Source organism: Solea senegalensis, unplaced genomic scaffold (assembly GCF_019176455.1).
Source record: "Solea senegalensis isolate Sse05_10M unplaced genomic scaffold, IFAPA_SoseM_1 scf7180000013730, whole genome shotgun sequence".
Classification (NCBI taxonomy): Eukaryota; Metazoa; Chordata; class Actinopteri; order Pleuronectiformes; family Soleidae; genus Solea; species Solea senegalensis.
Genome location: NW_025320879.1, coordinates 19,286 through 87,446, shown reverse-complemented (window position 1 = coordinate 87,446; position 68,161 = coordinate 19,286). Strand labels below are relative to the sequence as shown.

Genomic DNA, 68,161 nt, shown 5'->3' with positions numbered 1-68,161 from the left:
ACACACAACTGATTTTATTGCACCCACCCACGCACGTTTCCACCACACAGTCCCAGGCACTGTCAGACTGCCATCCACTGATCAGTCAGAGTATTGTCACCGGAAGAGCCATAAGCGGGGCGTCCGACACAAGAATTAAACTGAACAACGCCAAACTGTAGATCAGTTAAAAGAAGACTTAAAAATCCTGAAAACATGCGTTAATCTCCAACATTTAACAGAGGAGAGGTGTATTTAGCCACCGGCGATCAAGAGCAGCATCGCAACCCAATGCTGCTGTATTTCAATTTAGTGACTGCGTTAGACGGAGTCTGTGCTCCAGTCATGCAGGAAGTACTGAACGATTTTGTAAACAAATCTATTTAATTAACTGATTCTAATGATTCAGTACACCTAAAAAAAACACTGCTTTGGCCATCACCAGTTTGTGTCTTTGTGTCGCATATAAAACCACGTCATGGCAGTTTCATGCAGCCGTGCTGTGAGGACTCCGCCCATGTTGGGGAGGTACTATAGTAATGGAAAACCATGCCAAACTGCGTAGAGCTGAGCCACACCATGCTGATTTGCAGCAAAAAGAGCCACAATGTAGGCAGATTTCTGATGACTTCAAAGTGTTTTTAACTGAAATCCGTTCTGCTTTACCACTGAGATTTTCACACACAACCATGTCCAGGGTTTACTGCAGAGAATGGTCTGATACAACATTAAAGGTATGCAGAAGACAACCGGTATGTGCCTGCGTGACTGCTAAAACACACAGATAAGCACTTTTTAAATGTCATTCTCTGAAGATCTGAAATGTAACAACATGCTTATTTTGCTGTCACAAATGTTTTCTGTGCTCTGTAACCAGTGACTATTTATAGGTTGGGCCAGGTGTACAGTTCAGATCAGTCACAGTTGGGATCTTTAGCACTGATTTCATGCAGAAGAAGAGAGCAGGGCGGTAGAAAAGATGCTGTGCAGATTGTTGAAAAAGCGGTTTGGACAGATTTGCTAATTTCATGTCATTCTGCTGTGATTTTTGGAACAGACTTAAGTTTCTATTTAAAAGTTGCACACTACAGCTTTTAACAAGCAATGAAAAGAGCGCGGCTGTCATGTCCAGTGTGATAAAGAGCTTTACTCACCATAAGGGAACCCTTCAGGACTGCATCTGCACGGGAGGTGTGTCTGTGATGCCGGTCACATGATGGACATCATTGCTGTGTGGGCCACAAAGTCAGATGACAGTTGTGAGAGTAGAAAGACTTTTACACTGTCAAAAATGGATGCTTTTTTATTTATTTATTTATTTTTTTTATTTAACCAACCTGTTACACTGTTACTGTTGATGGCACCTCAGCCGGTTGTGAGCTGTCATAGTACAAGGACGACGACGTTTGACTCACACTGTGAATAAAAAAACTCAAATACATTAATAAACATAAACAGATGCATGAATGAATCAAATATATTTATTGTGAGAGTGATTGGGGAGTCATGACAAGATAAAAGCTTGCATAAGATAAGAGATAAGATAGACATGATGGACATGATGCTGAAGACATGTGTGTGTGCCTGAGCTTGTAGGGGGAACGTGACATCAGATAGGTGTACCTGGCAATCCTTATGTTGTGGGGACCTAAAGTCTCATTGTGGGGAGTTGTCTTCCTTATGGGGACAAAAATCAAGTGTCCAAAATGTAAATTACTACAGTTTCAGGTGAAGACATGTTTTAAAGTCAGGCTGAGATCACGGGAGCACTGGTGACAATCCCATCTGACATAGGGTGATATGTCAAATCTGCATGTTTTTGGACTGTGGTAGGAAACTGGAGAACCCGGAGAAAACCAACAATCAGGAAAAATAACCAACAATAATAATCACCCACTTTCTCAAACATGCTCTACACTCAGGGAGGTAAATGAATGCACTGTTGGAGAATTCAGCAGAACTCCAAATGTCTTCATGTGTATTTCTCTGCCATTTGTTCTGGTTATTAAATTATTGGTTCAATAACGACCCTTTGCTTGCTTTACGATTTTACTGAATCCCCATTCACCTCATTTTCTGCCGCAGCATCACATTCTCTTGGTGGATCAAGTGGATCTGCCTCAGTTATAAGTTAAAGCAGTTTTTTAATACAGGATTGAAAGCAAAGTCTGTGACACGTCGCTTTTTTTTATAGAATCTATTTTTCTTTGCTTTAAACTGCTGTTCAGCAGCCCGTGAGGACCTCTGTTCATTCTGCACAGCACTTTTCTGATTACTGTAAGTTTACTTTGCAAATCTGATTGGTTCCTATCTGCCCCAGCTTGACTATCAGCTGTAAATAAAACATGTTCTAGTGTTCTAACAACCTTGTTTCAAGTCTCATATCAATTTCATTTTCACAATTGTTGCTTCGCCCATCCATTGTTGACTGCTTTATTCTTCACATAAGGTTCAAAACCAATCATTCACACTGATGGTCAATTTAGAGCAGGGGTGTCAAAGTCATTTTAGTTCAGCTTAATTTGATCTCAAGTGGTCCGCACCACTAAAATAATAGCATAATAACCTGTAAATAACAGGAAGTATGAATGTTTCCCTTTCTTTTACATTTAATGAAATCTTTTTACAAAACATTATGAACAACCTGAAATTTCTTAATAGAAATAAATGCAATTTCAACAATATATGCCTACTAGTTATCCACTAGATCACAGTGGATCGACAGAGGCACAAAACATTTATAATAAGGAGATGAAATGCTTATGTGGACACAGACTGAAAATGCAGTAGGGATGTAGCCGATATTGATTTAAACACTGAGAAGACATGAACTTGCATCACTTTCTGTCAGTCGCCCACCATCTGAGCTGAAGAGACAGATTTAACTCTATTCTGCATCTCTCTTCTTCTTAAAGGAGCAAAGATTTCAGTTTGCAGGTGTTACATTTTTGAGATATTCATACGAAACCTCCAGTATGCGCTTGAACTCTGCCATCACTGTTCAAAATGTGTTTTATTCCCCCAAGGTTCAAATTGACTGAAACATAGCCTCACTTAAATCAGTCTCTGTGGACCAGAGGCGATTGCTCGATGACAGCAGGGGAAGCTCATGAAATAAATGGTCAAATATGTTCTGCCATTGACTATTCAAAGATTAACTTGTTCAGAAACAGCTGTTTATTTTCTTCCCATACATTCCAGTCGCAGGCAGACACATTAAAACCAGTAATGGCCCAGTTTCAATTGATCTCTCTTGGGTGTGCATAGTTATTTGTGTATAAATAGTTACATAAACATACTTCATTTAGTTATTTAGCCCGAAATGAACTTCCCCACTGGTGTGGACACAACTTCAAGCATGTTTGATGTGAGAGATGGATGAACGAACATGTGTCTCTGCATTTTCAGAATAATACAATGATAAACTGTCCTCATGTTGGAAACAGACAAAAAATAAAAATAAAAATCCACTTGGCCGAACATCAGCACAACAGCTACCATGTGTATTTCAGTGTGAGAGCTGCAGGCATGATTTGCTTAGTGTTATAAAAGGATGTACCCGCAGAAAATAAACTTTCAACACAAGATACACAGACAATCAGACGAGGGATAATCTCATCTTTCAATAATATTTCAATAAAAGTTAGACTATGCCAATTTTGTCATCAGGGAGACATTTACATTTTGTTTCCCCTGTTCCAAGTGGAGCAGGATTTTGCTTCTCTGTCACCTGATCTCATTCCAGTTCACACCCATTTTATAGCCTGGAGTGTCAGACACTTACAGAGATTTGTCTAATTATTCCCAGGTGCACTGAACCTTTTCTGATGGTTTTCTGGTGGCTTAACATCTGACAGCCTCCTTTCACATGTTCAGGGTCAGATTTAGAGAGTGTTGATACACAGGCACCTAGATAGAAATGCAGTGATGTGGCATACCTGCTATATTTTCTATTATATGAGAGGAAACTAGTACTTGACATAACCATAAACAGCTCATAGTGACATACTGTATTGTATTCACAAGAGCTAGAGGTTCCATAGGTGACAGTTGAAATGACGCTGGAAGTGCTGTATAAAGCTTGTGCATGTTTTAAATTTGCTCCTCATGCTGTGCAGACTGTTTGTCCACAAACCTGTCTGTTCCTCATCAGTGAGGCTGAATGGATTGATTCTCTACACCAGCAATACTATTCAGAATAAAAATCAGTAATGAATAAGAGAGGTATTTACAGTACATATATATGATTTTCTTATGCTGAAAAAAAGAAACACACAAAGTGGTAACTCCTGTTACTTGTGATTGTAATAGCAATATAAGGCCTCTTTCATACTATAATATTTGTTTTTAATTTTTCACCCCTTTTGGGATCGTTTTCATTAGGATTAAACTGTGTGTTGTTCAATATTTATGTAGGTATTTAATATGTATGTGTTTTATTATTAGTAGTATTATTAGTATTATTATTATTCTGAGGTGCTTTTCCCTTACAGAGATACACGTAACAGAGATACACTGCACTGTGAATTTTTACATTGTGTGTTCAATAAAAACATGAACACATATAATTGTTTGTGAGGTATAAGTTAGAGAGTTTGTTGTTGTGACTTAGATGAAGATCAGATCACATTTTATGACCAATTTGTACAGAAATCCAGATCATTCCAAAGGGTTCACATACTTTGTCTTGCAACTGAAGCTATTGGAGATGATCTATGTTTTGGACTGTGCCAATAATGCATTCTATTGCCTTCATATTTCACATTTCGCATATTTAGGAGCCTAAGATTTAAGCCTCATTGTGACTGTACTCTTTTGCACCTGTGTTATTTGTTGCAGTGTTGTGAAAACTTTCTCAGAAAGTTGATAAACACACTTTTTGAAAGTGGGCCACACGGTTGGTGTAGTGGTTAGCACTCTTGCCTTTGCAGCAAGAGGACCCGCGTTTGAGACCCGGTTAGAACAAGGGCTTTTCTGCATGGAGTTTGCATGTTCTCCCCAAGTGTGCATGAGTTTTCTCCAGGTTCTCCGGCTTCCTCCCACAGTCCAAAAACATGCAATATGGGGATTAGGTAAACTGGACATTCTGAATTGACCATAGGTGTGAGAGTGGATGGTTGTTCGTCTCTATGTGGTCCTGTAATGGACTGGTGATCTGTCCAGTGTGTACCCCACCGATCGCCCTATGTCAGCTGAGATAAGCACAGCACCCCCCGCGACCCTCCTGGATGGACTTGTTGAAAATCTGTGTGTGTTGTGAGCTCTACAGAGGCCAAGGGTCTATGGGTGAAGATATTCCTGGAATCAGCATCATAGCAGTGGAAGCAACAGCTCTATTTGAGGACAGAGAATGTGTGAAGCACTTTGCAGAACCAGGTGCAGAGTTTCACCACCTGCACACAGAGTGTTCACATACTCACCATCTGCTCAGGTGCAGTGCAAATGAAAAAGTGACTCGTCTTCAAGGGCTCTCTCTCCACCTGAAAACAAATGACACATAATTATAGACCTGTATTAGACACTGCATGTGTGTGTTGTTACCTTTGTGACCTTTTACACTTTTATGACATAGATAGGGACCATAAATACTGCTGGTGACCAAAACCTGGTCCTAACAAAGGCAGAACACCTGAGGAACTGGTTAAGTTTAGGGCTAAGATTTGAATTGAAGTTAGGTTAGGGTTAAGTTAGGTTAGGCATTACCTGGTTAAGATGAAGGACAATGCTTACAAGTGTCTCACTGTCAATGGCAAACAAATAAAAAAAAACCATGTAACTTGTTTCTCCAGTGATAAAAATACTACACCATTGTGTTTGATTAGCATTATTTTACTAGTTTAATACTGTCTCGCTGACACATAACTTGTATAACTTGTTTAGTGTGAGTTCCCTGATGAAAGGCCCCTTTCCAAACCCATGTATTAAGGCATGACCCTTATTATTTACTGAGGGTCAGCTGGAGTGCAGTCCTGTGTGGGAGGGTGTCCTCCTCTCTTGTGGAGGTAATATCTCTCCCTGTCAACAGCAGCAAGGTCAAAGCTCTGCATTATACTTTTGCCCTGAAAAAACAAACAGAAACTCACACTGGATGACCACTGAGAGCTAAAACTATCATAAACACTGACCACTATGCACCTGAGTAAATACATTCATTTAATTGAAACATAATCGCAATCAATGTCACATCTGCTCTTGTATTTATATTGTAAATCCCTTAAAAGGGACAGTTCAGGGTTTTGTGAAGTGAGGTTGTATGAGGTATCGTCACAGTTCTCAGTAAAGGTCATTTAACCAAAGGTACATCAAATAAAATGTATGCATGCTCAATAATCTTAAGAATACAGTATGTTCCCTGCTTTTCATGGCATTAGACAAGTCTTTTCCTGAAGTCATGTCCCTTTGTTTGCTCACTCCCTCACACCTAGTGAAGTCCTACGAGATGTAACATCACAGCACACAAGAGTTGATTCACTGCTGTCTCCACCTTTCAGATCATAATGTTTGATTTTATGTCTTGAAATGCTTTGGATTCAGCTTTTATCAAAGTGACAAAAAAACTCAAATTGATGTTCTCTGGTGAAGTGAGTGGTCTACAAATCTCAGGCTGTGTGACTGATACGAAGCAGTAGGCAGCTATCGTAGATTTAATGACGTGCAGTGACCTCGATGGTGCAGTCAGAATGTATCACTGCCTCATCTCATACAAGTTGCATGTTTTGTTTCCCTGACATTGTTGTTGATGCACTGTTGTTTGTATGATGTCTAACTTTAGAATAGATTGATTTTTATTGACAACTTCTAAAGTTTGAGTCTCGTTTTTTTAACATTGCACAGGGTTGTTTTAAATCCTCAAAGCTGATCCGAAGTAGCTGGGTCTCATCAGCGACTGCATGGAACTCCCTGTCTGAGAATCTTAAGTGCTTAAGGCAGCGTAATCTTTGACTAATTTCACAAAGCATGTTTTAATTGTAACTATTTGTACAGTAATCTATGTATCATCTATTTTGGATCAGGATGTTATTTCATTCAAACCTCAAGGGCTCACCTTTGAAGCTATAACATTACTAATGCTGTGTGAAGGTTATATTTAATCAATGTTCACCCCTTTCATTGTAAAAGAACTTTTGTTACCTGCATTCTATTGCACTTGTTCTTGGACTATGATACAACAGATGTGGTGAGTTTTTTGTGGGAAAGGATTATCACTGTCGGGGGGGGGGCGCATAAATACTTTATATTATGTATTATGACCTTGTTTTATGTTTCTTGCCTCGATCCAAGCATTGAATTATCCAGATGAAGTATATCTCTGAGGAATTGCAGAATCTTTCCTTTGAACTGAATTCTTCAAAAGCTGCCATCGTCAGGTCTTGAATATCTGGCTTGAAATTAGACTGTGATATATTTCAAGTAAGCCCACAGTGCTTAAGATTCTGTGCAGCTTTAAAGCACACATTTTAATGTGCTTTAATTTAACTATTGATAAAGGGCACCTTTGTTCTGTGGTCATTTGGACTGGAATGATGTGACTGAAAGGTGACCTTATATATTAGCAAGCTGTCGGTGAATTTAACTAACACAACATGTCTATGTAATGCTCAATCATGTCTTGAATACCAGGTGTAATAGACCTTTTGTCAGTCTGGATGGAGGGTGGAACCCTGATTAATGTCATTAGTAAACATTAATCAGGGTTCCACCCCACATTTATTAGAGCCAGGATCATGTCATTGTTCCAGGGTAAAGGTATAGATCACTCTAAATACTTGACAATTTAATTGTCAAGTAGATTTTAAAACAGACAGTGTAATGTGTAAACACCATTCTCATTCAGTTTGGGGCTGCAACCATGGCCCCGTTTTCTTATCTGGCATTAGAATGCATTTTTTGTGATCAGTTAGCGCTTAATCACATGCATTTATACCCTGTATTAACACGCGTTTCCAGTGTCCACATCAAAATCTGATTGCTACCCAATAACGGTCACCCCTTCTTCTGCAAAAATTTCCAGCAGCAGACTACTGCATCACATCCTGTGTGCCGCCATATCAGTATATGGACTCCTCTTTGCTTTTCGACACAGGGGAAGTCGTCTTGGACAACCGGAAAGCCGATGAATGCAGAGGAGACTGCACAGTTTTGTCACCACTTTCATTGCATTTACACTTCTGTTCCATTTGTTCACACTGCGTCTCTGACCACATCTTCATCCGATCACAGAAAACCCACTTTAATGCCAGGGGTAAAGGGACCTATCAAGCCTGATCCTCTCTGAGCTTCCTCATTGTTTTCTTAGGGCTGCAGCAAGTCAGAGAGTTGGGGTAGAGCAAGACCATTAAGACGTTTACGTACAAACAAAGCTGGATCACGCACTTGACAACATGCCATGTTGTGCAGCACAGTGCAGCTTCTGCAGCTGCACTGTGGGCCGTGTAGCACAGGTTCATGGTCAGACATCTCAAACATGCAAACTGGAGACACTCACATCTGTACAGCATCTGTGTGAGTTACGATGAGCCAGAGCCACATTTCATTCATTGCTTTTCTCACAGACAACTGCAACTTATGTTAGCCAGACTTTATCTACATGCTGCGTGACGGAAGCAAGACACTGTATATGCAGGTGGTATATGGAAAAATGCTATTTTATTATCAAATGAAGCATACATTATTTAAAGCTATTTAGGGCATGCAAATTACCACAGTAAAATAAACGTAGCTGCATTCTACATCATCCATGTAAAGCAGGGTATGTATGTTGGCGTAGTGATGCATCAATTATCTCTAATAATGTTGATATATCAGGCACAAAACAACAGGAATGACCTACTTGTACATAACCCTCAGACTGTTTGTCTGTCAGGTGTTGAAGTAAGTGGAATGTGGCACTTTCCCAATGAAAAGCCTCACATTCAGCTGCCTGTCCACCACACTCATACAGCTCACATTTGCATTTCAAACAGCTGAACTCATCTCTCTAATAGTGCTTTCAGACAGACATGGTTCTGGTTATGGCTCTGGTGACTTTCTGGATTCTCAGAACCTTGGTGCTTTCTGGCAAACCAGCCCACATTCACACTGACATAGTTAAGTCCTAAACCTCAAACATGTTTGAAAAGTTTTGGGTTAGTTTGGCAGGTTTAACATGATCTCAGTGCACCATTTCACTACCAGATAATATTGGTTGCTACCAAGGTTCCAGATCACATCTCTGCTGTGATTCTCATGGACTGGAGTTAAAATTGCCCACAATCCTTGTCGTCTGAGGCCATTAGCTGATAACATCAGAATGAGAACATGAACATTGTTGCCACTGAAAAGAACATCACAAGTTTTCCCAACCAGCTGACTTTATGTCATAATGTAATTGATATAAAGATGGAATTGCCAGCTGTGAGAATCATCACGATCATCATCATAACCACCTGACATCAGACACCACAGCAAAGAAACATACTTCCATCCATCACATTACTGGGGTTTGTATGATAAATGCGTTCAAAAACACTAAGTATGGCATTTTAGTGTTTAACTGGCCCTAAAGGAGAAACTTTCCCCACCAGTGTAACGTTTAGCAATTATACTGTAACAGTATACAGTGCCTGCCTGCCAGGCCGGAGCTTCATGTACTATTTATAAATACTGAAAGTTTCCTGTTGATGAGGTCACACATAAATTACAGTTAATAGTACCAACTTTTAAAACTTTGTTGCCCCCCTGAGGGATTCAGAGTGAAAACCATATGCCTCGGTGATGTTGCACCACCCCCATCTCTCTGCTACCACTTACAATTATCATTTATCCCATTAGACTGTTCAAATTTGACCACTTGCAGCTGCCAATGCAAAATGCTAATTGTGCTTCCTCCATCCTCCATCAGTGGTTATGTAAAATAAATGACTGCCTGTGTGTAGCACAGGAATGTTCCAGGGCAACTCGCAAAGCAAAACAGTCACGTGCAGGTGATGGCACTGTGCGATTTCATTTGGTAAAGGTTTGAATGAAACGGACATTAAAAGGGCTTGTTCTGGTCAAGGATACGTCATCCAAATGAAGTCTCTGTGTGCCATATACATAAGCACATGCAGAGTGCCCGTAGAATGTCCTGACGATTATAGACACTTTCACCACTGTAACAATAGCACAAGCTCAGCTCTAACTGGAGTTGAACCCCATTCAATGTTATTGATAAACCTGAGTTTGTCCAACTGTTTCATGTCAAAAAATATCTGTTGTGTCTATTATGACAGGTTTTACAAGACATGCTGAGCATTACATACAAATTGGTTATATATAAGACCAACTTTCAGTCACATCATTCATAGGCGTCGACATAAAAACAACAAAGCTGGTGGTGCCCTAAAGCCTTTGCACAGTACTGTATATTTTCTGTTCTACAAAATTGGCACTTAACATAACGCACTGTGTTTTGTGTTCCTGTCTGCCCTCCTTTGTTTCCTCACTTGTTAAAAGTCATCATCATCATCATCATACCCATAAATCTTTTCAAGCAGTGAACCTTTCTTTGATTGTTTTGTACTTACAACAGTATGTTTATTTTCCAAACAGTGGTATCTGGCTGATCTTCATCCCCCGATAGTCACCATCCCTGAGTTCAGCAATCAATCTGTCAAGACAGCCATATTACAGTCCTGTAATACTTTAATTATTATCAATCATAGAAAAAGACTGAAAACATGTGTAACATCCTCCCACCACACCCATGTGCACACACACACACAGGCACCTATAGGTGGCACTCTCTGTGGCTACCATCAAACCAACAGTGTAAGCAGAGTCACACTGGACTGGAGTTTAAGGTTTCATCCATTCTTTCAAACTTTTCTAAAGCGGATGCTGCTACAGCAACGACATGTTCAGCAAAACAACATAAAGCATCAAGCAAATCAAAAGAGAGAACACAGGAAGGCTGAGCACATCATGGAATGCTCTGTCTGCCAACGTTGACAGATAAACACATCCTCCAGCAGGTACCTCAATTTAACTGTGTAACGAGGTTATTTCTTTGTTCAGTCAGAAACTTACAAACAAGTATGAACTTCACCCATAAAATATTTTCTCTTTGTCTGAATTTGTCTGCCACTGACATCCTGGTTCTTTAAGAAATAAAAGTTCATACATACATACAGTATTTACAACCTGAGCTCACATCTTTACAGTATAAGGGCCCGCTTCCTTCTCTGTTGGCCAGTTACAGCTGTCTGACACAGCTGTATGTTTTTTAATGTGACCATTCAAAAAGGACTTGACACCATCATCTATCTTGCTCATCCTGTGGGGATTGAAGCGGGAGCAGGGGCCAGTCGGACCCAGTGTGTGGGATCATGTTTCTTATTCAAATGTCTTCACATGTGCATGTCAGTAGGGTAAGTGTTTCAACCACTCTCCTGATAATGAATGTGGATCTGTTTAGGCACCTGGTTAAGGTTACGAAAGTTTTTCTTTTTCCTCAAAGTGTCACCCTCAACATCCTCTCAATTATTAACGAGCAGGGACTGAGGAGAGAAAGTCACGGACTTCTGCTTCCTGGGAGTCCACATCATGACCTGGGGTGAAGAAGCTTAATTCCTGATAATTCTGGGGAAGAACAACATCCCTCAATAACTGCTGGTGTCCTTCTATCGCTGCTCAGTAGAGAGCATCCTGACCTGCTGTCTGTCTCTGTGTGTGTCTCCAGCTGCACAGTGGTACAGAGGAAAGGGTTCCAGGGGGTCGTCTCCGGGGCTGCACTCTCTCTCCACACAGCAATACATAGGAGGTGTTCATTTGGCCTTCAAGATCTCAATCTGAGTGAGCATCACATCAGGGATCAGGATCAGGGATGCGCTGGAAAAACAGGTCTGATCCATGTAAATAGCAGGACTTACAGGATCTGCTACTGACAGCTGGTTGCCAGATAGCACGATATAACAATATTGATTTTATCACGGGTTGTTTTAGTGGCTTAAAATGGTCGGAATGTATGTTTCCACAATGAAAAGCAATGTCGACCCAAATGTAAAACAAGGAACATAACTATATCTTAGGGAGGGGTTGAATCAACACAGTGTAAACTTTGCATGTTCACAAAGTGATTACAGATGTCACACCTTGTTTGCGACGTCTATTAATGAAGGCCAGGAGTGAGCAGCTGAGTCTGGCTTCTCGTTTAATCTGACTGGAAGCTGACGGAGCAGTGAAAAGCACACAGGAAACAGTCACAGCATCGGCGGAATGCATATTCTGGAGGAGCTCTGGAACTATTTGTTTACAGGAAACTCCGATTGGACTTTGCTGCCATTTAACCTTGGCCTCATATATTAGGTGGTCCATTCAATCACAGTGTCCCTCGTTAGATTGCTGAATTAAAAACAGGCCTGACAGTGCAGATGAATGTCAACTTTGATGTGAGCACAAACTAAACCAGTGCAGCTGGAAATGGGTTCGACAGCTGCACAGAGATTTTCCACATATTTGGTCATGACAGGTTGCATTTTTTTGTAATGTGCTTAACCAGTTAGTTTCATAACGTACCACACAGGACGTAATATCTGCGCCTTATTATGGGATTAGGAGGCAGACAAATCTGGATGAGTTGTGGTGAAATCTGGTGTGACTACTGTAGGTTGATAACTCATATTTGTTTGCTATTCTGTTCTTGATTTTTAACATTTTTGATGACTCTGTAAATTGTGTCTGTCTGTCTGCAACCTTATTAATGTGTTGAATGTCATTGAGACTTTCCTGGTTAAATGAGGATTATAAATAAATAAAATATGATTTTCTTTTGAAGAATTGAGGAATAAATGAAGTCAAAGAAAACATGAGCATATTTTAAAAGTGCAGCTCAGGTCAAACCTGGAGAAAATTATGGTACTTAAACAGTCCTGATGCTTAAGAATATCAGTTTGAAGGGTTTCAAGTAAAATATTAACAATAATAATAACCTGTCAGAACCAGAATTGTTATTATCATTATTTGTGTTCCATTCATTATGTTTCCTTGTCGAAACCTGACGCTCCGTACATCTAATCTGAAGAGAGGCAGAGACAAAGGAAAAAATTCCAAAAAATACTTTTTTTCTTTATTAGTCCCAATCCACAGGTGAGGTTGACAGGAGCTAATTTATCATCAACATTTTCTTTAGACCTGGAAGGAGACTGTGACGCACAAAATCAGTTAATTATCCCTTCAATTAATGTTTTATAACCCTTTTCTAAAGGTCAATCACAATTACTTCCTTTGCACTCCCTAAATCAAACTGATGTTCTTTATATAATCATTATCAGAAATCTCAGTTTGCCTCAAAGGATGCAACGATTCCCAACAAGAGCGAGGAATAACTACATATAAAACCATTTTAGAAAGAAACATGATTCTATTATCACCTCATTTGACACAATCACCATCATAACAGACCAAAACATTTCGCAACTATTGATTATTTTCTCAAGTCCATAAAATATCCAATAATGTTAGAAAATGTCGATTGGTGTTTTCCAAATCTGGAAATGATGACGTTCTCAAATGTCTTGTTTTGTCCACAAACCAAAATGAGTCCGTTTTCAAGGATTTCTTTGTTATATGGAGCAAAAGGAACCAGAAAAAAATCACATTTAAGAAGCTGATAAATGTGAGAAGTTGTTTTAATTATTAATAAAAGCAGTCCAATTCATTTAGTAAACCGACAGTACAAGTGCTCTACCTTATATTCACAGTACTACATTTTGCCATTTACAGTACAAGGACACATACAAATGCACCCCGACTTGAGGAGGCAGGGACTGAAGCCCCAAATCTCCGGTTAAAATACGATATTATATTAACAGTCTTCCCACAGAAAGACATTTTTATCACATAAAATTTTATTAACTTTCTCTTCCAAACAGTTTTTTTTGTCCATAAATCTTGATCTTGATCAAATGAGTGCAAAGTAAGTTTCTTTATTAACTTGACTTAGATTCATTTGATTATTTCTAATATAAATACATGCATGCATGAAGCCTGGGGTCACACAGTGTCTACTTTAGAAAGGTTAATGCAACAGCATTTGCAGGCTGCAGCATCAGCATATTCAAACACTCAAATGAGCAGTTCCCATTCAATAATGATATAGTATGCTCCTTCTAAGGACCGTCCACAGCTGACTTCGTGCAGTATGATATAATCCGATCCAACTGACCAAACAGAACGGAGATGACAGGAACTACGATTGTGCAGAAAAAACTAAAACAATCTTGACAGTGGCAGCAGCTAAATGTCTCTTCAGATATTGTTCTTCTAAAACATGTTCTGCCTCTCAGGACCCTCTTATATGATTTAATTTCATGGGACATTTCATGCCCCATTCCAGGAGAGAGGAAATTAAAAATAAGGAAAAGCAAGAGTGCCTTTCAGCGAATGAGACCTGAATTACTGGGCCCTACGTGGAATAATATACTTTCTCCGCACGGACTTTAAATATTAACAGCAAACCCTAACGTCAAACATTCCATCAGTGCCGAGAAGCTGAGGCTCCATAACAAACTCAAACTGTGGGAGAGAGAATAACAGCATACCATCAACGTTGATGTCACCTTGACAGATACAGTATGTTCTCATATGCTAGACACGTCTATAGAGAACACTGGGACGTTCAGTGGGAGTACATTTTAATAAAAGTACTCACAACCAAGATTATCTATTATTGATAGATTAGATGAATATATATAGATATAGATATAAAGATGATGACAGACAGAGAGATAGGAGGAATCCAAGTGTTCACAAGTGTCCACTTGTAAGTTGTATGTTTGTGTTGCACTGGCTTTCCTCTGCCACAGTTGAGAGGAGTTGAAATGTGTTACTGACAGGAGAAAAGGGAGCTTTTGAGTGTGTAGCGCAGGGTTGGTAGAGAAGTCTGGCACTGAACACACTCCTCTGCCGGGTGAATGAGTTGTGCAGCGGGTGGTGGACATTGTCCAGAGAGAGATGATGAAGACTATGTCTCTGCAGGTCTGAGCCAGCCCTTCTCACCAATCTGTTGAGTCACGTTGTGTCAACTTAGTTATCTATTCAGCTTCAACTGTAACGTTTCTCAGTACCTGACGTTTTCTTGATACAAATCTGAAACGCTAGATGAGGTGGTGTGTTCTAATTGTGCACAAAAACAAAAGTATGTTGATCTTCGTGCTTATTCTGAAATAGCTATGAGAATATAAAGCTATCCATCCACCCCTCCTTCATCTTCTACCGCTTTATCCTCCACATGAGGGTCACGGGGGGTTCTGTGCCAGGATACACCCAGGACAGTTCAATAAATTGTGATATTTAAAATAAATTCTAACACTGATAGCCGCTTTAAATACACCTCACAAGAAGCAACAGTAAGGGAAAGCAGTAAATAAGGTGGTCTTTGTGAACAGAAACCACGTAACATTACTTGTTTGCCGCGTCCCTCATCTGAATCTGTGTGCAGCTGACAGACATATTCAGCATTGTGTGAACTCATTTGACATCGGTGTGAATGTAACAAACATTTGTTAGTGTTTAAAAAATGATGCACTACAGTTTTAACACCAGCAATGTGCTTCATCAGGGCTGTCAAAAGCCTGATGGGAACATAAGAGAGACACAAGAAACATTGTAGCACGCAGCAAGGACATGGTGCTCAATACTGAATGTGAACAGGCAGGAATCTGATTACAGTACGTGTTTTTGGTCACTTGTGTGTCGTTAAATTAATGCACTGGACTGAAAAGTGTAAGTCAGCAGTATAAAATCTGAAGCTAACGAGGACCGAGTAACCTGACACAACTCTCAGCCAACTCTGTCAGAATCAGACTCTCTGCTGATTTCCTCATGATTTGGCTTCACCCTCCCTGTGGTTTCTACCCTCACAAACAACCTGCGACAGTAAATCAGCGTTGGAGCTCTGCAGACGTGGGAATGACAGCTCACCGGGATCGTCTCCCTCTATTTCAGTCCCGCAGCCAGAAGGAACTGTAGCACCGTGCACACATGCACACAAACACGCACCTGTCTATGTTTTCATTGTGAGATCACGCGACCCCTAAACCTTACTTGGGGGAATTATAGCTGCATATTTTGTTTGGCTATGACAATGTTCTCATTTTTGTCACTTTGTAACAGTGTTTTGCAAATGAAAGATGTGTTATTACAATCATTATTAATAATAAACTAAATACCTAACCAGGATGTAAAGGATTCTAAACCTAAGACCAAATCTTCCCCGTCATGAAAGCCTTAGAAGTTGTGAGGATTTATGACGTTCTCAAGATGGTTTTGCATTTTTATAAAGACACACTAACTCGCTGAGGTTTGCACAGCTATTATTCTGACGACATTGCATTGGACATCCTGAACAAAACATTGTTCCTAACCATAACCAACTAATACCTTAAGCCGCAAACCAGTACATCAATCTAATCCAACTTGCGCTGCACACAGACACAAGGACAAAAGCAATAGTTGAAATGATAAGACAATACATAAAAAGTCAACATCTCAAACTGAGTTAAAAGCCAAAGAGGAAAATGTCTTAAATGACTTAAAAACAGGGGGCCTTCCTGCCTCATTCCACAGTTTGAGGGCAGCAGGTTAGGGCTAAACTTCCTCTGTCTTATGGATGACTAACAATGACTGACCTGCCGACCTGAGAGAGTGTGAGGGAGTGGAGGTCTGAAGCAGGTCAGAGAGCTACTGTGGGGCAAGACCATGAAGACATTTAAAACCAAACTTGATTAGTTTTCAGATTGATTTTAAAATCCAAACCGGGAGCCAGTGAAGTAATGCTAAAAATCAGAGTAACGTGATCTTGTTTTCTCGTACCAGTTAAAAGCGCTGTGAACCAATTGTAGTCGCACAAGGCATGTACACTCTGCAAGAAATGTGTACTTCTTCACGAGGTGGCAAGATCAAGAACAAAGTTAGTTCTGGCCAGGACATCTCATACTTCACAAGAAACTCAAGTGCATAACTCATGGGAAGTCATCATAGGGAATGACAACATGTCCACATTAACCACGCCCACTTCAAATTTTCTGACCATCCACACAATAGTTGCCGTACACCACACAAGACAGAAGTTCTGGCCAGATGATGTGTCAAGACCAAGCTGCAAGAACTCTGAATTCTCACTCTTTTCTTGCAGCTCTGGGAGACAGAAGTCATTTATCTCTTCTTGTTGAGTATGTACAGACCAAAAGGTCGTAAAGAGGTAACAGATTCAAGCACACATGCATGCACATGCACACAAGGTAAACAGAGTGTCTTCCCATGTATAGCTTACAATTTTAAATTAAATACCAAGTTCTCCTCCAGATGAGTGCCGTTTGAGGTGTTGATTGCACATCTTGTTCCATCAAACTGCTGCACACATCTCTGCAAAACCTATTATAATTACACAGTTTATGGATTTATTCTCACTCTTATTTGAATGTGATACACGTTGCCTTTGTAGTCAAGTGGAGGCAAACAAAAACACTGTATAATCAATCGTCATTTCATAATGTCTTGATTTATAGCTTTCCAGGTGGAAGTCAAACTGCTTAGTGCAACTTCAGAGCAGCGTAGCACGTCTCAGTGTATGATATAATTATCTAACATTCAAGGTGAGCAGCAGGTTCCCATCCCTTGACTCATAAATTCATCACTCCGTGCTGGTTCCAGGTTTGAGAGCGATGGCACGCAACCACACGACGAGTGAACCTGAACTGCTACTGGATCATCATCGCCTCTGCACACATACCTCCCATGTGACCGCCCCTCCCTTTGTCTCTTGGCCTCAGGCTAGTCATGTCTTCTCATGCACACTGGCATGTCAGACTGACAAATTATGCAGCAATAACAACTATTTCCAGTGAGCACTCTATCACTCAGCCTCTGACTAAGGATGTATGGTATGTCTCATTTTTTTAAATTAAAATAAATTAGGAAATACACAGCACAGTGGCTCTAACAAAACAGGCAGGTTTTTTTTATTGCCAATTTTCAGTTACAATAAAATACAGATTTTGCTACAATAAAGCACACCTTCAGTGTGTTTGTTGCTTGAATATTGGCTGAATTCCAAGCCACAGCTGTGGTGTGCATTACATAACTTATGAGACAGAGCAGAACTACTCCCTGAGAAGCTTGAGAAGCAGTGGAGGCAGCGGGTGAAGCCAAGTATCTGCCTCTGATGTTCACCTTCACCGCACTGCCATCTTGTGACTATGACCCAACTCTATTTCTTCACTGGAGCCTTAACTACACTGTTAGTCAACTCGTGCCATTCAGTCGTGAAATGTGCAAACAGTGTATCCGCGGTGTGCGCACAGGTGAGTTCAGTGCTGGAGAATATGGCCAAAAACCTATGATGAAGAAACATTTCAAAACAGTGGATTATGATAAATATGACGATGCATTTCTGTTAAAATGTTCCTATGGGAAAGTTGAGGAAACCAGGTAATTGTGGTTTTAGAGTTCTTAACTGGCAGAAAACTCAAAAACTGAAGAGAAACATTTCACACAAGGTGAAACATTATCCAGTTATATCGTTAAGTGTTTGCACAATGCATAAACACAATAGATATAACAAACTTTTGTTATTTACAATTACATTTTTTTTTATTTATTGCCGTTTTGTGGAGTTGAGCTCACTTTAATTTATTGTGTGAACGTTTTCATGTTTTCAGATCTCACCATTTACTCTAACGCGGCAAAAATATTATGAAACTTGATTTTATAACTGTTGAACCAACAGCTTCCAAAAAAAATTTGCTTGACACATCTTTAGGAATGTTTGAAATAAAAGACATCTGCACACAAGCTGAGGCTATCAAACATTTTAATTACCCACACCAGGTGTGCGGACACTCGTTTCCTGGCTCTCGTCTCCTCTGTCCAGCACCTGGTGCTTAATAAAGCTGGATGTGTGGGCCGTCACTGGACTGAGTAAGACAGTCGTGATGCTCACAATCGAGGGGAGGACACAGAGTCTGCAGTGAAACAGCTGCAGCACCAGCTACTGTACTACAGCAGGAGTAAAGTAGCATCACTACTGTATTGTGATTACAAACAGGTGTGTTCACACTCCACCACTGCCTCTCATTAGATATGGTTATACAGCAGGCAGTTGGACAACCATGCTGTAACCACTCATTTATTATATACGGGAGTGTTGCAGTTCATTGATCAGGATTGTTTTCTTTCTGGTTATTTCATCCATTTACAACTTCGTCATGGGAAATGACACATGATGACAGAGAAATGTCACAGAAATGCAGCTCAAGCCTTAAACTTTCTTCTTTTGTGGCTTCTTCACTTGAGAATATAATGGATTTCCTGTGACATTCTTAGGCAACGTGTCATCATGTTCCCTGGCCTTATGTCCTCAGCACGATGAAATGGTTCGCAGCTCCAATGTCATATCTTTAAAATGCTGTTCAAAGCTTTGAGTTCATCAGTGGACAGAGGACAAAGGTTGTAGCCTCTCAGCTCGGGGTTCCCTGAAAACAAACACAGACACGTCAGGGTTTCCTCACAGAGCAGTCCTGGGACTATAAATGTCCTGAATGGTAGCAATTCATGTGTTTCCACTTACACTGGATGTGATTGGGACTGAGGCCTTCTTTCGGAAATAACAATATTACCAGAGGAATAATTACTGAATTGAAAACTCTCCCTGATCTGACTGAACACAGACTGGACGCAGTTCCCACTCCTTCCAACAACTGTACCACTGAGAGATTTTTAGACTTTAACGTCACATTACTTCGCAGATTGCTTTTCTTTACAAACATAAATTCTTGAGGAGCAGGCATTTCTTCGAGGGACACTGCATTTCACAAGGGTAGTCTGTGTTTACATGTATTTTGTTTGTCTAAACGTTCATGGCTTGCAAAAGCCAAATGTTGAAAGTTTAACAGCTCTGTTGACAGAAATGTTCAGAAAGATTTACTGGCAAACACATCTAATGATTCCTTAGTGACTGCCCATAAAATGCTTTATTTACGACCAATGACACACCCTTACTCTCCAGATCTTAATGTCCTAAACTAATATTTTGAAAGATAATGTTTTGGCAATGAGGGTGTCATTATTATTTCTTTTTATTTGAATACAGGGAGCGATGGAGTAAACGTCAGCACCCCCATCTACAGCCTTAAAGATGACGATTAAGAAATACTGCTTCAGCTAAAATATTGTGACGTAAACTTCAGATCATGATGATTTAGGATTAAAATGCCATTCACAACCTTTATACACATGGATGTGCAGTTACTATCTCAATGTGCTGATAATGTAATTTGTTTGACTGCACACAGTGCTCAGGCAAAGTGGACCTACCATTTAAACAGTTGGTGCGGAATAAGAAAATGAAAAATGTGTTGTCAAACAAATGCAGCACAGTTCAAGTCTCAATGGGCTTTTTTTCCATGGCAGACATTTTGACAGATCACAGCAGGAAAAGAACACAACTGCAAAGTATCAATTTAACAATGGCTGAGTCAGTGTCAGGGCGCACACTGACTACTTGAACTAAATAATCAGCGCAAATTTGATCAGTAACACCTGTGTGTGCCTTTCCTGCTAAAACATGTCAAAACTCAGATGAGAAAAAGAGCCTATGGCTTGCATGAGCCCCCAATAAAACACTCATGCTGACAGAACATGTACACCCTCTTTGTTGTGTTTGTGTTTCCAAAATAAAAGCTTGCATAATTGCAATGGCTTCCATTTTATAGCTTTGCCCTTTAGTTACAGCAAATGTGATCAATGAATGATCCATTTAGAAGGGTTCATTGGCAGAATATGAAGCCATAAAATATTTTTATATATAGGGATGCCCTGATCCCGATCTCAAGTATTGGATCCGAGCCCACCTGGGCATTTTTCAAATGATTACAAACACCCCATTCACTTCTTTCCATTTTTTCAGCTTCTTAAATTTTTTCTGATTTCATTGCTCCATTTGACAAAGAAATCATTAAAACTAAAAGATTATGGTTTGTAGGCAAAACAAGACATTTGCAAACACATTTATTCTGAGGTTTGGGAATCACCGGTCAACATTTTTCAACATTTCCAGTAGGGATGTCGCAACAACTTTTTCACTTCCGATATGATACCGATATTGCAGCCTTGAGTATTGGCCGATACCGATATCGATCCGATACAATATCAGCACGAATCATACATTTAATCCGATACTCGTTTCTTGGCTGATATCGGACCTATTATCAGATATCAATATCGGATCGGTTCATACATTTTCCAGACACTTTATGAACCAAACAAACACTCGAAAGTAATTGACAGATTCATCAACGAGGAAATAATTCTTAGTTGCAGCTCTACAGTGTAGATTCTCATTCATCCAAGTATTTGCTGTCCAAAAGACATTTGTGTTCTTTGTTTAGAACACGGTGCAGTGACTGAGCACTGCCCACTTTTCAGAGGTTACATTTTCTTGGGTTTCACCACAAACCTTCTAAACTGAAGAAGCCTTTTGGATAAAAATACTTCAAGTCCAGTTGCTTCTGACTCAAAGTGTATTTGAAGAGGCTTTTATATGTAAAGCAAGGGCTTTTCTGCATGGTCTTTACAGCAGCCCAAACTGACCAAGCAGGACGTGCATTTTGCATTTTGCATTTTGAAGAAGCAGCTTATTACAAAATGATGAAATCCTTTCTGGTATGTGAAGGTCACTGTAGCTTCCTGATGCACTTTTTGAAAGTGAGTCCCGTCTACAGTCTCACATTTAAAAACCATTAGATATCACTAACAGTTACTAACTGGAGCTTTAAACAAAACGGCAGTTTCTGATTTCTTCCTGTCACCAGCACCTAACATACAGCCACAGGAGTATCAATCTCCTCTTTTAATTCTCAGTGAAATAAAAAGCACATATGCATATTTACAAAACATTATAACTTGTTCTTTTACTGTACATTAACATATTGTAGGTGGTCAACATGATGCTCTCCATACCTTGCATCTCATTGAGACGATTGACCTTTGCTTTCAGTCCTTTGCGCACATCATTTATCTCCTTTTCGAGCTGCTCCTGGTCTATGAAGAACAACGACAAAAAACAGTTTATGAGGATCAAGATTAACCATGTCGATTATCACTGCTGAATGCACAAGTTTGAGATGACTCCATGTTTTGCTTATGTATGGAAAAAGTGAATACAACTCCTGCAGTATGAGTCTTTCAATATATTATTTTCAGCGTTTGAAATCCTATATTTGAATTTACAAATAAGACATTAAATTAAAACAACTTATCTCATTGAATTAACAATGAAGTACATACGGCATATTATCCTTTCAGTGGTCAAACACAAAATTCAAGTTTACGAGCATTTGCACATGGTGTGGTAATGACATTTCATAATTTGGCTCAGTTGTTCTCAATTGCGAATTGTGTGGGTGAAACAAATAAATTGATATTTCAAGACAAATTTAGTGGTGGTCTTTACCTTTCTCAATCATCTCTTTTGTCTTTGATTTGGGAAATTTGATGAACATGTTTCCAAAGCAAACCTTCACTTTTTCTGAAACAAACAGCAGTGGTTAAGAATAATATAATGTTCAATGTGTTTAAAAGCACTACTGCAAATATACACTTCTACCATATCAACATATCATAATGCTATGTATTATGCCAATTACTGTGTTAACATAACCAAAGCCAAGGGATGTCTGTGAGTTGCACTGAAATTGTGGCAAGAAAAACTGTGATGAGCCGTTACTCACCCGAATCAGGTATTTCAGTTTTTAGGGCATTGAGTGCTTCTCTGTTCCTGTTTCTCTTTGAGTCCAGGTCAACTATCTGAAAAAGACAGGATGTCAGTGTTTAATTGTGTGAACAAAATGGGTGCTGATGGACCAAGGGAGGGATAGACATAAGAGAACAGCAAGCAACAGAACAAGAAAGTAAATGGGAGCTAGTGAGGCAAAGAGCACTGCAAACAGCAATGGTGCAAGACTATAAATATCACATAGAAGGTACAGCTGCAATATCTATATACTTTTTAATTATAAAATCAAACATTCGATTTGATGAGTAAAATGTAAATTATAGTCATGTTTTGTGTCAAGTATTTTTTCAAAAGGGTCATTGTAAATTATAATCATCGTCTATTATGGTTGTGATACGAGTGAACATGAAAACATAAAAGATGTATACATTACAGATTAACTCTATAGTTATCTTTGAGACCATAGCATGTCAGTGGACTAACTATATACTTTACACTGTAAAGTTTACAGTAAACACTAACTAGCCATGTTCCTACTTTATTGACTGTTTTAATATAATGAAATATACAAATAATAAAGTAAATTGTAGTAAAGGTAGCTTCAGCCCCAACATTAAAATGGCATACTCATCACCTTCATTCTGAAACATTAATTATATGGCCAAAAAAAAAAATTTGTGGTTGCAGTTGTTTTTCAATGAGTTGTTACTTGACCAAGTCAGGAAACACACAGATCATCATGAGAGCAAGTTACCAATTTTAAAGTTGAGGCTCATCCGTGAACTGTATAATTATGTTTTTGAGATTAATTGCAGTTTGTTTCTGGTCATTGTAAAATTATTTACATAAATTTAGTCTGGTGGCAGGAGAAAACCACCAGGTGTCCCCGGTAATCAATCATTGACATACCAATCAATTCAATATTGACACCTGAGTTTTCCCGGCAGTGATATAAAAGTAGTACATTTCCGGGGTACATTAATACATTTCAGGCGACAATTTTAATCGCATCTTTAAATGATATGATATAATAGTTACGATAGTTTAGCTGCTAACCCTCTCAGACGTAGTTATGTCAGTTAGAAAGTGTGAACCACACTACCAGGTTCACCTGAACTGCGTATATTACAAACAGTTGATTGTTACCAAATAACTGTGTTATAGCCTACCTGTTGTTTAGAGGTGAGAACATCCTCCGCTGCTTCTTCAACTTCTGTCAAATACTGCAAAACACGCTGCGAAACAGCGTCCATGTTTGGTGGTTGTGTGACTACAAAAATACGTCCGGTCAGAAACAAGGACGCTTTTTTTCTTTCCCCTGCCCTTCCTCACGCCAGGGGAAGCGGACCCGCTCCCACCCTGTCTCTGATTGGACCAGGTTTATACATAAAGACAGATGATTGGATAGAATTAGCAAACAACATAATGCCAGTTCAATCATAAATGTTAGATAAAAACATTTTAATTTTCATATGTCTAATAAAAAAAAGAGGAATCAACATTTAAAATAAGAGGATAATAAATAGATACTAGTATAAATAATGTATACATTATATGTAAATTATATGTATATGTAAAATATACATCTAGTCAACTATGGATGTTGCTTTGGAAGTGTTATTGACATACATTATAATTTATAACAAAAACTGTGCTAAATGCATGTACTATACTTTATGGAAGCCACTTTCTGCCACTTGAAAAATAAAAAAATATACATTAGTAAGTTATATATCTCATAACTATGACTTACTAATGTATATCTTTACTTTTCAAGTGGTGAAAATGGCTTCCTTAGAACTTTGTGTGTTTGTTTGTATACTTTATTTGTAGTTTCCTCAGCCACACTTACTTGTGACCATCACATAAGATACTTAGATTTACTTATACAATCTTTTTGTAGTTTATGACGGTGTACACAAATCACATTCTGTATGAAAACAACAAAGACTTTTTTTTAGTCTGTGCTGTGCAACTCACAACACAGACATCTACTAACATGCAGAAGTGCACAGTATTTCACATTTAAAATTACAGGGCAAACAGCATCTCACATCTTGCTGTGTGGTAAATACACTTAAAGGTCACATGACCTTCATATGTCTTGTTAAACACCACAACAGCCATGGAGGCCAGCCATTTTTGTGATACCTGAGGAGTAGACATTCCCGTCAAAGGCTCTGTAAAGCTGTATGGTGAGAGACTTACATTGGAATGAGTGTCAGTTCACACTAGATTTCAGGTGAAATACCAAATGTCTCATGAGGTCTCATGAGGTAACCACATAGAAGGCAATATCTGGAGAAATTGCAGTGGAATTGCTGCCTTCTGCCTGAGCTGAAGCCAATATGGCATGCTGCACTGAACTGGTATGAATGACAGGTTGAAAAGATGAATTCAAGTTTCTAATTGAATGTTCAGATAAACTTAGTGCAAATGAGGGTTTTGAAGTAAGAAATATATGCAAAATCTGAATACATCCATTAAGGTTTGTTGCGATAATTGCAAAACAAGACTACAACAACAAGACTATCACAGAGGCGGATACAGCACAACCACACATGACTGTTGGCTGCAGATGTGTGCAGTCTAATCTGCTAATCTGAATCCGCTGTGCTGTGGCACCTGCATTTTATGGTTGTTTTGTGGAGCAAGTACATTAAACATACACACTACTGTTTCCATTCAAACACCATTCAAACTACTGTAGTTTGTATTGCTGAAATGTCTTCACTATGAGTGTCACAAGTCTTGGCCCGAGGAGCCTGATGTAGATTTTGTGAAGATAAGAGTCAGAAATGGCAGTTTTAAAAGAAGGGAATTTAGTGTTTTTGCCCAAGAGCGGGAGAGGTACCTAAAAGTACCTACTCAACGTGGGCGGTGTCATCACTGCATGGCTGTGAGAAACTGCGGTGACTACATTTTATATACGACACACACACACAAACGAGTGACTAGTGACTTGTAAAGCAGTTGTTTTCAGTGTAACTGAATCAAATCACAAGAATAAGTTAATTAAAAATATTTGTTCAGTACTTCCTCCATGACCGGTCGCTGGACTGAAACACAGCGGCAGGGTCTGTGATCAGCAGTGCTGTCCCTAAATACACCAGACTCCTGGTAGTTGTTGGAAATCAATCCACGTTTTTAACTGATCTACAGTTTGGCACTGTTCGGCATGATTTCTGACTACAGCGGCAGTGTTTATGCCGCTCACGATCAGCGGTGTTGTCCCTAAATACACCAGACGGCACTCTGGCCAGTCAGTGGCCGGCAGTCTGACCAATCATCGCATAGTACCTACTCAGCATGCTTTTGGAACCTCACGGGAGTAGGTAGTAAAAATAGTACCTGGTACCAGGTACTATGCTAGTGGAAATCCGTGCCGTGGCGAGGCGAGCAGATGGAAATACGCCTTAACCGTTTATATTGTGCTCTATGCTGAATGGTTCTCCTCTCATTCAGAGTTGCAGTTCAAATTCTGTAAGTCACTGTGCTTTGGTAGTCACATTGTATGAAAAGAGACACGTTCTGGTAGAAAGTCATGCATGGAGAGTGAAGTTTGTGAAATGGAGAGCATGTTGAAGAAACATTTTCTTAAAAGTTAAACCTCTCTCCATTCTAGTATTTGATGTCATCCTTGCAATACAAATATTCTGGAATAGGCTGAAAATGATGATGACTTTATAACTGTGAAAGATTGTCTGTGTCTTCTTGTGAATGTGAATGTTTTGAAGTTCAAATGATTAATTTAATGTTGAATTAAATTATGTGGGACCAGTAAAGTAGAAAGTGAGTTAAGAATTAAGAATATTCATTGGAATGAGAAATTTTCTCTGAAAAAAGTGGAATATTTTGGAAGGAAGTATGAAGTATGAACAAATTTCATATGGACAGAATAATGTCCTGAACTCAACATTTTGAAGTTTGAATTAAGTTTCTACATTGAAGTATGTGGAACTTGTTAACGGCGAAAACCGGTGAAATAAGAAGTCAAAAAATGGGATTCGTGGGATTGCTGAAAACAATCATTAGTTGCAGCACTACAGTATTTGAAAATGAGCAGCTGTCACATACAGATCACACCAAAACAACTCCAGGTACTATCATGTAACAAACTCCACTTGTTTTGGCCTGTTTGGCCTGTGACCAGGAGGAAATTTGGATGCAGATAAATTGTCCATAATTGCAGTGACAGCATCTGGTTTGATTTCTGGTTCCTTCAGATCAACTAGTCTCATCCGCTCAGTTACTCCTCTTCTACACTCGGAACCACTCCGTCTTCTATCTGATCCATTTTGGTGTCTCTCTGCTCCTCCGTATCTCCTCTGTTCTGAGCTGCTCCTCTTCCTAAACTCTTCAGTCCTGTAGTCCATCACGTGTCCCTGTGCTCCAACACTCCAGTCCCTGGCAGTGGAGTGAGGTTTGGTGTTAGTGCCTGGAGTTGAGTTGCGGATGTTTCCTGAGGCTTGCATTCTCCTCAGATAGCTGTTGGCCCTCACCGGGCTGCTCAACCTCTGAGCTCGGGATACTGTGCTCCTGTCTGAGAAATGCACCCGGCTCTCGCTGCAGCTCCTTTTAGGCAGTGATACGGGACGTCTCTGCTCCAGCATGGGTCTCGATGTACAGCTGGGACTGTGGGTGGAGTGACAGCCCGGCGTGTTACAAACGGAGTGGCGGATGCGGTTCAGAGTGCAGGCACAGCTGGAGACCATTGTGGAGTGACAGGACAGGGAGGAAAGCAAGGTGAGGGGGAACGCACGCTGACACTGGAGGATACACTTCGGTGTGCTGAGGCGTGATGAGGCAGCCGCAGGTGACCTGTGACAGCCAGATGTCACATCTGACACAGACGAACTCCCACTCTCCTCTTGGGTAGTCTGGAGCTGACACCACTCCAGCTGCAGCAGCTTCTCAAGGTATCTTTCCAGACATCCCACCGGCTTGGGCCGAGACGCCCCAATACTCTTCTCCATGTTGTAGAGAAGAGCAAGCTGACTGAGGTTCCAGGAGTTAAAAGGTGGAGGAAGAAAATCCGGAAAGTCAGAACTGCTGCGACTGTGTCGCGGCCTGGGGCTGCGAGCTGACCAGTCTTCAGGCTCTGTGGTGTCTGGCCTCAGCTCGAGTTGTGGAGGAACCCGGTCTGAGGACGACACGGGAAGTCTCTCTGACTCAGACAAGTCAGTGTCACTGTCACCATCTCCATGGCCACTCAGCTGTCCCACCGCTGGTTTCGGTGAAGGTCTCTCCACCAGATCGGGGCTGGAATCAGACAGATGGTGACAGGGAAAAGCTGGTGTGTGTCTGCTCCTCCTGGATCCTGTGTGCTTCATCTCACTGTGGCCACAAAGCCGAGCAGCCAGCTGCACCTTTGGCTCCGTCCTGTCTTCAGCTGGGGACAGTAGATGAGACTTGGTCTCCAATGTTCCCTGAGAACTAGAAAGAAAAGAAGGCGATATTAGCCCAACACTGGGACAATAATTAAAGACATCGCATTTACACAAATGCACAAATCCCACCTGTGTTGGCAGTTATTGCATTTGGACAGGGCAGTGTGGGGCTTGTGCTTTCGTCTTTGTGGCAGTTTCTGTGAGTAGAGAGAGAGAGACACTGTGATAGAGAAACAAAAAAATAGGGCCAGTAAGGCGACTTTAATGCTGAAGTCACCTTAAAGAATGTGAACCATCACAACGGAAGAGATCAACTATCATGGTGAATGTTTGGGTGAGATTTAGCACTCTCCTCCATCGTTGTTTGATTTTGCCATGCTTCCAGTTAAGGTTGGATTTTGATATGACCGTTCTCACATATCATATATATATATACATATGAACTAGTACCATGGACTGAAGTGACATAAATCTGATTTGAAAATCAGAACATCACATTTCTGTGATCAACAAAAAAAACGACAATACAAAAAACAGAAATTAAAGAAGAATAGTAACCTCTCCTGCACTTACTATTCTTCTTTAATTTCTGTTTTTTGTATTGTCGTTTTTTTATGGTGCAAATAAATAAATACAAATACAAATACAAATACAAATACAAACATGGCGATTATACATTTCAGAGACAAGTTAGAGATTCCAGCATACTTTCACTTTAAAATAAAGGCATTTGACTTTTCTTTTTCTTCATTGTTGATTTAACTGGCCAGTACCTTTTAGAACATGTTACATTCAGTAATGTCATTTTCAATTGTGATAAAATTGGGAAAATCAGCTGGTCTTCATATTGGAAAAGCTGAAATGATTTTCAGCTTTCAAATCTGCACCAAATGATAAATTACCCAGTAGAAGTTAGCAAAATTAATCAATTTATTCTGATAAAAGAATAAGTTCACAAAGAAACACAGTCACATTTGTAGTTCTGTTCACACTTACTTTGTCATTATTGTTCTCTTGACTTGTGAAGGTGCACTGTGGCTGCACTGACTTCCTTTGTGACTGCCGTCTTCCCATTTTGTTACTAAGGAAACAAAGAAAACACATATACAGTGCAAATATTACACCTGCATTCACTGACCTAAATAACATCACGATAAATAAATCAAAATCCACAATGTTTTGCATGACGGTTATGTTTTATTATTGCAGCATGGATAAAAAATGCAGAGATACAAAGACAAGGAGCGTTTATGTAGAAAAAAGCAGCAGCACAGTTCTGTCCCTGTTGGTTATAAAAGCATAACACGGTCATGTATGTAACGGTACCTGAGCTCATTCGGCTTGTTGTTGCTCCATGTCGCCTCCTTCTTCTTCTTCTTCTTCCTCTCCGTCTCCCCCCTGGTGACGATGACGCCTCCCCCTCTCTCCTGCAGCACTGAGCCCATAACACAGAGCGACTCCAGTGAAAAGAGGCTGTTACACACGTCGGTGATTATGATAATCCTTATGTGTGTGTGCGGGGGCTTAAATGAACAAACCACGTCGCCGTTTTAAAATAACATGTTTGCGTGATGGACAATGCAGCTGCTGACCAGCAGGGGGCAGTAGAGGCGCCCACCTGTACATCATGTGTTTTCAAGGAGTGGGTGCCACAAGCAGCCTGTTTAAAGCACAACTATGCAGATTTTTTTTTTACCCTCATTTAACAGCTTCATACGGTGGCCTGGAAGTGCAAACCATTATTTATAAAACGTGAGCGAAGTAGTAAGTATGGTAAGTAAGGAAGTAAAGCTTAATTATATAGAACTTTTCACAACATGCTTCACAGTAAAAAGTAAGGTACAAAGAGACACATTCATATTTGTTTGAAAACAAATTCATTATATGTGAAACTCTTTTACAAATCCTAAATCAAACTAAACAAAAGTTGAAACAAATTTATGTTTTCAAAAATAAATTAACAAGATGCGAACAACACACTTACAATTTAGGGTTTGGCTCAAAATATCGATTTGGTAATAAATCATCATCCATCCTCACGCAATACAATAATCGAGGCCAGGGCAAATATCGATATTCAAATGAACAATTGATGGTGCTGTACAGTCTTACAGTTTCACTACCCCCCCTCGCTAAAGAAGAGATGCCCCATCTTCTTTTCACAGGTTTGTTTTCTTCAGTTTGACAGATATTGTGATGTATGATCCTGATTTCCCCTCAAACTGATTTGAGAATCATATGTTTCCCACTCTTTTGGCTATTGGTGAAAAAATCCTCACGATTTCCTGTTTTCTTTAATTTCATTGTGACAGACAGAGCGTTTAAAATACACTTTAGGTTTTGTCCTATGTAAGTGTTTCCAGGAACAATGCGGAATCATCGCCCAAAGAAAACACTGTTCGCAACCGTTTTCCCCCCAGACATTTTCATTTATCACAACTGACTATTATCCACTGTCTCCTGGTTTCAGCTGTATGTTGTGTTTTCCATACAAAAAAGCATACAACTACAAATACATAAAAAAGTTATGAGAAAAATCTGACAGGTCCACAACAGTGTTCTGTGCTCAGCAATTTTTATTTATTGATAAGTAAAAATGATTAGAAATGTTACATTTCTGGAAACATTCATGACCTAACGTAAGCCATATTACAAACGCACATTTTAAGGCTTTCACTCAGTAGTCAGTAGTGAAGGAACGAGCTGTAGTGCAGGACAGGTCTGAACTCATGTCACTATGGTTACATCACATGTCTCCTCCTCAGTGTGCACAGGACACTGCTGTCCTCCTAATACTCTATGGTCACTGCCTTTGTCTTCAGGTATTCATTTAGAGCATCTTGTCCTGTTGTTTCAACACAGTAAGATGAAAAATCAGTGAATTAGTGCTTACTTGTTTGGGGGTTTGTGGTTAAGTGTTTTATCCATCAGAATATAGACGAGAGAAGCCCGAAATTTAATTGCTGCAGCAGTTTTTCTTACCCAGGTCTTTGCCAAATCCAGACTGTTTAAAGCCTCCAAAAGGTGCAGCCACATCAGTCTTGTTGTAGGTGTTGACAAATACTGTGCCAGCGTTGAGTCTTTCACTGACGTAGAGAGCTTTGCTGATGTCCCGTGTGAAAACACCCGATGCCAGGCCATACTCTGTAGCATTGGCCCTTTTAAGGACATCGTCCACTTCACTGAGACACAAGGACAGAGAGGAGACAGGACGGTGGCAGAATGAGAATATGATGCCAGTAAATTCTCAGTTTATGGACAAAAGACCCAGATGTAGAGGGAATTTGTTTTGCAGATTCTCCACATTGGTATGGACAGCACTCTAATGATTAATGACGTGATGCAAATGATGTGAGTTGTGACGAATGAAGAAAAATGGGGATACGAGTAGTTTTAAAATAAAGGGTGGTCTTACTTTCCCTTGAATTTGGAAATGATCATGACAGGGCCGAACGACTCCTCTTTGGCCATGTACATGTGGTCTTGCACATCAGTGAACACCGTGGGTTCAAAGAAGAAACCTGGAAGAAAACACAAACTCTTTTTACCCCACTGCCATCAGAATCCTCAACAGCTGAACGGGACTACAATAATCCTGTCACCTGGTTACACTGTCACTTTAATCTGTTACCGTCACTTTAAAACCTGAAACATGTCACTTTAAATCTGTTAAATTGCACAACCAGTGTTCACTTTATGTACAGTTCTTATTTTTACACATATTTTATGTATATATGTTATTTTAGTTTCTTTGTAATATTTATATTTTTCTTATGTATATTTATACTTTTTTTTACAAAAGCATCTCTTTTTTTTACTTTATGTGTTTTTGAGTGGACAGCAAAGTAAGAATTTCATTGTACAGGGAAACGTGTTTCTTTACTGTGCATATGACAATAAACACTTTGAATCTTGAATCAAAGGAAGAAGAAGATAGCACACGACCTGTATGTCATACATAGATGTGTGTTTCTCGATAATGTCACACTCTTGTCGTCTCACCTGGTCGCTCAACCTGTTTGCCACCACATATCAGGGTGGCTCCCTCCTTGATGCCAGTCTGACAGTATTCCACCAGTTTGTCCAGGTGGGCTTTGTGGTTCTGAGGCCCGTGGTCAGTGGAGCGGTCCAGCGGGTCACCGATCTTCATCTTTTTCACCTCCTCAACCTGATAAAGAACATCGAAACTTCAGAGGCCAGTCATCAAAAGTGAGAAAATCGTTTTTGATGAAGTGGTTCCTTTACATTTTGAAGCAGTTGAATGCGAGTATGTGCAGGCACCTGAGGACAGACTGTGTCAACAGTTGAATAGTGTTGACTTTATGCCAGTAGCTGACCCAGATGCGTGAGACAAGATCGGCTTCACTATCAGTAGAGAGAAAACTGTTGGCTCTGACCCTGACCCTCTGACCCTGACATACTCTGAGATTTTTCTTTAAATAAATAAATAAATAAATAAATAAGTGAGGGAACTGAGGCCACACTTCAGAATCAGTAGTCTGTTACGATGATATATAATGTTTGTGGTTCAGCTTTTTTGGCATTTCTTTCAAAAATGTCAAATATTTTAGTAAGTGTTTTTTTTTTGCCAGCTGGCTGATTTATACAGCCAGGGGAAAACAATTTTCAGTGACATAAAGTATTCAGGAAGAATGATAACACTACTCCAGATTTGTATTAGAATGTTACATCACAGTTTCAGAATTTTAGCCCTAGACAGATGGATCCTTGTGTAACCCAGGTAATGTTGGGTCACGCTGATATTTACAATTTCAAATCTCTCAAAGTCAGACTAACACTCCATTAGGCGCATAAGCCAGTTAACATTAAAAATATCCTTTTATTTTTAAGCTGACAGAGCATCATCTCATCATCAGTCCAAAGAAATATATCAGCCTAAATGTTGCCATGTTATTTTCACTGCTGTCTTATTCTCCTGTGCACTGGCTTCTGGGTATAAGTCAGGGATGGAGATCTTAAGGCCACTCTGGTCCTACTGAAGTTATAGTTAGAGCTGAAATGAATCGAAGGTCGAGAGCAAGCTGAGTTGCTGAGTTCAGATTTGTGGATTAAATCAATGTGAATGATGGAGTGTGTGTGCAGTCAGAGTAAAGATATACATACCACTTTTGCCACAAACTGGTCGTGAATGTTGTCTTCAAGAAACAGTCTGCCAGCGGCGATGCAGTTCTCTCCCTTATTGAAGAACACTGAGCTCATGCCCTGGAAAACACACACACACACAGATGTTTATATTATCATCGCACTTTAGACTCCAGAGCTAATTAAAACTGCAACATCCTAATTTGTCTTTTTGACTGTTAAGGCCTTTATTTGACAGGATAGAGTGGGTGTGAAAGATAAATAGGGAGTGGGTAGAAATGTAGAACCACTAATTATTATTTCTCATCAAAATAAATAATGTTCAAAATAATGTGGATATTTTGCATTTACTGGGAAATGATGATGTCACAGTTTTGTGCATATCCACTGTTGCTCCGTGAACACACTGCATGCCCATTATGTTCTTTTCAGGTTTTCAACATTGTCACTTTAAACTTTAGTACCACCTAGTGGCCCAGCATTGGACTCATTTTTGTTTTCAGTTAACTCGGTGTGGGTAAACAGCTCTGTCATCTGTTCTTACCATGCGCACAGCCTTGTCCATGTCGCAGTCACTGAAGATGATGAGAGGCGACTTTCCTCCAAGCTCCAGAGAGACTTTCTTCACATTACTGACCGCGCAGCTTTAGATGGACAGTGAGTGACACAGTAACAAGTTTAATTGTTAGAGTTAAACTCATCCTGAATCGGGGGTTTGTAAATGCACTTTGCCTCTCACCTCTTCATGATGTGTTTACCAATCTCGGTGGAACCCGTGAAGCCCAGCTTGCGAACGTCAGGATGGTCAGACATGCGCTGACCCACTAGAACACCTAAAACAATCACACAAGTTTAATAAGAACGCACACAGCTGCAGCAGGCAGCCTGCAGATCATAGTGATGCTTCACAAGGAAGCCAGAGGTTTTCACACTTTGATGAGCTGCATGTGTTTGAGGTGAGCAGTTAATCTGGGAAGGATTTCAGAACAGAACTACCATTAAACTCATTGGCTGTTCAACCAGGCCGACTGTGTGGACTCTTACCTGATCCAGGCAGGATATTAATGACACCCTTGGGGAGTCCAGCCCTCGCTGCCAACTCAGCGAACTTCAGCGCCGTCAGTGGAGTCACCTGCAAACAATTTTTATTACAGTGACTACAATGTTCTGATCTGTTCCTTGTATTATGTCTCTGTTTTTGGTGTTATTTGTAATTCATTTGTATTATTTTATTTCTCAGCTCTCCATTTCACTCCCGTCTGGGCAGAGTCTGGCTGACCTGAGCAGGTTTGAGGACGATTGTGTTTCCAGCTGCGAGGCAGGCTGCTGTCTTCCAGGCCAGCATCATCAGAGGGTAGTTCCAGGGAATCACGATGGCACACACACTGACAGGAGACAAAGGCGGATATTTATCCGTCTCTCCTAATTCATTTATTTACATAATATCAGGAATAATAATAATATAAGTGTCAATGAAAATAATTCAATCATGTATTTCCTCACTAGTGTAACAAATATTGGACAAATATTGATGAATATGAAAAAATGCATCCTGTACATTCTCAGCATATGGTTAAAATCTAAGTTCTATATTTATGAAGCATAAACATGTAATGCAATGATTTTCTATCAACTTAACATCTGAAAAGGAGTCTGATTATTCTCACCCTATCGGCTCCTTCTTGGTAAAGGTGAGATTACGGTTGGGCCTGGCCTGGTTGATAGGGATGGTGCTGCCCTGTGAAAAGATTGTTCATTTTCACAAACATTGCAGTTTTCTTTTGTTTATTAAATGTTTCTTAGACATTATTGTTGCTCATTTATCAAAACGCTCATCTCATGTAATGAGTGACACCACCGACGGGCTCATTTCATACTTGGATCTTATCACACCAGCCAGCGAAGTAGCGGAAGGTCTGGATGGACATGCCCACATGAGTCTTGAGGGCCAGTGTGTAAACGGCTCCAGAGTCAATCGCTTCAATGGTGGCCAGCTCCTCCTGGTGCTGCTCCATCAGGTCAGCAAGCCTGTGCACAAGGAGGCAGAGGGTCACTAATGTCGAAACATGCTCGACAGTCAGACGATATGACGTCAGTAAGCTTTTTCTTTTGCTTATGGCACAAATGAAGCTGATCAGACTGACACTGGCAAAAAAAAAAAAAAATTTCATTTCTATAGTGTGAAAAACTATATTTGAATATCTCACTACATGACAGCTGCTATGACCTATGTTTATTAAAATGTGTCAGAGAGAAATGTGTTAAAAGTGCAATAAAAAGATATTAAAAAACATATTCTGGGGTTATTTCTTCAAAATGTGCACTCTGCAACATCTGAACCGCGTGGGTTTGAGATTGTGATTAGATTTAATTAATGATTACCACATCAAATAAAACTTTATTAGTTGGGTCACCATATCCAGCTATTGTTTTACTAATTTCTTTACTAATATAACATCATATCTTGACATTTTTATTAAGGTTGTTATCTCCTACATTTTTTATAGCACTTTTCATACCCATAAAGTGCTTCACATAAAAGTCTCAGTCAGACTTGTTAAAAATAAGATTTTGTTCTCGCTAACACATATAATGTGTATTTGCATATGGTGCACAGATGTGATATCACATGTGGTCCCAGGAGACTCATCCAGACAACATATCAATGCCACGTGTGAACAGTTGTACTTAACGGTGTTTTTTAGGTCGGATGATAAAACCACGTCTGAACGGGGGCCAGAATCAGCTGTTCGATGACAAAACAAATTCTCAGAGATACTGACTTGTAGATGAGTCTGCCTCTGTCCCTTGGGTTCATTTTGCCCCACTCTCCCTCTTCAAAGGCATCTTTAGCTGCAGCCACTGCCTTGTCCACGTCACTTATTTGAGACAGAGACACTTCACAGATGACCTGCAGGACAGACGAGTGGAGAGGGGGGACAAACAGGCGTCAACAGAAGCGGCCCCTTCTGACTGTGATGTCACTTTGGTCAGATTACAATGATTTTCCTTGTTTTTAAATCCCTGTGTGAAACCCTGGAGTCCAGAGAAATGCTCTCTCTTTTTGTCAGAACTGATAAATGTGTGATTTACTTTAAAATATACAGTTTGGTCATTGTTTTGTGACTTACTGAGCCATCAGTGGGGTTGATGGTCTTGTAGGTCTTCCCTCCCTCTGAATCAACAAACTCCCCATTGATGAACAGCTGATGAGGCATTTTTATTGTCATATTGTTGATGTCCTTCTCCACCTGAGGAAGTGAAACGGTGAACGTCAACGACCAACACACTGACTTCCACCCCTATCATCGCAGTGCTCTGTGAATTCAAGTAGCACTTACATAGTCAACAACTAGCTCTTCTTCACCGTCCTCCCCTCTGAGCTTCCTGACGCACATCTGAATGAAATCTTGGAACGTGGTGTTCATGTAAATGTCCTCATTCTGCAGCTGGCAGTTACTGGCCCGGAGCTTCACCTCCTCCACGAGCCTGAAGACAGCCACAGGACCAGAGTGACAAAGGAGTGGGAGAGTAGAGAGGAGAGGAAGTGCGTAGGAGACAGAGAAAGAGCAGCAGCAGGAAATGGAAAAGGATGGCAGGATGAAATTATCTATTGTACATTTTGGAAACTTCACCACAGCTGCAGTTCTTGTGCACATGGACAATATGTCACGACATGGGTGCTTGAACTTGAACCACTGCACATATTACTTTAGGATGTTTGTGGTAATCTGTGATCTGGGAAATACGGTTTTGATGGTTTCAGGTCAATCTAAAATACAAAACACAACAAGAGCAACCCTTGTACCTGACCACATCCATTGACGTCGCACCAGACTTGAAGAAATCAGTGGAGTCTTCAATTTGAGTCACATTAGAGAGAATGCTCTGCCACACGGCCTGAGGAAACATCATCAACACAACTGAGGATTCTTCCTATTTTTGTCTGCCGGTGTTAAGTAAGTAAAAGAACGCAACCTACCCTCATCTGTTCAGCAAAGGCCTTCTCCTCCTCAGTGAGCTCCACAGCAGCGCTGCTCCCTGAGCTGAAGTACTGTGCTGCAGCGATCATCTTCCCATCTTCAAACTGCAGATTCTTCACCAGCAGCTGCAGACACACAGAAGGAAGCCATCACAAGTGTGAAAAGTGTGTGTCTTGTCACCAACACAGACAATTTTAGGTAATATCTTTCCAATTATTCATACACAAGGCACACAACTGTATATTCTATTATTCTTTTTATATCATTTATATTTTCACATATAAATTATGCTTGGCAAACATCTGTTCATCAGCCCATTTAGGGCCATCTAGTGGTTGTGTTGTTTTATGCTTTGTGTGTATATATGATTACATGAGTAATTGCTGGAAGAATGTTACATTCCTATTCCTGTTAACATGTTATAGAACATTTTATTTAAACATCTTATTATCACTCCCCAGCTAAATAAAACAATTGTGAATAGCACTTTATATTATACTGCTTATGCTGCTTAAGCGTGCACACTACAAAAAGGAGTTTTCACATTTAAGGAATCAAGCAAAGAGTTGTGAACACAAGGTCTAGACAGCAAAAGAGTTCAGATTGTTGAAATTACATAACCCCAGCAATACTATTTTGGCAGGAAATGGCACTGGTCACATCCATAAACATGAACATGTATTTTTCATGCTTTTTACATGTAAGCGTTCAGCAAAATAAGGGAAGGTTTATCAGACATTTGAAGATGCAGTTGCTGCAGGTCTGGAATAATGTTTCCATACTCATGAAAGTGTACACTAGGGCTGCAACTAACCATTATTTTCATAATCGATTAATCTGTTGATTATTTTCTGGATTAACTGAGTCCGTAAATTGTCAGAAAATTTTGAAAAATGTTGATTGGTGTTTCCAAAAACCTGGAAATAACAATGTTCTAAAATGTCTTGTTTTGTCCACAAACCAAAATGATTCAGTTTGTTATATGGAGCAAAGAAACCAGAAACCCCTCAAAACCTTAATCAAATTTTTTTTAAATAATTGATGATTCATTTAGTAATCGATCAATCGAATAATTGTTGCAGCCTTGGTTAACACTGAACTCTTACTACGGCTTGAAACAGGCACTGAAACTGGACTTGAGTCATGTGATGTCCAGAGCTCTATAGAGACATACCAGAATGAAAAGTGAGGAAACAGTCATTCATACACTACATACAATTGACAATTTATGTTTGAATAACTATTAATTTATACATGAAATAAAAAAATAGACTGCCAGGCCTGCTGCATGTGAAATGGCAACACTTCAGTATGTGTGAATATGTAAAGTGTAGTACGCAGTCCAGAACAGTGGGGGGCGCTGTAGTCGTGGTTAGTGTTGTATCCTCAGCAGGGAATAGACACAGCTTTCCATCCGACAGCAAAACGGACCTGTTCACACGATGGCCACCGCAACACTTCAGACATTCAACGTCTTTCTGACGGAGAAATTAACCGCTGCCGCCTTAGACATCTACGGCTTTGTTGAAAAGACAATAACGGACTACCAGGAGGAAGTGTACCGGACAAAGCTGGAGAACCAGAGGCTGCAGCGACTGCTGGATCTGGTCTACAAGCCGGATATACGACTGCACAGAGCAGGTTAAGTCTCTGTTTCCTCACCACTCTCTAAAGCAGGTCATAAATCACCGTGCGAAGTAGAATTATTTAAGATAGCACGCACTGTTAACCACTGTTTCATTAGCTAGTGACAAAGGGTGTGTCAACCACGCCAATAAACCTCAACTACGTTTCCGGTTCATTTTCAAAATATTTTTATTTTATTATGTCAAATTTGCTGCAAATATTCGTCGTGAAAACGAATAACTATCTCATGTTTTTTGTTTGCTTACTATTATTTACTATCAAGGTTTCGTCTAAACCTACTTAAACGTGCAACGCCATCTACTGTTCCCTTGAATTAGAACTACAATTCCGGTTAAATTTCAAAATAAAACTTTGTTTTTAAATTTCATGTGGGAAGAAATAAAATCCTGCTTAAACATGAAAACAGTGGATTAATTATTCTTATTTCTTTATTATTGACTTATTGTACAAAGTAACAGTCCTTAATGTGCACTGTGTAACATTTAGGAGGGTCTATTATGTCATTAATGTCCACAGCCACTGGACCCAGTCACTGTAGAGGTCAAGCATCAAAGGTCCTGTAGAATTTGACATCGAATGGTGAGTGGTGACAACTGTAAACACTTACCCCTCTATTTCCCCGATGTGTCAGAGAACTATGGTGGCCTTTGCATCCCAGAAAGGATGTTGCACCTGTTTGTTAGTAAGCTACTCCTCCAAAAATGCCAATAAACCTTCATGCATGTTACACACTAGAACTTGAATGTATGAGCCGTCTGTACGTTTCCTTCTAATTACACTAATTGACTTCCCTGGAGGCAAGTGGTGAACGACCTGTGTTGGCACTATTCTGCACAATCACTTACTTTTAAGCAGTGCACTAATATAGATATAAATCAAGAATCAATTTGTGAACATCATGAATGCATATTTGCAAAAGATGTACATTATGGTATACTGTGAAACCAGATGTAGATTCAGGACAGACCCTGAGCAACAACATCATCATCACCCTTTATGAGTCGTCAATTTCAATGCGTTTCTGAAGGAGCATGATTGTGGGACAAAGTATCATTTTTGAACAGAGTTGCATATCGTAGGATCATAATCTACTTCATTGGTTAGCCCTGTGTACTGTATTGAACCAAGATTTTCATTGTGATTTTCTGACTTGTAAATAATACTTCTATAAACTTTTAACTCGGCACAACACCTGGTTCTGAAAGCTCTGATGTATATGGCTTGGTATTTACTTCAGACATGTCTCAGATTACATATGGACACCTCACACCATCTTAATGTGGTAATTAAATTGAATACAATTCAAACCTAACTGGTGCTAATTAAAACTGACTGTTGCACAGAAGAAGCTCAAGTAAGTCCATGGAGGAGGCATTCATCCTGCCCCTTAAAATGGAACAGACTGAGCCGTGGAGCAGGTCTGAGGAGAGATCTGACTCACTGACTCAAGGAGTCACGGTTGGGGAGTATAAGGAACATCGGATGCCTCACAGCCTGACTCAAGCTGTGAGAGTTGGAGAGCACGTAGTGCTACATGGCCTCACTTGTGGTTCACAGAGTACAAGATACCTTGACAACACGACCAACCACTCATCACTCACAGTGCTCTCTCCGCTTCCCTCCTCACAGTTGCTTCAAACTGCTCTGTAGATTTTTGCTTTCTGCTTTGGTCAAATTTCTGGAAGGATTGCCAGGTGTGGTACAGCTGGCTTCTCGATAATTGCTTAATTACAGTGTGTGTGTGTCGCAAAGTGACCATTTGGAAGGAAAATCAAATCAGAGACCTATGGGAATTGGAAGTAACCCTTTATCTGTCTATTTTTTTGTCTGACAAAAGTTTACAAAAGAAAAACTGGTATATTTTGTTCTTCAGTTTAAGTCTCAAATGTACTAACATTTTTTCTTCAAAAAGCAAACAAAGCTTTGATCACAAGAGTTGAACCTAAAAACACATCACAGCTAGCACACAGCATTAAGGATTTCTGCCTCTACACCAGTGCTTAAGTGTCATAATACTATGGTTAATGCAGTAATTATGCGTTTGGTTTTAGTCACTGATTGTCAAACCATAACTCGGTTTTCTTTGCTGCTGTTGGGATGAGAGACATTGCTGTGGATCTTTCACTCTGAGAAGTGATTCATTTTTTCTGGCTGCTATGGAAAAGAAAAAAAAAAACATTGTCCTATCCACTGTTACAGATTCAAGGCAGATCGATTTGCCCTCACCAACACAGGAGGAGCAGCAGATAAAGACGGAGTGTCCAGATCACAGTAACGCCAAAGAGTCGTCGTCCATCCTGCCCCATAAAATGGAAGAGGCTGGGCTTCGGAGCAGGTCGGTGGAGATACCTGCACATCTGGATAACAGCTTCACAGACTCACCGACTCAAGTGGTCACAGTTCAAGAGTACAAGGAAAATCAGATGCCAGACAGCCTCATTCAAGCGGTCACAGTCAGAGAGCACACAAAGTATGAGATGCCTTCGCAACATGACCAACCGTTATCGTCTTTTGGAGCGACTCCAACAGCTCATGCAGCTGAAGCTCTACCAAATCCTACCAATGAGTCGACCCACTTTGTTTGTGGTAAAACAACAGGCAGCAAAGGTCAAATGATCTTTCATCAGAAAATGCACACCAACGAGAGACCGTATGTCTGTCATGTTTGTGGTACCAGTCTTAGACTCAAAGGTCACTTGAAAGATCACTTACGCACTCACACTGGGGAAAAGCCATTCAACTGCTTCATCTGTGGGAAACATTTTGCCCGATCTACCAATATGAGCAAGCATGTGAGGAACATGCACAAGGAGAGTTTGCCGTTCAAGTGCCTGCTGTGCGAACATCGCTGCCCTCGGCTTGTCAGGCTCAAACAGCACATGAAGACGGCACACTACGTCATCTACTCTGTGTGACATGCTGCTTGTATGTGAGGTCAAATGTTCTCAGCAGAACAGGGGTAGGGAATTCTACAAATCTGATATGACTGACTATTACGATGACTTCATTTTTCCACTTTTCAAATGCTGATCCCGTAAAACACTTAAATGTTGTAAATAAAGTGCAATAATAAAAAGTGCTGTACATACGTAGATTTCATTCTTTTGTAGTGCATTTGTGCACATTATTTGTGAAACATGTTTTCAAAACAAAGTGTAGACCAGTGAGTGTTGTATAATTGAATTTGAATGTGAATGTTGCAGTTGTGCTTTACAGTAAGTCACCTGCAGGACATTAGTATACTGATTTTAGAATGGCACTAACCTGTAAACAACAGGGTATGGTAACATTGGGTTAATGCTGTGTTCAGACAGAACAGTATCATTGTTTAGAGTCAATGAAAGTGAGACTTTTTCCTCCATCTGCAACAAGACGAATAGTTGAAGAGTAGTTAGAGTGGGTTTCTTTTTGGTTGGCTGCAGTCCTTGTGAAACTATTTGAAGTAATACACAGTACTCTGAGCACCTTAGATGGGAGGATATTTGCATCATTTGAAAGTGTGCGAATAAGAGCTAATATCAATTCCGACTGCAAATATACTAGCAGCTTCATGACATTCGTTGCATAAAACATCAACATTTTAGTCTTTTAATCTTGTATATGTTGCTTCATATGACACCATCAGTATAGTATAGGAGTATAATAATTTGCATCCAATCAAGTTCATCGCGTGAAAAAAACCTGTGTTTCTCCCTCCTCACCAACAACCCGAATCGAATATCGGCTCAAATATACAGTCCAGAAATGGCCTCATCATCGTTATCTTCCTCAGAAACGTCTCACTAACATTGCAGATGTCAGCCACAGTGGTGGTAAGCTTTAGCTGTGTCATAGCTGCAACACCTCTTTGGTTACTCTAAACACCAATTATTATGGCAACAAGTCCCTCCCTATCAGTTGGTTTTAATTGGAAATAAGTAAATATTTACTGTCAGAGCCTTGAGACTGTTACCCCATTCCCCATTCAAATCTGCTTAATAATAACCTATGGATAAGCTATGGAGTTGTTTTTCTTCTTTCTTCTGTCTTGTTTTGTGTCCATGATGTCACACATTATATTTTGATGTAACATATACACACAAATATATCTGCATACATCTCATTGTTACGTTTGTCCCTCATCAAAGTACAGCTTGTGAAAAACTATCTCAAAGGTAAGACAGGAAGCGTGTGGATTTACAGGAACACCACGTCGCATGAGTAATTAATTTTTCTTTACATCTTTGCAGATGCCAAATTGCCAATTGGGCCTTCATCATTGGAGGAGAGTGACCCTTCACAGCAGGAGTGGAGCCCAAGTGTGGACCAGGATGAGCCAGGGCCCTCTCATGTTAAAGAGGAGCAGGAGGTGCAGAGGGAGGAGCTGTGGATCAATGGGTTTGGGGATCAGCCATCAGCAGAGGACAGCGACGATGGGGACGCTTTAACGAAAGAGCTCATCAAAACAGTGCAGCAGCTGGAGGACTGCAGAGCAGCTGAGGAGAGCAGAGAGCAACAGCAAACGACTGAAGAGGATCCAGAGCATTCTGAGGAGAAGACGAGCACCACACTGTACCGCTGCCACGTTTGCAACTTCATATTTACCAAAAAGAACGTGCTCACATGGCACCTCAAGACCCACGAAAGCAAGTCAAACGACAGCAAGGGCAACTTTGACTGCCACATATGTGGCAAGCACATTCCCTGCCAGAGCAACCTGCAGAACCACATGAGAGTGCACACGGGAGAGAGACCCTACAGCTGCCACTTCTGCGGCAAGAGTTTCAAACTGAAAGGCCACATGACGGAACATATACGGACTCACACGGGCGAGAAGCCGTTCAGCTGCCACATCTGCGGCAAGTCCTTCAACAGAGGCTCCACGCTGAGGAAACACGTTTTAGCCAAACACAAAGAGGAGAGACCGTACAAATGTGAGGACTGTGACGAGTTATTCACAGAGAGGCTCCTGATGAAGACGCACATGCGAAAGGTTCACGGCGTCAAATTGTCCACAAGTCAGAGTGTGGCCTGAGAGAATTGGACATTCATGAGCCACTTTGCGTCTAGTCTAAAACCTGAGCAGAGAATAGGGCTCGGAGCTTGTATCAGTGTTCTAATGCCATCTTTTTATTTCAATTCCTATGAAACCAGACTTCAAGTGTCTTCTCAAACCACTTTATATTAGTAAAATACAGTCTAAAAGTGTTGTTTAATGAAAACATTATTCTATTACTGTCATTTATTGTAAATACTGTATATAAATACTATATTTATGTGATTCAGAGAAGAATGATACTACTTGTTTTTGCTTAAAGAATGTAATGAGAAGTGAGGGGCTTAACATGGAGGCAGCAAGCAAACCTGATGGTTAGTGTGGAGAGCACAAAAACATGAAAGAAGCTCTCTAGAGTCCATCCTAAGCTTCTATAGAAACATGGTGAACAATAGACTTACATATAATAACATAGTGCAATGTGATTATTTGCTTCGGAGGTACTCATACGAGAACGCGATACGAAATCATTTACGTTTTAAATGCACAGACATGACGAGATTGGGACTAAATAGATTTCCATGCGAAGCACCTAAGGTTAATTTTGGTGGTGAGGTTAAATTAGCAGCCCTTGCAGAGACTCCCACATGTACAATCAGTTAAGTATTAAGTCATGTGACTCTTTGTTTGCTGTGTGACTTAAAGATCACTAGTTTAAAAAGACTGTATAAATGTCCAGTCAGTTCAGTCATCTATATATCTGTATATATATATATATTTATATATAAATTCTATACATATGTATATATATGTGTATATATATATATATATATATATATATATACATAGAGAGAGAGCGAGAGAATGTATATATATATATAGAATATATATATATATATATAGAATATATATGTTGTGTTTTTCCTTTTCTTTTGCCAAACCTGTTGTAAACAAGTAATGTGAACATGGAAATATAAAGTGTTTACCTTGTGTTTAAGCTGTGTGCCAGTGTGTGTATTTTGACAACCCATCTTTGAGAGGCAGACGTACCGTCTTGCCATCGTTGCCAAACAGGACCAGGCCTGCCTTGGTGACGATGCCGGGTCGACTGGCTCCAAGGATTTCCAGCGCCTGACCACTGGCTGTGGAGCCTGAATCCACCAGCGAGGAACCATAGAACGTCACTTTCTACTGGAGCAGACACAGGACAGCACGACTTAACCTGTCATTATGTACTGTATGTTAAACATTTATTCAGTTTAGGATGAGTTAAGAATTATAAAAAAAAGTCTTTATTTTTAGTTTTTTAGGTTTTTAGTGAGGGACAGCGTGCTGTTACCTGGCCATCCACCTCTGCCCAGGCACCGGGCACTTTGTCGTTTCCTCTGATCCAGTTGTGAAGAGCCTCAGCAGGCTGGTTCCAGTCAATCTGTCAAACAGGGACAAACTTGGATTGTTGGATCTTCAGATGTAGCACATGATAACCTGAATGAACACAGACTTTTTGCTCTTCATGTTTCATTGAGCAGTACAGTACGTGTTACTCAAATTACTCAAATTACACCAACTCTCTACAAAACTAACATGTTATTCGTGATAAACGAGACCATTTATAAAGTCGTGGGAAGTTGTGAGACAGGTTTTTTTTTTAAAGTTATGGTGTTGAGTGTTACCTTAGCGTTGTCTTTCTTCTGGATGCACTCATATGTGGCTCCCTCCAGTGGCTGCGTGATCTTCGGGGCTTTCCCCTCTGCTATCAGCCTCACTGCCTCCACCTGCAACCAGAACAATGCAGTTCAATTTTTGCTGAAGCAAAAAACACTGATGCAATCTCTGTGGACTTTGTCATCATGGTGTTTATCTTGTTGGGAAATGGTCGGCATTGGATCTGAAGAAAAAACAATAAAGTAATCTACTTCTTACTTACACGCTGTCAATGTTTCAGTTCCTACTGTTACATCAGCATAATGAAGGCAAATGTGACTTTGACCTCAGATGTGAATATGTTGTGAAGGATGGTTCTTGTACAGGGCTTCATATTTCAGTTTGTTACAGGTTACCTTAAATCCTCATGTTTTTAAATGTAAAAATGTGAACGTCATTATGCAAGTTAAAAAAAGCATAAAAAAAGAGATCGGAGATTGGAAATGTGATGCACTGTCAAATGTGGCCCTTCACTTTATTAATCTGAGATACATAAACTGTATTTATGTCTTAGGTAAAGTGATATTTCAGCCATTTAAGTAGTTTATTCTTGCAAAATTGCAATAATGTGAATCACAATTGTTTTGGTCAGGACAATCATGACATAAAATTTTCCTTCCATACTGCTGAGTAATTTAAAACAAATGCTTCCAATAATGCAACAATATATATACGTTTTTCAAAAAAATCCATAAATTGACTGCATGCTTTATGTTTACATCATAAATTCAAGTTTTGAGTGTAAAAGCATCTTCAAGCTATGGCTAAAATTGCAAAAAAAACCTTAAACTGAACTATCATGTAAAAGCATCACATACAGGCTGACCTGTGCAAACAATTTATAATAATCTGTAGTTACATGTTCAGTAAAGTCTACGCTGCTGACATCATAGAGTGGGGTGACACACAGGGGAGTGTGCACTAGAGACAAAGGTCACATTAAGAGGAGGCTGGTGTAGCTGAAGGGATCAGCAACAACAACAACAACAACAACAACAACAACAGGACTTTGACACAGGAGTCACACCAGGTTTGTTTTTATATTGTTTCCCCAAAAAGTATCCACATGTGGCTCCACTGCCACATAATTAGTTTTTTTACAATCTTATTTCACATAACAGCAGCATGGTGTGCAGCATCATGATTCACAATGCCTCTCTCTTACTTATTTATTTGCTGTCATTGACACACATGCAGACATCAACACTGACAGTTAGACTAGTTAAAAACATAATTTGGCATTCACACTAACAAAAGACGTGTGAGTGTTTGTAGGAGGCAGCTGTTCTCAGTAATAAAGCCAACTGTGAACTCCGTGTTCTGCACCAGGCAGCAGAAGACAGTAAGCAAGTAAATAGAGGCACTTTTTCCCCCCCTCACCTGAGTTAAAAGTAGAATGACTATCAGATTTCCACATGATTGCACATGAATACCAATGTTGCTCCATGCCTGCTGTATAAATAGGTAACAGTTGGCTAATGTTAGCTGTGCAATGTTCACATGACGTCACAAGTGTGAGATCAGGGTGTCAAATTAAAGTTATGAATGAAATTGTAAAAGTGCAGCATGTGAGACAAAGCTAAATCTGAGTGATAATCTGGATTATATTAAGTGTCATATTAATATTATTATGAGTTCTCATTGTTTAACTTGTGGGAAAAGATCTGACATTTTTACTTTTTGTTGCCGTGCTGCTTTAACCCAGCAATTTCACAGTTTTGGGATCGATTCAGTACATCCATCCACCCATCTTTGAACATACAATCATCTATCATTTATTTTGCTATATCACAGTTACATTACATTACATGTCATTTAGCAGACGCTTTCATCCAAAGCGACTTACAATGGAGTACAATCAGCCAGGGGTGGAGACGAACCATTGTGACCATGATGTCTTTTGCACGCAGGGTACTAGTCTTAACCACTGAGCCACTCCACCAACATCCGTTTGTTGCAAATGACCGACTTTGACCTCTAAGGATATTTCACTGTGAGGTATCAATTTCTTGTGGATTTTGCATCAAACTTTCCACTTCATTCATGCAGCAAGCTCAGCACACACAACCTTAACTTAACTTGTGTTATTTCCACCCACAACCACACTTACTGTGCCTTTGATGCCCTCTGGGAAGAGAAATCTCTTGTAGATTGTGTTGACGGTGTCATTGGGTTCAACATAACACTCCCTCTTCAGCAGAATTGGTCCAGTATCCAGTCCCTCATCAGCCCAGAACACAGTGAACCCACCCTTTTTGTCACCATGGATCAGGGTCCTGTGGGGCCAGAGACAACAGATAAGAGAGTGGATGTGTCACAACAAAACCCAGTGAACACCACGGACATCACTCACCAGTTGATAGCAGAGGCCCCTCTGTGACGAGGCAGTAGGGAGGGGTGGTAGATGATGGAGCCATGTTTGGGGTGGTCAATGACCTCCATGGGGATAAACTGAGAGCAGAAGGGCAGGACATTGAGCTCAGCACCGGTGGCCTTGTACTGATTCACCACCTCTGGGATGGCCTGGCCCTTCACACGCCAGCGGGGGAACTTGAAAACAGCTATGCCATCCTTCTCCGCCTCAGTGGCTGTGGAAAAATACAGGATCATCAAACTCTCCCAAGGTACAACATGCAAAACAGACCAAAACAAATGCAGACCATGGTGGTTCAAGTGGTTCAAATAGTCCTAGTCCTACATTATGGGACACCCCTTCTAAAAGTGACATATCATCACATAAGCAGATGAAACATGTTTTTTACTGGAGATGTCAGTTATGTATTTTGTTCTTTATATCAGTAACTTAAGTTTCCTTGAATTTGGTTAATCCAGGAAAAGTTTCTTAACATTGCTTTTGAAGTGTGACCCTAGAAAATCTCCATTTGAATGGCCAGTTAGCCCTTTTACGTCATGCTACCACTCGACCTCAACAAAAGTGCGACACCCTACCTCTACACACAAACCAGAGGGGTAGGACTAAGTGGTAGGGACATGGGTTGAAATGCAATTGAGCACAAATGTGCTTGTCTCATGAAAACACTAAAAGATTTTTTTGAACACAGCATGTTTATGTTGACACATCCGATGACCGACATGTGTGTTCTGCCATATAGTGGAGCCTCCATTAATTTGGTGTGAGTTTCCAATGATTCACTGTCTGCTGACAACAAAATAGCTGTAGCAATATTCAGAACAGTGAGTATGATGATGCACAGGACACGAGTTACTAACTTTTTAGAGTTTAGAGCACCGGAGTGGTAAACTACTGTTATTAGGTCCTATTATGACTTCAGCTTGTAACCAGAGGGTTGCAGGCAGTGCTGCCCACTGCTCCCAGCTTGTGTGTGTTCACTACTGGTGTGTTTTAATCATGGGTTAAATGCAGAGACTCTACACACTAATGTAAAAATTACTCATTCTAATTCACAACAAGGGAAACCTGTCCTTAAAATGGCTCTACTTCTGGAACTAAAGAAGCATACTGTATCTGATGCTCATAATATAGTGAGCATGAGGAAGGTTTTATAAGAAATAAGAATCTTCCTACTTCAGTCTTCCACCATGTTTACAAATCCTGCAACTGTTACAAGAATCTACTGTGTGGTACACAAGTACACTGCCATCTGTTCAGAAAGTTGTTGCCCTGGAACACATATCCCTCTAACTGTGACTCAGTGATGGTCTCACCCAGTGGGTCAGCCTTGCCGTCCTTGTCTGGGATGGTAAACACTCCCACGATGGTGTGACCGTCCTTCTTGAGCTCCTTGTACACCTCCTGGCCAAACAGGCTCTGACCGATCACTGCAATCTTCATCCTCACACTGTTCACTGTGGAACATGAACAAAGACCACAGTCAACAGACAACATAACTGCATGTAGTATAAATATTCAACGTATATGGATCACAGGGTATATGGAACAACACCGCCAATCATACAATGTGAGGGGTTTTATGGTTTTACCATTGTCTTATTGTCTTATTGCCCCTTAGAACAGCTGATTACATCACAGTTACACTTCATTTTCATAACAGGCTCTATAAAAAAAACACTGCAATAACAGTGTAGTTGTAAACTCCCGACCTGAACTCAAAACCACTTTGATATCCCCTTGTATTATTGTTGTCATACTCGAGACTCTCTCATTGCTGTTTTGAAGGTATTGTGATAACTTGTCTTAGGTTATGACACATTTTGGACTGGAGAGAAAACATCAACGTGTCACACCAATGACATAAATAGTGAGAATATTTTGTCACTGGTAACAGGGTTTTACGGTATGTAAATGAAATCATTGTGTTTTACTTTCTCAGGTTCTCTTTGATTATCCACTTTTGTGTTATTTCATGTTGTTGCTTATTTCATTTATATATTTTGTTTGCTTGTTTGAAATAAACTACTATTAACATACATACTGTACACACTGTACCTCTAAAAATAGTTATGTTTTCTTTAGCAGAGAAGATAGAAATATTAAAAATAGAATGACTAAACTGCAGCCTGCCAATTGCCCTGCTTCAAATTGCAATTTCAGTCATTTAACAACTACAACAGCAGTTTTTATACTTGCACGTGCTTTGCCACAGTCAAAGAACTAAAGTGTATCAGTGTGTTTGCAGACCTTATCACTAAAGGTTACTTGAAGCTTCAATACTGTATGCTGGACTTCATTCGGTCAACACACAGTTACCACATATTTCTTCATATTTTAGATGAAGCTCTTTGTGTTTGGGTCGCTTGATCACTTCGACACAAACACTGAGACGTTACACGATGACCATCATTCACACTTTATGCAACGTCATTATATGGTTTTATTGTAGTATGACCAGGTCCAAAGAGCAAACTGAGCCCAGCGAGCTGTGCAAATGTAACACAGGCACAATGCACGCTCAGTTGTTGGTTTATTATTATTACACATGGCTTGAACTACTGCAATCTTCCAACAGTCCTGTGACAAACAATCCCTTCCTAAATATGTATGAATGAATGAATAATTAGTTGTTATCAAAACTGTGTTGCAAAGCTATCGAATAACTCTTGTCACATTATTCTGTTATTTAATAATAAACTGGCATCCATATAGCAGTATTCTTGACAATGTTACAAGAAAGAAAAATAGAAAGAGAAAGAGAATAGCAGAATATTGTATTCCTCTGTAAATTAGAAGCAACATAAAAAAAAAAAAACAGCAAAGCCCTAACAAGTAATAACAGAATGAACGGAACAATTCTAACATTCACAAAGAACTTTTGCTGAGAGAAAAGTTTTCTTCCTCCTGGCAACAGGCCACAACAGGCAGACTTTGTTACATAACACCAACTTGACTTATTTATATGATGTATATGTCACAGCCACATTCCCAACTTTCAAGTAGGGCTGCATGTAACCTAAACTGCATTTGTCCATCATTAATCCAGAGAAAATGTTAATCTGTGTTTCCTACACCTCGGAATGATGGCAACCTGTTTTACCCACAAGTTAGTTTCCTGTCACAGAGGAGCAAGGAAACCACTATTTAAGACGCTTTCAATAAGAGAACTTGTAAAAAAAAAAACAACACAATATAACACACCTCAATTATGTATATGATTGGGGTGGATAAACAAATAACTAACATGATAACACAATCTGTACATTATTTACGTAAATGTGTACCTCATAGTTTGGAAAGTATGTGTACGTGTTTAGCATCACAGTTCCTTTTTGGTTATTTTCAGCGGATGTAAGTGTATTTTTAAATGCAGTCAATGGTGATTTTGCTCATCAGCTATGATGCACATGCTTGAATTTGATATATTTACTATTAAAACAGGGACAAACAGTATTTGACTTGCTGTGCTCATGACTTTTTTCCTGTAACATTCGTATCACCTCAGATACACTCAGCACTCTATGAAACTTGCAGCTATACTTTCAGTGCTGAGTAACCATGACTGCCTCTCTGGCAGGTGGTTGATCCTGAGCAGGGGGGGAGGGAGGGAGGGGTTGAGGGGCTGCTCTGCTCCAAACAACCTGCTCTGCGAGCCAATCACGTCCGTCGGCGCAGCGCTTGCCTCGCGCGTTGACCAATCAGAGACACAGACACGTTCCGAGCGCTTGACAGCTCATTCACCAAGTTCACACAGAGCTAAGCTGTTCTCAAACTGTACCACCAAGTCCCCTCCATTTGCATACTGGCACATTATTATAGAGTCACTGCTGCAGCCATTTTGACATGTGTCTCTGTGTGTGTGTGTGTGTGTGTCAGAGTAAACGGACTGACAAGTTCTGTGCATCATGCAAACAAAGTGAATACATGAACAAACACTTAAGGAAACAAAGTAGACTGTGAGCTCACCCTCGCCTGGAGACCCGGCTTTCTTGTTCGAGCGTGAAAAGAGTGCGCGGACTCGGACGGTGGCTTTTTAATTTCCAGCCCTCAGCCACACGAGCAGGCGGCACATTTACGTAACATACAAACACAGGAGGGTGATTGGACGGGACGGCGGAGAGAGGGAGGAGGCGGCGGCGGGGAGGTCCAAGCCGATGAGACCTGTCAATGAAATGATGCAGTAAAAGTGTCATTGATCGACTGTGTTGTTCACACATGAATCCAACTCTGTCAGACCTGGCGACAAATACAAATATATAAGGTATAAATAAGTCATCCAATTCTGCCCTTGCTCCAAATTTTGACCAAAAAAATGCAGCTTTATAAGGGCGATTCAATGATTAGATCTTTAAACAGCAACATAAAAATCTGTACGTGTCTTTCCCGCATTATTTTGTTAAACAAGACTTCTCTGGGCAGGTGAAACACTGTGTGAATGGAAAGACACCACACATCTGAGAAAACTAACTTTATTTCAGAGCCAGTCACAACTTTACAATGTGTTCCCGAATCAAATTGTCAAGCTAATCACATATAGAATATTGTCCACAGATGTGTAAAATTGTCTTTGGCTCACCAATTACAATTACGGACGACACTGGTTACACCTAAAATCACAATAAAAACACATTCAAATAATTTAAAATAACAGTACATAAAATAAAACAAGAGTAAACAGTGAAAAGTAGAGCAGTTCAAGTGCTTAGTGGGCAGACTCTGATCCACTGTATAATTAAAAGCAGCAAGATAACAATGACATATGATGACTCACAGAAAAGCTGAACGATTAAATGTTTCATCATGATTGTGCAGCTGTTGAGCTGTTATCTCTGTCATGATAAATTCACTCATTCACAGTAAAAAATCATGGTCTACACCTCACAGACAAAAGAGTAACTACACAACAAACAAACCTACTTTAACCTACTTTAAAGTGGGGACAGTATAAAGTTTATAGCCACACCTTTGCAGTTTGACAATCATTCTCCATCGAGAACATTCTTCCTTCTGTTTCGTTAAATTGATGTTGTTATATTGTGTTTTAATTATTTACTCGAACAACAGAGGTTGCTTTGTAAATGGACTGTGTAAACAAACTTTGACCTTAAAGCAGATTTGCTTGATGCTACTGTTGAGAACATCAGATATGTTCCAGTGTCCAGTGTATCCACTAGTGCAATTGGTCTAACTAGGAAATGTTTTAGGAAATAACTGAGAAGTTGATACATGGACAAAACAAGCTTGTGAAAGCTAAGATTGACGTGCTCGCTCCAGATGTACATAAAACAGTGTGACTGTATTTGTCATCGTCAGTTGTATGAATTAAATGTTCTGTGGTTTTAAGTTACCGTGTGTGCAGCATCACTTCTCCTTCCTGGTTTGGCCAAAGGAGGAGTCTGTGGGAGGAGCCTGTTTTAAATACAGTCGGCAATTAATGCATCAGACCAAAAGCTGCAGATGGTGTTGGATGTTGGTGTGGATGTAGTAATTGTTTCTATTATTTCCACCATTTGTTTTAGAATGGTTTGATCAGCCTGTATATTATGTAAGAATGTCACCTTCTTATCGTAATTGGCTTCAGGTCAAAACTGTGTTAACATAACATCCTCCAACATGTAACCAATGCTGCGTTCTGATGTGGCCAATGTTTACTCCGTGGTAACAATGCAAATCAGAGAGTGCAGTAGAAGCAATTTGGTTAGTCTTTTGTTAATTTCATTGTTTTTATTTATTCCACTTAATTTTGTATTAACAGGTCTACAATGAGAACGTGAGCATGCACAACTGTTCAAACACAGATTGCTTCAGCTGCCTCACAGTATTATATGCCACTTATAATATGAAGGGAACACATAATTTACTACCAACCCAGTGAGGGCTTTCAGTGGAAATCGAAGACAGTGATGACTGAGTATTCATTTAATTGTTTTTCATAAGCATACTTTGTGCAGTGCATCATCTGCCTTTTGAATAATTTCACCCTTGATTGTGTGATGAGGTGCAGTCAAGCATTCATTACAAACATTCATCTATTTGACAAGATGACAAAAAAGTTCCAGCTTCAACCAAACTATTCTAAATTGAACTGCTGTAAACTGTGTGTTTTTCCTTTGTAATCAATAACTCGAGTCAATGATCCACTCACCACCCAGTGAGCTGACAGTCAGACCAGCAGTGAATGTACACTGATTGGCTGGACTCTGTGTGTGTGTGTGTGTGTGTCGTTATTGAAAGTTTGAATAACAGAGATAATAGTTTTCTTTAACGGAACTTGTTCATTTACTGTTGTGTAAACTGTGGCTAAATTCTGTTGTTAGAAGAACCAAGGTTGTGTTTTTGTAATTCCTACTTTTATACACAAGGGGTCGCACTCCACCATATAAACAGATGCCACTCAGGCTCCAGATCGTGTTTACTGTGTCTACAGCACATTGGCAGTGAAGCAGATGAGCAGAGCAGCTTTGTACTCTGCAGAGCAGCCAGGAGATTTAAAGCTCCATTATAGAGATGATAATAATAAAAATAATAATAATGATGACAATAACAATAATAATAATAATAATAATAATGTGCGTGTGTGTCTGTGTGTGAGAATTTTCTTCTCCACACAGAGATGGCTATAAATACATGCTGTGCAAAGTGTGTCCTCCATCAGCTTTCCTGGAATAAACTAAAACACCTGCTCTACCCCATACAACGCACACACACGCACATGCACGTGCACCCACACGCACACACACACACACACAATTAACTATAAACATTACTGGAAGGCACTGGTCCAACAAATGTGGATAGAAGCATGCTTTGTGGTTTGCTTTAGCTGTGTCACTTGATCTGGGCCAAAGAGGAAATTGTCTCTAATAACTCACAATTTCATCTTCTTCTACAGTATGTGAATAAAACACTGCCAGATGCTAATTGCAGCGTTCTTCCTCCTACTCCTCTTCTTCTTCTTCTGCTTCTTCTGTCACAGCTTAACTAGAAAACATCTTAAAATGTGAATGAAAAGTGAATGACAATGAAAGACAATGAAAATGTCTGCGTGAAAGAAGGTTATATTATATACACAATGTGTGTGTGTGTGTGTGTTTACACATCCAATGACTTTCTGTCTTAAGCCTGGTCCAGGGCCGGCCATGGTCACCTTGGACTGGCACGGCTGGCAGTCATTGAAAGCACCACGAGGTATAAACGTAATATACAGCCCAGTTAATAAAAAAATCCCACGACGGTGCCAGGAGTTCAGACCAGAGACTTACGTAAGCCCGTCCAGCCCTGGAGCCATGAGGAACAGAGACAGTGCTGAGTGCTGAGGGAGGGTGAGGCCTGAAACACTTTACTGGAATAAGATGAGAAAAGTGAGAACTTCCTGAAGGAAAACTGCAAAGGTCATTAGGTCATTAAGTACAGAAATACATATTTTAATATGCCAAATCCACACTCAGTTGACAGTTCACCTTTTGCAACATATATCTTCCTTTTTCAAAAAAAAAAGAAAAAAAAAAAGTATCTTAACTACAGTCTGACATTCTCTCAGTGAGAACTTTGGCTCCTTCAAAGCTTCGGCCCTCCTGTGGTGGCAGACAGAACTGTAAGCACAGAGTGGGGAAGAGGAGGAGACAGTGTGAGGACACAGCTCTGTCAATGTCTCTATGTGTTCACATTAAAGACGTACATGTGTCCTCAGACTGATCCCACCCTGTCTGGATGTTATTCACAGTGGCTGTGTAAGCCTTTTGTGAAGTCTTTAAAATCATGCTTGCCTTGCTGTCTCTATACTGGAAGCTGTATGCAACTGTTTTATGTGGGTTTTTTTTTTATTTGTGCATAAAAATGGAAAATGGAAACAATAAAAATGTTCAAGTTTTTATGCTTCAGGAAGGTCTAAAAGTTGGCATATTGATAAAAGATAAATGTAAAAGAGCGCAATGAAAACAGTTTTGCAGAATAGAAGACCATGTTTCAAAAATGACGCAACTCAAAAGTTTCTCCGGCTCGCTAATTTTCCCGTACTGGAAAAATAGTGTAAATGTTGGACACAGCAGATGAGTGTGCTTACACTTGGTGCAAGAAATAAATATTTCCGCAATAATAAATCAAAACAGCAACAAAATGTGATGAACGTTAATGGAAACACAGATAAATGTGCTTTTGTTTAAACCAAATCTTTGAAAAGTTTCATAAACATTTGCAATACATTTTATTGAAACCCATTTGATGCGTTTGTACGTCATAAAACCTTCATATCTAATAATATTTATAAAATTTGCAATTTAATAAACCCAGTTCACTCGCTTACGCTCACTGAGTCATTCCCACATGTCGTCAGGCTTTATCACTGACACATCATACGTGGTGTGTGTCAGGCACCTCTGTGGCAGCCTGGATTTACAGACTAATCAAAAGTCTCCCCTTCATTACAGAGCAGGTGTTTCCCTCCCAAGTCCTCCCAGTGTAGGTCACAATAAAAAAAAGCTTTCCCAGCTCTTTGGTCCCTGGTTGATTTCAGTTTGTCACCTCCACTTGCTAAATCCCATAAAGATTAAAGACATTTAGTTTACACGTGCAGTCATGAGCAGATTTTACCAGCACACTCGAAAAGCAGCAGTTACATAATCTGAAGGTGAAAGTTTGAAAGAGCAGGAGCAAAGTCTGTGAAATGCAAAACTTAATTTAGAGTGCAGCATAAATCAGAAACCTTCTTTTTTTTTGTTGAGGAAAAACGCCAGAGACAATTCACTTAATGTTAGAGGACTGAGCCAAGGAAAACCATTAGTCTGTGAAAGTGATGTAGAAGAATGTATGACAGGAAATTCTCCCGCATGCAAAATATCTTTAGGATGATGTTTGAGCAAATTGGAGACAGATACTGTGTCTGTCCAAGGGTCGTAAATACTGTATGTTTTAAGAATCATTTGATAAGACAGAGACAGGGTCATATTTAAACATGCTCACTGTGATATGCTAACGTACATTGAACACAAACAGTAACATTGTACGTTTCATGTCGTCACATCGTCATTTGATATTGTTTAAGACTGAATATCGAGTCTCCAGGTGTTTTTACATGTTTGGAACCATATGGGCGAGGGCAGTGTAGACAAAGCAACTCTATATTTTGTGAAACTCCTCTGTATTTTGTAATTTTGAGATTATTTTGTATTTTTGTGAGTAGCTTTGTACCCATAAAGGTCGCTTGCTGCCAAAAGCTTCATCATTTCAGTGAAGAAGAGAAATTTAAATTAACAGTAGTATGTTGAAATAATTAGAAAAGGGTTAGTTAAGGATTCGGGTTGGGATTCAGCTTCAGGCCCCCAGGTCCCTGTAGCTCAACAAACCCCTGTACATTAGAATGTTAGTACGAATGCTTCGTCTATAGCTACAATCTATGCAATCCAAGTGTCATGAATTCAAGCTGACCTCTGTAGAAGAGCAAACTTCAGTTTTACACGATACAAGTTTTATGTGACGCCATTGTTTTCGAGACCTTCAAATTCTCGTTTTTCATGGAATGGAATATAAGTTTTCATAGCTTTGCTTCAGATGATGGCTGACAACCTAATCGAGGGAGCCACACTGAAGCAGTTTCATTGGCAAATTGATAATATAACAATGAAGACGTTTTGAGGATGGGGAGGAAGAAGAAGACGAAGAAGAGGGGATGGTTGGGTGGTTGGGTGGTTGTGGGGTTTTGGCTAGACTGCTGGCTTTCAAGCTGATTAGAAAAGCAGGGATCATCACTCCCACTGTCCTAACTGTGGGAGTGAGGATCCCTGTCTTTCTTGTGCTCTGTCTGCACTGTGTAATGAGGTAGGGAGTGTTTGGCATGCACGTCCACCAGCTTCTTCAAGGACATAATGAAGGCACTAACTGTCTGCACTGACCTGTGATTCAGTTGTAATACCTCACTAGCACTTTACACATTACCACACTGTGTTATCTCCACCACGGAGGTTATTTTCACCAATGTCTGTCTGTATTTTGGTGTGGATCCAGCTGTGAGGCTTGACTGACATTAAGTTAATGAGTCTTGGCAGAGAAATGCCATCTACCGTCGTAGCACTATTGTAGTTGAAAATTATTTTTACTATTATTTTACAAGTTAATGGTTAAGAAATAAAGAATTAAAGCTCCAGTGTCAATCTCCCCTTGTAGATTTCTGTCTGTGGACTGTGTTCGATGACCTAGTATTCACATCACCCTGTCTGTTAATGTATAGTTACTTGTCCGAACAACATCCAGGAAACCTTATTGGAGCAGCGAGCTGAAGAAACGTGCACGCGGCACATGCAGGCACGTAGACAAGGCAACTGTTCAAAGAGCGCGTGATTGCTGCTGGCGGAACACACATTTTCAATACCGTATGATCATATGTACAAGTCCTCCTGAACATCCAGGTTTATTTTAAGCTGTAAAATCCATAGTGCTGCTGTATAAAAGCACTGTTCAAGCCTGCTCCACACTAGTGGATTTCCAAATCTGATAAAAAAAATAAAATAAAAAAAATATGATTAAAAATGTTGTGCTGAGATAAAGTCATGGCTGAGAGAGAGAGAGAGTCACAGAGAGTCTTATGGAGCTGCCTTGTGAAATTATTTGACAATAGTTTGAATGGAATAGTTATTCACTTATATTTAAAGGTTACACACTACAGCTTTAGGTTTTGTTAAAAGGAGCTGTTTTTAGGTCTCGATCTGATTCAGAGGATGAAAAACACTCAGGATTAGATCAAAACAATGCACACCTTGGGTATTATTCAAGGACTCTTTTAAGCAACAATTTCTATGGTAACATCTATTCACTTTGTTATAAAGGACACACTGTCTCGTTGGTCAGCTGAAATCCTTTCAGACTGATTCATGTCCCCTCAGTGTATCTTGTCTCGGTGGTGCTCTGCTTTCTGCAGACACACCCATGCGTGGCTCACCAGAGACCTGCTGAAGAAACAGCAGTCAGACATTCCTGGCTTGCGTGATAACTCATGATGAAACACTTGGCCTTTGCGCTGCTTAGTGAGAATGGTGAATGTACTTATTGTCCCATCATTACTCCCTTCATTCTCCCCCGGAGCCGTGAAGGGAGCTTTCAGAGTGGTTGATCAGAGAGCAGGGTTGCTCAAACAACTAGGTCACTTCACAGAGCTAAATTTACTGTACAAATTGTTTGTTTCTATTTTTTATTTTTTTATATTTTTTTTAAAACGGAAAAAGCTTCTCTGTGTGAAAGGGCAAATATACACATTTCAGAACACCATGTGCCAACATGATTAGTCAAAGTCACGGCTAAAAATAACTGTTGGAAAAAAGGCTCTGACTAGAGTAATTGGAGGTTAAAAGTCTCAACACATACAACTTATATAGTTATATGTATATAGTGTTCATTTAATGAAAATATATTGTTTATTAAAAACCATTAGCACCCTTTTCCCCTTTACCCGGGATTTTGAAAAACCTGGGTGTGTTTCCACTGAAATTACTTGGGTAAAAACTTTCCCTCAACCCCAAACTTTCACTAAAAGAAGTTCCTACTCGCGACGAGGGACTTTTCAGGTAACCAGGATCTCTAGAGGGGCAGGGCTACCTACTGGACTGTGAAAAGTCTGTAGCTGACTTTGCTCGGCCTATTTACACCACTGTAGTTGTGTAATCTGTGCGCAGTTTATAGGATTGATGAATTGATCTATAATACAATAATCTGGGCTGAACACTGGTACTGATCAAGACCCAAGACAAGATTCCTCCCCAGATTCTCTTGAGGCCAAATCAGCATTGAATTATCGTTCCTGTCGTCTGAGCCCAGATTAAGCTAAACTTGTGTAAACTTGCTCAACTGTACAACAGCTACATGTGTGTGAATACGCTTAAAAGTGGGCCCTGTATATTCTCAGTTTGTTGGCGTGTTGTTTTATGTGATTTAAATGCCGTGTCATCCATCATGTGATCACAAATACTCTGCCCGTGTTGGTGTTGACACGCAGTAAGAAAACAGCATAATTAATGATGCAACACATTCCTGGTTGGAAGCTGTGAGTTTACGAAGCCCTAAATAACACAGTTGGACTGTGGTCAGCTGCTGGATGCTTTCAGTCCACATTTCTGTGGACAGAGGCTTTGCTGAGAGTGGACTGGAAACTGGTCTAAAAAGGGAACCGATTCTAGCCTCGCTGTCATGTGTTCCCTCTGTTTGTTGTCTTGGCAGAGCCCATGAAACCAACCTTGCATTTTCACACTCTAGATAGGACCGGGAGATGTTTTGCCAACTCACCTGGGGCCTGTTTTATGAACCAGTCCTCCACCGCACTCTAAGCATGTGTTTATTTTTGAGATGGAAACATATCATGAGTGTCTATGTGTACATTTACAGTACAATGGCTGTCAGAGGCTCCGGTATATAGTTTTAAGTGGGGAAAAGAAGAGCACATTGTGTAACATGGGCTACCTGTGTGATAGTTGGAGGAAAGTATGCACAGTCATGCTGTAAATCAACCCCAGACACATTAGTTGCCGGGTAGGGAGTCAAACCCTCAACCGCCTGCGGAGCCTGCAGTTCATTTAACATCTCTTCACTACACACAAAGTCATTTGCAGCCTCTCTCTCTCTCTGGAAGCACTTTGTCAGAACCTCGAGGAGGGAGAAAGGGACAACATTTGTTGTTAATTTAGCTCTGCTCTCACATGAAAGCAGTGCTGTGGATTTATGGCACCTCTGCACAGGCGGCCATGTGTTGGAGGTATGCTGCATCATGTGGATAGTGGATAGCAGACTTTGGATACATTCACACTACTCCTTTTTCATTTTTAAAACCCATCAACTCTGCTGCGGATGCACCTGCTGTCCAAACCAACCCAGTGTTTTCAAACCTTGAAAATGGCCATTTGAAAATCTGCTGACTCCACGTCTGAGTTTTAGTCTGGACGAGCAGAATCGGACACCTTTTTGAAAACAAGTTTCCCGCTCTTCTTGCCTGCTTGGTTTTTATCTACAACTTACGAGCTGTGAATGACAAGCATTGTTACCTCCGCCAGGAAGGTTCTGTTGTTGTTTTTCTGTTTGTGAGCGGTATAACTCGAAAAAAGGACATCTTCCTGGGGCTGTAGGATATGGCCCAAGAAATACTTCGTTTTATTTTTATAATTTATTTATTTATAGTATGTTCTGTTCCCTTGGTGATCCAGTTATGGAAACTAAAGGGTCTTGACAGAGGTTTGCACTCTCCGAGAGAGAAAAAACCCTGCACAGTAGAAAATCTGCTTCCTATTTACACTGGCATGTGCATTGCCCAGTGTACTTGAATAGTCAGGTGATGTATATCTTCAGGGTTATTTGTATGGACACAGTTTATCTAAAGTATCATATGGATGCCTTGCAAACCCGTCGCTTTTTGATTTGTTTTGACCTGTGCAGCACTTTGGTCGACTAAGGTTGTTTTTAAATGTGCTCTATAAATAAAGTTGACATTTCACTGCCCCAGGTTCCTACTTTTCTAACTTTTTGCTGAGCTATGAGTCAGGTCTAAGTTACTTTTCCTTCCCGCAGACTCACCCACCTGCTTCACCCAGTCTAATGTCCAATTTAACATAGAGTATTTATTCACTACCTGTCTCAGTTCCAGCACAGAGCGTGAGACTCAGTTCATCTATGACAGGACAGACAGCTGCAGCCAAACTGTGCAGTTCACATTCATGATTTATTGTGAAAACTTAAAACGCACTGGAGCAGCCTTTTTGGAGGATTGAAAGCATCCACAGAGGCTTCGCCAGTCCACACTGGTACAATGATGCCTCTGATTTGCTGACTGTATTTATTTATCTTTATTTACACTCAGACTTATTATCAGTATGCACCGCAATTGTTAAATTGCTAGTATATTTCTGTATAGCGATTTTTATTGCACTCAGTTCAGTTTCCATTTCCCTTTCTTTACTCAATATGCATAATTGCTCCTCTATTCTTCACACTGTGCTGCTATTCTTCACATTTCTGTTTAATGACCGTGTTAGGAGCCATTGAATTGCCTTCGGCCCATCATTTATACAGGTTATTACAACCTTAGTGTTCCGTACTGTCTGCCATACAGCTTCTACTGTCCGTGTGTATGTTACACCACATCTAGCTTTAATTTCTCAGAATATGCACACTCTTATAATTTAGATCACAATAGAGTAAAATAAAAATTGAAATGCACCGTACCTTTCGCTCTAACCTCAGTGTCTGCAAACCCTACAGAGAGAGAAAAATGAGATATTGCAATTACTCTTCAGCTATTAGGTCATTTGAAAACATAACAAACTGCTCCAATCATTCAGCCAGAAAACAGCAGCTTTCAGGATCCTCTTTCACGAAGCATCATGAGTCATTTTTACAACTCACTGAAGATGAAATACTGGCTGTGGCAGGAACACGAAACTTAAAAACTATAAAAATGTCACTTTAGTTGCTGATGTGAAAACAAAATGTTCTTTTTCCAGTTGGGATGGCTCTGCCTTTTCAAGTCCTGCATTTCTTTAGACATCTTCACCTTCACCAGACCAAATTATGCCTAATCAGCTCATTTATGTTAATTAATACATGTATTATTGATGCCCCTATAAAACAGAGTCAATCACACTATAACAAAACATGTTATTTATTCACCATTCTGCCATATTTGAATGATTATAAATATTGCTAAAAATGTCTGCTCTGAAAGGCTGGGGCACGTGTCCAGTGAAGGTCAAAGTAACAGCTTCACAAAACACTCGGACAATGATTCTGAGCAGAGACGTCCATGGAAAAAGCTTAGGTGACGTCTCTTTTCGGTGCATTACTGATCATGTCATCATTCTAACCTCCTACAGTGACACACGCCAGTTTCCAGGTAAGCTATAGCCTAAGCCCATGGTTCTCAAACTGTGGTATGAGTACCATCAGTGGTACATGAGCTTCCTCTGGTGGTACTTGGAGGAAATTCAGAAATACTGTTCTACTGTATATACCAGGGTATGTGATCGGAGAGGAGCTGAGGCATTTTGACCAGAGTGAGTAGAAAATTAAACAAATAATAACAATAAAAAATAATAAATTAAATAATAATAATTGTTTGAAGTGTGAAAAAGAGCATGATGATAAATCTGCCTCCTGTGAAAAGTCAGTTGACTTTGGTCGGCCTATTTACACAACTGTATTTTAACATTGGTGATAATGGCGTTACTTCAAGAGCTCAATATTTTCTCAGGTGGTACTTGGTATAAAAAGTTTGAGAACCACTGGTTTAAAACAATATATCCACAGAGTTCAACTGTGCATGTACATTATTTCTATGACCAAATGTCACTTAAGCAGCTGAAGCAAAAACAATGTCCATGATAAACAGTACTGATGATAAATCATGACTTACTGTTTGTCACAATAATTTGAATTACAGACCAAAACTCTGCAACTAGTACTCTAAGAGGGCAAGATTTAGAGCACAGTGGTGGCTCCAGTTCACGATCCAGTCAATTGTTAAGGCCCCTGAATACAAACCTGTTTTATGGTACAACTCCATAATTAGAAACTTAAAGTTCCCATTCTGTAATATGTACAAACCCCATTTCTAGGAAAGCTAGGACACCTCGTTGGGAGAATGAAACAAAAATGTCAGTGAAAACACTAAAATCTTTAATTTTTTATCTTATTTTTTACACTTTTATCTATCAAATAAAATTTAAAAAAGCCTTTTATTGCATTTTATTATACGTTATTGCATGGGTTTGTACAAATTTCTGAATTTACTTGGCAGGGAAAGCATCAGCAACACCATTTGTCACAGGTTATTAGCTGGGTCTTTAACAGTTTTACTGTAAAAACTGTGACACTCTTATAATAACTCCACCAAGTGGTTTGAATTGGATGTGTAACTTTGGAAAAACCTGCCTGCAGGTTTATGTAATCTGATTATGCAGCGCTGTGTGCAGACATGCTTGCATGTTGATGTAAGTGCCACAGATCTGCTATATCTCACCACTATCTCCCCTGTTTAACGTCTTTGCTACATTTAGGATAATGACTCATGCACAGTGGAAGCTTTATGTGAATGTTTAAAAAAGCCAGCACTCACATGTCAGTGGACCTCAGGCTGAGCCGGAGCCAGAGGCCGACGCTCATTTCAATCAGAACTGTAATCACTCACAACAATGAAATAGAAAATCATATTGAAGCCTGTAAGTACTTAACCAGGATCCAGAAGACTGTACTGTATCACTGACACTGCATCCTTCTCCTATGCATATATAGACAGTATAGGCTTATTCAACACACACACACACACACACATATCTGTGGTGTATCAACATACATTGTGCCTGCCACACATGTTTGCATTTAAAGCCCGTGTGCTTTCCCTTCTCCTGACTTCGGTGCCAATTCATGACTAGTTGCCTGCTTCCATCATTTGTATAGATTATTCTTGGCAGTTAGCTCTGGTCACTATGCAAAGAGAATACAACGACAAAGTTTTATAAGATCTGCATGAAGTCAAGTCCACTCTTTCCAATATACATCATGGCCACTAATTCTGCAATCTCTCCACCTCTGAAATCTGCAGTATAAGGGATATGAAATAGTTGAGTTTAATCCTCATGATTTTGAAATACTAATGTTTTGGTTTCTTCAGGGATGTAGAGGCAAGTACACACACACATTCATTTCACAGTTGACAAATAATCCTGAGGCAATCTCCCCATCTCTGAAATACTCCATAAACATCCACATTGACAAAAAAATCTTATTTAGGTTGCTTTGCAAAAGACAGTGTTGTCAATGCAAGGACGTCATCCTTTCAAGTGATCTGTGCAACTATGGCCAGAATCTAAAATTGAAGTCTATCTAATCTATCTATCTATCTATCTATCTATCTATCTATCTATCTATCTATCTTCTGTCCGTCTAAATGTGCTTTAAAATAAATAAACTGGATTTCATTCAGGAAATGAAATGTTAGTAGAAATAATGACAAAAGTACTAACAAGTGTAATTCTCTTTCAAACCCACATAAAGCATCTTTGAGCATTGTTATAAAAAAAAACATCTGCTCATCTCAGTGCTGTCAAGTGATCTGGGGACATGACATGACATGACATAGAGAAACGCATACAGGGTGATGCACTATTCCATACATACAGCAGACAGACGCTGGTCTGTCCGGTCTCGAGTACAACGCCACCACAGACCAACAGAAACCCAGTTTAGTCACCATTTTTTAAAGCAGCGATTCATCTCGGCCACAGGTCATTCTGGGTAATCGGTCCCCCGTCGCAGCGCTGCCTGGATGAATAAAAGGCAGAAACAGCACCGTGGCTCTCTGCTGGGGACAGAGAGCCCAGTCAGGTGGAAGACAAACCACAGGGTTTGATATCAGTGGTAGCGTGGACGTCCTTACCGCTCAGGCTCCGACAAACATTGGGCAGATCTGGGAGTTGAATAACAAACTTCCATCTGTTTGCTGAGAGGGCATCTGCACACTTAAACCAAACAAGTCACTGTAGAGTGCGTGTTGGGGATAAGCCACAGGACTGTCTATATGTATACAGTATATATATTTATATATTAATATCATATATGACCAGAGAGCATCATTTGAAAAGCTCCATCGCCATGAGGAAGCCGTATCTTCAGTGTCTTGATGTGTCTCACCTGCCAGGTGGATGGGTTATTAACATAGGTGTCATGCTCACTGATACATATTTTACAGTGAAAAGAAATGTCTCTGTTTGTCCCGCAAACATTTACCCCAAAAATCGATGGATTCAGGGAGTAGAAGTGCTTTTTTACTTTGAAAATGAATTAAAGGTGAGTTTTGGGGTGGAGGCAGCAAAGCTTCGCCAGTGGCAGCGGTGTGCGGCGGCATCGATATAGCATGAAATTAAAGATGAAGGAGTCTTATTTAAATGGACCACCTTGGTCAGCCAGCTGATAACCAGGTCCTGTATGAACTAACGCAAATCTTCATTTCAATTTGATTCTATGTTACGGATCCATTATCACAATATTCGACAGATAAAGACATTGAAACTATCGTGTTTCTCTCTGAATTGTGCAGCACGTGCAGACACATTGTCTCAAAAAGAGCAGTGCAGCTGACTTGTGTGTGTGTCCCAGGCCTATAATGCTGAGCTGTATTTTAATATTCTGTGCATTCTTTCAAAGTTAAACTGTTCCACTCTGAAGATGATTGTCCTCTTCAGTGTTTGTGTTTGTATTCTGCTGCAAACAACACGTACACATTAAATGGTGTCCATTAAGGCAATTTGGCTGCATCTAACACTACAGATCAGCTTCTTCATGTCTCAGTCTGGACATCTACACGGGCTGTGTAATACTTTGTATTCATTTGAAGTGTATTTGTCTCTGCAAACCTATTTTTGCACAAGAAGGACAATGTTCTAGGCTGCATTAGAAATGACTTGAGGTGGATGTGACCTGACAGCTAACAGCTCAGATGCCTTCTTTATGATATGACTCCTAGGTGACGTAACACTTACTGCAGTTTCTGCACTCTCTCTACTTCCACGACCTAAAAAGACAAAAGGCACTGCCGTGGATGCCTAAAACTGACTGCCCTCTGCCTAAAACTGATCAACATCCAGTTCAAATACAGTACGCTGGGTTTATCATGATCAGTCATGACATGTTAAGACATGTAACTTTACGTCTGGCATCAAAGTTATGTCTTTCTTCATTAGTCTAACTTTAGTTGGCCTCCATAACTTTTGCTGCTGGTACAGCTTGTTGTCTGCAGCCAGGGAGGAGCCACCAACAAATGTCAAACATCCATATAACAATATCTAGATGATTAGCAAACACTAATTTCAATCACCGTTTTACTGGATGGGACTTTGAAGGGAACTAGTGGACATAGGGGGACGCCCTGCCTGGGACACAGGAATGTGTAATGCATACTTCTGATCTGATTTACTCTATGCATGTCCAACCAAACTGATACTGCTGCTCACGCTGCTACAAACAGTAGAGACTGTGTTAAGTCTCTCAGTGAGGTATAGTGACACACACACACACACACAACTGTCATGCAGTTGTTATTTTGCCGCGTCTGCATGCTCTCATATTGTTTAAACAGCAAAATGCACTTGTGCTCACCTGAGCGTGGGTGTGTTCTTAAATGAGACGTGGTCAGACGCCAACATTTTGTGCCAAAGCCAGAACTAACACACATTAATGTGAATACAGACCCCTGTAACTGTCCAACAACCAGCAAAAATGCACAATATACAGTATAAAGTACAACACTTATTAATGAAACACTGATTTGGATTTCAGAGAACCTTCTGTTTCTCAAGTTTCTGAATAGTTCTTCTCACAATACTCCACTGTTTTCTTTTTTTTAAAGACACATATTTCCCTATTTTTTCATTTTTTATTTGTCCTTTTTTGAAAATTTCAAATCCTACTGAATACCGAGCTCATGTGCTCCTCTCCTGTGACACCCACTTTGTTTACAAAATAGAAGTGAACATTTTCTATTAAATAATCAGTGATCATGTGGAGGTTGATGTCTTTGTTTGTTTTTCTTTCTTTTCAGACACACATTTAGTGACTTTTCTTTCAGAACACTGCAAAGCAAAATTGTTGGATTTATATTAACGCCTTGAATTGACTGTAAATGTATGTGCTTTGTGAGACTAACCCTGTTTGGTTTAGTTGAGATTATCATGTTGACCAGCTAATAAATGTAATACATGTAACACTGGCTAAAACAAATGTCCATCATCCCTCCCCATAGCATGTTTAACTGTAAACTCACATACAGCAGCTCAGTACAGTACACGTGCATACTTAGACATGGATGATTGACAGATTTAACAATGATTTACATGCTTTGGTTCACATTCCAACAATGTGCTTAGTAACTGAATGTCCTGTGTGTGTTTAACATTAAACATTAAAATGATGTGTGACTCTGGTGTGTATAATAATAATCAATAAAGCAGGATTCCGAAAACCACCATTCTGAAAACCACAGGAAAGGGAAAAACTAGCTATTAATCTGCAGGACAGGCAACATTGCAATTATCACTAAAGCATGAAATTACAAAGCAGAACTGAGAATCTTTAAGTCAAAGTTCTGGCTTCTCTTTTCTCCAGCTCTCTTAGCTGACTGGTCAATAATCTGCAGTCGAATGAATGATCTGAAGAAATGTTTAAATCACTGTTTGACGTTTGCGTTACCTGACGCTTTTACTTGCATTTTAAATTCTACTGCAAACTATGGATTGA

The 68,161-nt window shown here is 39.9% G+C and overlaps 4 protein-coding genes across 6 annotated transcripts; 1 reads left to right on the top strand and 3 right to left on the bottom strand.

Moving 5' to 3' along the window:
* Positions 1 to 18,791: 18,791 nt before the first annotated feature.
* Positions 18,792 to 24,042, bottom strand: pdrg1 (p53 and DNA-damage regulated 1). The gene is made up of 5 exons (XM_044015634.1): positions 23,899 to 24,042; positions 22,725 to 22,800; positions 22,448 to 22,522; positions 21,955 to 22,035; positions 18,792 to 19,469 (listed from the first exon to the last, which is right to left on the bottom strand). The coding sequence occupies exons 1-5, from the start codon at positions 23,980 to 23,982 to the stop codon at positions 19,387 to 19,389; spliced, it is 399 nt and encodes a 132-aa protein (XP_043871569.1). The 5' UTR covers positions 23,983 to 24,042; the 3' UTR covers positions 18,792 to 19,386.
* A 1,812-nt stretch (positions 24,043 to 25,854) lies between these two features.
* On the bottom strand, positions 25,855 to 29,972 carry LOC122760543. Its single transcript, XM_044015636.1, has 4 exons — positions 29,446 to 29,972; positions 29,116 to 29,200; positions 28,249 to 28,316; positions 25,855 to 28,165 (listed from the first exon to the last, which is right to left on the bottom strand). Exons 1-4 carry the CDS (start codon positions 29,562 to 29,564, stop codon positions 26,836 to 26,838), a joined length of 1,602 nt encoding a protein of 533 aa, XP_043871571.1. The 5' UTR covers positions 29,565 to 29,972; the 3' UTR covers positions 25,855 to 26,835.
* Positions 29,973 to 30,400: 428 nt separating this feature from the next.
* LOC122760542 (cytosolic 10-formyltetrahydrofolate dehydrogenase-like) lies at positions 30,401 to 51,952 on the bottom strand. Its single transcript, XM_044015635.1, has 23 exons — positions 51,872 to 51,952; positions 49,219 to 49,359; positions 47,885 to 48,119; positions 47,642 to 47,807; positions 45,501 to 45,602; positions 45,167 to 45,256; positions 44,878 to 45,015; positions 37,205 to 37,330; positions 37,031 to 37,122; positions 36,564 to 36,711; positions 36,354 to 36,473; positions 36,006 to 36,133; positions 35,100 to 35,250; positions 34,890 to 34,960; positions 34,502 to 34,607; positions 34,267 to 34,354; positions 33,962 to 34,055; positions 33,767 to 33,866; positions 33,244 to 33,342; positions 32,122 to 32,287; positions 31,535 to 31,640; positions 31,102 to 31,301; positions 30,401 to 30,964 (listed from the first exon to the last, which is right to left on the bottom strand). Exons 2-23 carry the CDS (start codon positions 49,343 to 49,345, stop codon positions 30,909 to 30,911), a joined length of 2,709 nt encoding a protein of 902 aa, XP_043871570.1. The 5' UTR covers positions 49,346 to 49,359; positions 51,872 to 51,952; the 3' UTR covers positions 30,401 to 30,908.
* LOC122760544 (zinc finger protein 2 homolog) lies at positions 38,570 to 44,614 on the top strand. Of its 3 annotated transcripts, none has more exons than XM_044015637.1 (2): positions 38,570 to 38,846; positions 43,082 to 44,614. In XM_044015637.1, the coding sequence occupies exons 1-2, from the start codon at positions 38,648 to 38,650 to the stop codon at positions 43,864 to 43,866; spliced, it is 984 nt and encodes a 327-aa protein (XP_043871572.1). In that variant the 5' UTR covers positions 38,570 to 38,647; the 3' UTR covers positions 43,867 to 44,614. The 3 variants fall into 3 exon arrangements, 2 of the variants coding, with proteins under 2 accessions (XP_043871572.1, XP_043871573.1); XM_044015638.1 differs by lacking the exon at positions 43,082 to 44,614 and adding an exon at positions 41,052 to 41,944; XR_006358436.1 differs by lacking the exon at positions 43,082 to 44,614 and adding an exon at positions 41,052 to 41,095 and having other exon boundaries at positions 38,783 to 38,882.
* Positions 51,953 to 68,161: the final 16,209 nt, after the last annotated feature.

What these genes read in the sequence shown, in the direction of transcription:
- pdrg1 (XM_044015634.1), bottom strand. Translation starts at nt 23,982, where the DNA reads ATGGACGCTGTTTCGCAGCGTGTTTTGCAGTATTTGACAGAAGTTGAA. An exon ending in AACTGAAATACCTGATTCGG is followed by an intron (nt 22,523 to 22,724) that starts GTGAGTAACGGC and finishes TGTTTGTTTCAG; the next exon opens with AAAAAGTGAAGGTTTGCTTT. An exon ending in AAAAGAGATGATTGAGAAAG is followed by an intron (nt 22,036 to 22,447) that starts GTAAAGACCACC and finishes TGTTCTTCATAG; the next exon opens with ACCAGGAGCAGCTCGAAAAG.
- LOC122760542 (XM_044015635.1), bottom strand. Translation starts at nt 49,345, where the DNA reads ATGAAGATTGCAGTGATCGGTCAGAGCCTGTTTGGCCAGGAGGTGTAC. An exon ending in AGAGGCAGACTCATCTACAA is followed by an intron (nt 35,251 to 36,005) that starts GTCAGTATCTCT and finishes CCTTGTGCACAG; the next exon opens with GCTTGCTGACCTGATGGAGC. An exon ending in TCGTCCTCAAACCTGCTCAG is followed by an intron (nt 34,355 to 34,501) that starts GTCAGCCAGACT and finishes AATTGTTTGCAG; the next exon opens with GTGACTCCACTGACGGCGCT.
- LOC122760543 (XM_044015636.1), bottom strand. Translation starts at nt 29,564, where the DNA reads ATGGGCTCAGTGCTGCAGGAGAGAGGGGGAGGCGTCATCGTCACCAGG. An exon ending in AACAAGCCGAATGAGCTCAG is followed by an intron (nt 29,201 to 29,445) that starts GTACCGTTACAT and finishes TTGTTTCCTTAG; the next exon opens with TAACAAAATGGGAAGACGGC. An exon ending in AAGAGAACAATAATGACAAA is followed by an intron (nt 28,317 to 29,115) that starts GTAAGTGTGAAC and finishes CTCTACTCACAG; the next exon opens with AAACTGCCACAAAGACGAAA.
- LOC122760544 (XM_044015637.1), top strand. Translation starts at nt 38,648, where the DNA reads ATGGCCACCGCAACACTTCAGACATTCAACGTCTTTCTGACGGAGAAA. An exon ending in TATACGACTGCACAGAGCAG is followed by an intron (nt 38,847 to 43,081) that starts GTTAAGTCTCTG and finishes ACATCTTTGCAG; the next exon opens with ATGCCAAATTGCCAATTGGG.